This window comes from Oncorhynchus nerka, linkage group LG9a, assembly GCF_034236695.1.
Source record: "Oncorhynchus nerka isolate Pitt River linkage group LG9a, Oner_Uvic_2.0, whole genome shotgun sequence".
In the NCBI taxonomy this organism is placed as follows: Eukaryota; Metazoa; Chordata; class Actinopteri; order Salmoniformes; family Salmonidae; genus Oncorhynchus; species Oncorhynchus nerka.
In genome coordinates this window covers 39,481,091-39,535,482 of record NC_088404.1, presented here as the reverse complement: position 1 = coordinate 39,535,482, position 54,392 = coordinate 39,481,091, and the positions used below count along the sequence as shown (strand labels likewise).

Here is a 54,392-nt window from a genome sequence, read left to right as displayed (position 1 = left end):
GTAAGCATACCGGAAATTTGAATAGCAATAGTCGAGAGTCTTATTAGCACGAGTAGGACAGTCAATATGTTGATAGAATTTTGGCTGCCTAGTCCTCAGATTTGCTTTGTTAAAATCCCCAGCTACAATAAATGCAGTCTCAGGATATGTGGTTTCCAGTTTGCATAAAGTCCAGTGAAGTTCTTTGAAGGCCGTCGAGGTTTCAGCTTGAGGTGGGTTGTAAACGGCCGTGGCTATGACGGAGGAGAATTCTCTTGGGAGATAATATGGTCGGTATTGAATTGTGAGGTATTCTAAGTCGGGTGAACAAAATGACTTGAGTTCCAAGAATTACACCATGGGTCGTTAATCATTATGTATTCTGTGTCTCTGTGTTTCAGAAATGTCCTTCAATTCGCAAGAGGCTGAATGTATCTCACTGGAGAAAGCATCTGAACAAAAGAAACAGCGCACCCTCTGTCTCAGTATGTGTAGACAATCTATCTGATGCTGTCTGGTCCAAAAGAGTAGGACACTGTTGTCGCCCTGTGCAAATGCAAAGGAAGACGGCGAGCATTTGGCCTCCCTTGACAAAAAAGTATAAAACAATAGCCAATCAACATTGTGCTAAACTGAGTGAGCACAGCTCTGAATGGTCCTGGTGGTTTCACACCAATCACATCACATCTGAAGCTAAACGTCATTGACAGAAAAAAAAAATTGCTGCATCTCTAAATCAACCATGGATGGAGATAGGGATTAGGACTTTTAAAAACGTAATTATTTGTATTGGCCAATGATTATAACAGTGATTCTAATCCAACCATGTGTTCATACATTGTACCCCTGGCCTGAGAGTATGGAGGTTCAACATGTAACTAGATGTAGGAGGCTAATGGCCTGGCGCATCACTGCCCATGAAAGGAAGTTAGGCTAGCAAGCAAGAATTTTTGTCAGGTAGGACAACAAAAGCTAAAAGTGTGTACTGTGTGAAAGAGTCATAGAACATTTAAGCATCATGAAAGAGGAGGGTGGTATTGGCGATTCTCTACAAGTACTGTAGGGTGAGTCAACATGTTTTTTCTACTTGCACACACACAGAAATCAGTAGCTAACAGGGACAGCCACATCATATTTAGCCTAAATATTTAGGACTAAATCATTTTTGGTATCTTTCAGTTGTTACTGTATTAGACTAAGCATAGGTAATTAAATGATGTTGAAATGTTGAAGTTGAAATGGTGCTGGAATAGTGGAAGCAGAGTGTTTCATTTGAATCTGTAACTCCCTGTGGTTCTAAACCAATAGTTGTCTAGCAGCTCGAAAATGTCAGTAACATTAACTTGCTTGACAAGTTATATTAACTGTTTGTTACATGTAATATTTTACCTTTATTTAACTAGGCAAGTCAGTTAAGAACAAATTCTTATTTTCAATGACGGCCTGTTAAGGGTCAGAACGACAGATTTGTACCTTGTCAGCTCGGGGGTTTGAACTTGCAACCTTCCGGTTCCTAGTCCAACGCTCTAACCACTAGGCTACCCTGCCGCCCCATATGTTTTGTGGACTACACTGGACAGATGTTTTGTGATGAAACAATGGTGTGGTTGAATTTATTCTGCCCGCTCTGTTTTCTTATTTCCTCGGCCTTAGGCCTAAATATCATGTTGTCAAGGAATATGAACTAACAGGTTATAGAGCAAACAACACAATTATCACAACACATACAGTACCAGTCAAAATTCCAGACACACCTACTCATTCAATGGGTTTTCTTTATTTTTACTATTTTCTACATTGTAGTTTATGGTTTCTACAATAGTGAAGATATCAAAACTATGAAATAACATATATGGAATAATGAAGAAACCAAATAAGTGTTAAACAAATCAAATTCTTCAAGATCATTCAAAGTAGCCACCCTTTGTCTTGATGACAGCTTTACACACTCTTGGCATTCTCTCAACCAGCTTCATGAGGTAGTCACCTGGAATGCATTTTAATTAACAGGTGTTCCTTGTTAAAAGGTCATTTGTGGAATTTCTTTGAGACAATCAGTTGTGTTGTGACAAGGTCGGGGTGGCATAGAGAAGATAGCCCTATTTGGTAAAAGACCAAGTCCATATTATGGCAAGAACAGCTCAAATAAGTAAAGAAACAACAGTCCATTACTTTAAAACATGAAGGTCAGTCAATCCAGAAAATGTCAAGAACTTGAAAGGAAAGAAAACCACTACTAAAGGACACCAATAACAATAAGGAGAAACTACTACTAAAGGACACCAATAAGAAGAAGAGACTTGATTGGGCCAAGAAACATGAGCAAGGGACATTAGGACGGTGGAAGTCTGTTCTTTGGTCTGATGAGTCCAAATTTGAGATTTTTAGTTCAACAGCTGTGTATTTGTGAGAAGCAGAGTAGGTGAACGGATGATCTCCGCATGTGTTGTTCCCACCATGAAAGCATGAAGAAGGAGGTGTTATGGTGTGGGTATGCTTTGCTGATGACACTGTCAGTGATTTATTTAGAATTCAAGGCACACTTAACCAGCATGGCTACCACAGCATTCTGCAGCGATACGCCATCCCATCTGGATTGTGCCTAGTGGGACTATCATTTGTTTTTCAACAGGACAATGACCCAACACACCTCCAGGCTGTGTAAGGGCTATTTGACCAAGAAGGAGAGTGATGGAGTGCTGCATCAGATGATCTGGCCTACTAATTTACCCGACCTCATCTCAATTGAGATGGTTTGGGATGAGTTGGACCAAAGAGTGAAGGAAAATCAGCAAACAAGTGCTCATCATATGTGGGAACTCCTTCAAGACTGTTGGAAAACTAGTCCAGGTGAAGCTGGTTGAGAGAATGCCAAGAGTGTGCAAAGCTGTCATCAAGGCTAAGGGTGGCTACTTTGAAGAATCTCAAATAGTTTAACACTCAAATCTCAAATTGTTTAACACTTTTTTGGTTACTACATGATTCCATATGTTATTTCATAGTTTTGATGTCTTCACTATTATTCTACAATGTAGAAATGATAGAAAATAAAGAAAAACCCTTGAATGAACAGGTGTGTCCAAACTTTTGACTGGTACTGTAGGTTGTAATATGGCTTTTTTTCCCTGGCTTAGCTTCCCCAGTGATTTTAACCACGCACCGCGACTGCTGCTTAAACAAACCACACTGAGAAGAATTGGCAATCCAAAATGGTAATATTAAGACATTCAAATTCAAAACAAAAAGAAATCTATAAAAAATGTAAAATTCTTGAATCAGCCATTAAATACAACCAGAACCCGTTGGATTCCCCAATAACACAAAAATAACTAATCGGGAAAAATACAGGCCCTGCAACTCAGAAAAGCTTGTGGTCCTGACGTAATATTAAAGGAAAATATAAAATACACAGACCACAGAAATAAATATACACATTTATTTCCCCAAAAGTGCAGAGTAAAACAGGGGAACAACTTGAGTCTTTTTGACCTCCAAAGGTATTGGGAAAGTGACACATGAAATGAAATGATACAATGACTATTATTATTTTTATTTTTTATTTTTTGTGTTATTACTTATCAATTAATTTATATATTTATAATTAGTAGGTTTTGTTATGTGTTTAAACCAATTAGTTTTGTACTTGTTTATTAAAAATGTGTTTTTATCTGTCTAGTTGTCGATCACTTGTTTTCTTTGGTGCAAAAAGCAAAAAAGACAAAACAAACTAAAACTAAGGAGTAGACAGTCAGCTTTCATTTGTGGATGTTTTCATCCATGTCGGGTGAACCGTTTCGAAATTACAGCACTTTTTGTAAATAGTCCCCCCAATTTAGAGGACCAAAAGTATTGGGCCAAATGCACTTATATGTGTATTTAAGTAGTCAAAAAGTTAAGTATTTGATTCCATATTCCTAGCGCGCAATGATTACATCAGGTTTATGACTCTACAACATTTTTGGATGCATTTCCTGTTTTTTTTGTTGTGTTTAAGATTATTTTGTGCCCAAGAGAAATGAATGATAAATAATGTATTGTGTCATTTTGGAGTCACTTTTATTGTAAATAAGAATAGAATACTTATCTAAACACGTCTACATTCATGTGGATCCATGATTAAAGATAGTCCTGAATGAATCGTGAATAACGCTAAGTGAAAAAGGGAGCAGAGGTTAGCATTTTTTGGAGGGGGGTATGCTATTTATGCGTCTAACTTTTTCACTCATCATTATTCATGATTGATTCAGGATTATCCGTAATTGGCAAAAACACTAGAACAATAAACTGCCACCGGTCTCACTCTTAACGATACAGAAATAAAATGGCTCCTGTATGCAGATAACCTGGTGCTGTCCCCCACAGAAGACAGGTTACAGCAACAATTAGATCATCTGCAACAGTTCTGTCAGATGGGCCCTGACAGTCAATCTCAAAAAGACAAAATGATGATATTCCAGAAAAGATCCAGATGTCAGGGAAACCGATATCCATTTTTACTGGGATCCACTCATATACTGAACAAAAATGTAAACGCAACATGCAACAATTTCAATGATTTTACTGAGTTACAGTTCATATAAGGAAATCAGTCAATTGAAACAAATGAATTAGGCCTTAATCTATGGATTTCACGACTGGGCAGGGGCGCAGCCATGGGTGGACCTGGGACGGCATAGGCCCACCCACTTGGGAACCAGGCCCACCCACTGGGGAGCCATGCCAAGCCAATCAGAATGAGTTTTAGACAAAAATACTCTTCAGTTTCATCAGTCACCAGGGTTGCTGGTCTTAGATGATACCGCAGTTGAAGAAGCTGGATGTGGAGGGCCTGGCGTGGTTACATGTGGTCTGCTGTTGTGAGGCCGATTGCACGTACTGCCAAATTCTCTAAAACGACATTGGAGGCAGCTTAGGGTAGAGAAATTAACATTCATTTGAACATTCATTTCTTTGGCAACAGCTCTGGTGGACATTCCTGCAGTCAGCAGAGTCAATGTGCAGGTGTACAAGGTAGTTGAGGTAATTGAGATAATACAGTATGTAGATGTGGGTAGGAGTAAAAGTGTGGCAATCTGGATATATACTGAACAAAAATGCAAGTCGCATAAAACCTCAGACATCTGTGGCATTGTGATGTGTGACAAAACAGCACAAGGTGCACCTGTGTAATGTTCATGCTTTTTAATCAGCTTTTTGAGATGCCACACCTGTCAGGTGGATGGATTATCTTTGCAAAGGAGAAATGCTCACTAACAGGAATGTAAACAAATGTGTGCACAACATTTGAAAGATACGGTTTTTGTGCGTATGGAAAATGTCTGGGATCATTTATTTCAGCTCATGAAACATAGGACCAACACTTTACATGTTCCATTTACATTTTTGTTTAGTAGAGAACCAACACACACCTACACATATTTGGGACAAAAACAAAATCAGCTCCACAGGGAACTTCAACCTGGCCGTGAATGAACTAAAAGACAAGGAGGGCTTTTTATGTCATTAAAATATCTATCAAATTAGACAAACCAATTAGGATCTCAGCTCAAAATATTCAAATGAATAATAGAACCAACTGCACTATATGGCAGCGAAGTGTGGGGTCTGCTTACAAAACAAGAATTTGACAAATGGAACAACACACAATTGAAACCCTGCATGCGGAATTCTGTAAGAGCATCCTCAGAGTACAGAGAAAAACTCCAAACAAAGCATGCAGAGAGGAATTAGGCCAATTCCCTCTTCTTATTAATATCCAAAAAAGACAGGCTTCTTCCAGGAAGAGATAGAGACAGAGCTGCATTTTCTGTCAAACTGTGACAGATATTCTGACATAAAAAATACATTCCTCCCCAAAATTATAAAACAATACGAATAATTTGAATACCTAAATGAGGAAGACAAACTTAAATACATGCTGTGTTATAGCAGCCAAATTTGTGGCCACCTGCCACAACCTGAAAGACAGCCAGTGAGAAGTGTATAGTGTGATTATTCATATTTGCCTATTCTTTATTATTATTTGTTGTAATTGCTGTTAATATGAGTATCACTATCATTATTATTGTTTAATTACAAACAGTCTAGTATATTAAAATCAAATCAAATTGTATTAGTCACATGCGCCAAATAAAACAGGTGTAGACATTCCAGTGAAATGCTTACTTACGAGCCCCTAGCCAACAATGCAGTCTTAAAAATATAACAAAATATTAATAAGAATAAGAAATAAAAGTAACAAGTAATGAAAGAGCAGCAGTAAAATAACAATAGCGAGACTATATACAGGGGGCACCGGTACAGAGTCAATGTGCGGGGTAGAGTTATTAAAGTGACTATGCATAGATGATAACAACAGAGAGTAACAGCGGTGTAAAAGGGGGGGGGGGGGGGCAATGAAAATGGTCTGGGTAGCCATTTGATTAGATATCCAGGAGTCTTATGGTTTGGGGGTAGAAGCAGTTTAGAAGCCTCTTGGACCTAGACTTGGCGCTCTGGTACCGCTTGCCGTGCGGTAGCAGAGAGAATAGTCTATGACTAGGATGGCTGGAGTCTTGATCACGTTGAGGGAGAGGTTGTTGTCCTGGCACCACACTGCCAGGTCTCTGACCTCCTCCCTATAGGCTGTCTCGTCGTTGATCAGGCCTACCACTGTTGTGCCATCGGCAAACTTAATGATGTGTTGGAGTCGTGCCTGGCCATGCAGTCATGAGTGAACAAGGAGTACAGGCGGGGATTGAGCACGCACCCCTGAGGGGCCCCTGTGTTGAGGATCAGTGTGGCGGATGTGTTGTTACTTACCCTTCCCACCTGGGGGTGGCCTGTCAGGAAGTCCAGGATTCAGTTGCAGAGGGAGGTGCTTAGCCCCAGGGTCCTTAGCTTAGCGGCAGGGTAGCCTAGTGGTTAGAGCTTGGACTAGTAACCAAAAGGTGGCAAGTTCGAATCCCTGAGCTGACAAGATACAAATCTGTCGTTCTGCCCCTGAACAGGCAGTTAACCCACTGTTCCTAGGCCGTCATTGAAAATAAGAATTTGTTCTTAACTGACTTGCCTAGTAAAATAAAAAAAAATTAGCTTTGAGGGCACTATGGTGTTGAACGCTGGGCTGTAGTCAATTAATAGCATTCTCACATAGGTGTTCCTTTTGTACAGGTGGGAAAGGGCAGTGTGGAGTGCAATAGTGATTGTATCATCTGTGGATCTGTTGGGGCGGTATGCAAATTGGAGTGTGTCTAGGGTTTCTGGGATAATGGTGTTGATGTGAGCCATATTCCTATCTTTGATCACTGTAGCTATGTTAATTTTGATAATGTACGTGTTTACTTTCCAAGTCAATAAAGTATACTTAATTGAATTGAGAGAGAAAAAGACAGAGAGACTGGTGAAACTGGATGTCAATGCATGGGTCATCGCTGATGAGATAAATCCATATGTAGAAATGTTTTTGCCAAGTTTTTTCCATGGTATACAGTGTGAGAATACTGCAGTGGCAGCAAAGACCATTTCCCAATATTACAAGCAAGGGTAGGCCTATTTAAGTACCACATTGCCACTTGTTCTATTTGCATATATTTATTTTGTAAAAATCCTGTCCATTACCGTTTTGTCATTGAATGACCTCAGAGAAAATCTCATCATCACATTAATTGAGTTGAATAATCGGGATTCTGTTCTTAGTCACTTCCTAAAAATTACTTTTGACACTCATTGGAGAAATGTGAGTCAGTCTCACCTTCTTTATGCCTCCTGGTCTCCTGGGCAACACCGACTGAAACATTTCAGCTGACCCCACGCACGACCCCATCCCCGCCTTCAATCGGCGTGTCTAGTTGACGTCATTGTTATTGAGGCAGTGTAGCTCTGCCCATCGCGGGGACAACATTTTCCATCACAGATCTGATTCCTACTACAGAACCAGGACTGTTTAAGGACTGCTGTACCTGTGCGTCTATCAGCTCGCATGGTGCTGCGAGCAAATGCGCTTACGACGAAGTGACTGACTGCCTGCTTAAACCTGCTTCGAGGAAAGCCTGTGGATGGTCCTATCCACTGGGGTTCAACGCGCTAACATGTCAAGGTACCAGAGGACCCCCTTGAAAAACACTGACAATGTGGTCGAGGTCAAGAGCAAAGTAAGTGGCTGGTTTATTAATTTCACATTCATAATGCGGTTACCGTGGACCGCAGTTTATTTGCTGATAGGTTACCTTATCAGGCACGCGCATGGATAACACCTGCGGTGCTCAGGGCTAAACCAAATCAAGCCGTATAAATTGGATCTGTCGGTATTGCGCTATCCGCTCTTGAAATCCCCACGTAACTAATCATAATCCGAGCGGGAAACACTGATGTTGGTGCCTTTGTCGCCACGACGTTCTGAGACGGAGCAGCTTGGAACGTGTCTGCCTCTATGTCAATATGTAGTAGCCTAGGAGGCAATGACAGTTTGCATCGTCGCTCTCGACTATGAAAGTGCACTATCCGTTGCTGTTGTAATTTCTTTGATGCATGTAGCGCGCTGTTACGCTGCAGAATAGAGCGTAGCTGTTCGCGGTTAATTATAACATTAGGCCTGGCTGATTAATTATGCATGAAACATGGTATTAGTAGCGATAAACCATATGGCTTAGTAAGCTCACTGTCAATTAATTCACCTATTCACCATAACTGAATAGACCACATAGGCCATATCCTACCTGTAAAAACAAATATTGACAATTTACAATAAATTATATATGTATTTATATATGTATTATCAGCCTACACGGGGTGATTATTCGTTTATTATTGTTATCATCATCATCAGTGTAGCACATTAAAATGAACTGTCTGTCAATTATACTCCGTCAATGTGTTTTTTAAAGAAAAATAATAGCGATGACAATACTTCGAACACACATTGTCTGTCATGGCAACACCTATGTTTTTCAGTAAAACCCATGTGTCTCTATGGACTTCTGTCACAAAGAGCAAACATTGTAACTGCGTGTATGGAAAGTGTTTAAATGGAGTTAATGACTCTGATGATTACTTTTTCAATGTTTTACTATTGTTGTTCGCTACAGGTCAGAATCTTTAACAATCTAGTATGCTCAGAATGCTCCATACTAGTGTGTATGTCAAATTCTGACAATATGCTACGGATTGTGGTGTTAACTCTAAATTGGAGATCTCTATACATGCATTCTCTGTGCAGTGCAACTGCCTCACTGTCTGTCTCTCCTCAACAGTGATTTTTAACAACTCGTTGACAGTGGATTCTATTCTAATCATGTTTGTATCTCAAGTATGTGCCTCAGCTGCAGCACAGCGTCTTAAAATCTATCAAAGGCAATGTCTCGAAGGCAAACAGGTTCTCTCTTTATTGTCAGTCTCTTCTTATTCTCTCTAATAGCTATGTGTTTGGTGGGAGAGAATATATGAATTAATAATGAAAAGAAAACACTGCAGCCTTTCACATGGTTCTACAGGAGGCTTGCTTCTCCAAACAAGTACAGACACTCATGACTCAGCAAAGTTGTTCTGCCTATTGGAGCCCTGGGATGGTGGGGGATATAGTAGGATCCGCTACAAATAATAATCCAAATTATTTTCCAGTAATTTCGTTCTGAACAGAACCATACTTTGTTTTTGTTCTGTTCCGACCAGCAAAATAAAGTTCTCAACTGGTTAGAACAAAGAAAAGGTAACAGTTTATATCGTTCCTTTGTTCCTTTTTAAAACTTGATTTATATTTAATTTTTACATTTAGCTCGATATTAAATTACTTCACCAATCAGTGCGGATAGAGCAGCTTGCTATGGAGTGGCTAAGCGATAATTGTTTACACATACATTGGACAGATGTCAGACAAGTGTAGGGTGCGAAATACGACTGAAATTTTGCATGTGTGAAGAGAGAGGGTGGAGGACGATGCTTAGCTTGAAGTGCTGGGCATCTTGTTATGACATGAATTATCTGAATTAGGCCCACAGAATTATACCTACGGAGGAGCAGCTTCAACAGAGGAACTTTTAATGTCTTTGACCTTCAGAGAGTTGGCTTAACATTGGACCAAGATAGCTAACAAGCTTGTGTGTGCAGAGTGGCAACAGAATTAAAATAAAACACTTCTTACCTTTTTGTAGTTAATAAATCCAATGTTAAACGTGATACCTATAGTATCCTTAAACTTTTCACACGTACCAACAAACGGGTGTGATAATTCTACAGTGGTCCCTGTTGCGTATGATCAAACCGGTGTGATTAGAAGGCTTGATTAGAACGCTTATTAAGAACGTCCATTTTCGATTGACGCAACAATCATCATTTGAGCTGGTCATACTTTTTTTTTTCACAGAAACATTTTGCACAAACACAGTCCTTACAAAGTTATGTCCAGAATGTGACCAGTTTATTATAGGATGGAATAATCAGACATTCACAGAAGTAGCTACACCATAACACAATCATCCAATTTAAAAAATGTAGGCTACATTTGTTCTAGCGCTAACTGAGGAAAGATTGAGGTAACACAAGTGGTCATATATATCGAAAGTAAACAGACATGGGTAGATGGGTAGCCGCCATGCTTGTTTTTGTCTCATCAACCAAAGATAATGACCTGTCATTGCCAACAAAGGGTATATAACAAAGTATTGAGATACACTTTTGTCATTGACCAAATACTTAATTTCCACCATAATTTGCAAATAAATTCATTAAAAATCCTACAATGTGATTTTCTGGATTTTTTTTCTTCTCATTTTGTCTGTCATAGTTGAAGTGTACCTATGATGAAAATTACAGGCCTCTCATCTTTTTAAGTGGGAGAACTTGCACAATTGGTGGCTGACTAAATACTTTTTTGCCCCACTGTAGCTGGCAAATAGCTTAGCACATTATAATCAGTACAACCGTCAAAAAAGTATTTTACACACATCATAGGTGTCTATTACAGTATATGCAATAATCAGAATGCATAATTTGTCACCAGTAATTGAAAACGTGAATAAAAGTGTAAATACATGATGCTCCATACATACATACTATAATTGCCTACAGTAGAAATGACAAGATGATATACAGAAAATAAGGAGCTTACTTTGATAGGAACGCACACATGTCCAAAGTTATTATGTGTAAGGAAAACAACAAGGAAGGCAAAGTGAGCGCCAGCAACAAAATGTTCCAATTCTAGCAAGACTGCGCAAATATATGCATACTTGAGCTGCGCAAACATGAGTGAAGTGCGGTGGGCTCTCCTAGAAGAGAGAAGTTTATCCGGCTCAGTAAAGCCTCAAACATAAAATGTCCACAACGCTGAAATGGGCTACTTCTATGTGAATTAATGAGGAGGCGGAACACACCTCAATTCAAACTGTTGTTAGAAAATACAACTTGTTAGAAAATAATTAGAAATTGACAAGATGAAACAGCTTATAGATAATTAGCAGGCAGCGTGTGTTAACTGTCCTGTTGCGTAATAATCACATTTTGGAACAGTAAGTGCATTCTGACATCACGTGCATAAAACAACTCACGCTGGGGCGACCGTTAGAGATACTTAAACTTCTAATAAAATTTTTTTCCCTTAATTTCTGAATCGCAGTTGCAACGTCAGTAGGCTATGGTTGCCTATGGGAAGGGCAGGTAACCTGGCCACACACACACACACACTGGCAAAGATTTTCTGAGTGACAGAGTGAGGGCTTTGCATAGGCGCTTTGTGTGTGTTTGGGGGGACTGGGAAAAATGACTGGAACGTAAAATAATATTATTAACGGTTCCCATGCTGTTCTGTAATAGTGTGGATCACTTTTGTTCCTGGTTCTTATTCTGTTCCCCCAAAAATGTAGCTCTGAATTCTATATTTTTAAAAAATAGTTTTTATCTTTTTATAGAATATTTAAAACATACAATATACTTTATTTTTTTGAATGAACCTTTATTTAACTAGGCAAGTCAGTTACGAACAAATTCTAATTTACAATGACAGCCTACCCAGGCCAAACCCTAACCCAGACGACGCTGGGCCAATTGTGTGCCGCCCTATGGGACTACCAATCACTGCTGGAATTCAAATCAAATCAAATTTGATTTGTCACATACACATGGTTAGCAGATGTTAGTGCGAGTGTAGCGAAATGCTTGTGCTTCTAGTTCCGACAATGCAGTAATAACCAACAAGTAATCTAGCTAACAATTCCAAAACTACTACCTTATAGACACAAGTGTAAGGGGATAAAGAATATGTACATAAAGATATATGAATGAGTGATGCTACAGAGCGGCATAGGCAAGATACAGTAGATGGTATTGAGTGCAGTATATACATATGAGATGAGTATGTAAACAAAGTGGCATAGTTAAAGTGGCTAGTGATACATGTATTACATAAGGATGCAGTAGATGATATAGAGTACAGTATATACGTATACATATGAGATGAATAATGTAGGGTATGTAAACATTATATTAGGTAGTATTGTTTAAAGTGGCTAGTGATATATTTTACATCATTTCCCATCAATTCCCATTATTAAAGTGGCTGGAGTTGAGTCAGTGTGTTGGCAGCAGCCACTCAATGTTAGTGGTGGCTGTTTAACAGTCTGATGGCCTTGAGATAGAAGCTGTTTTTCAGTCTCTCGGTCCCAGCTTTGATGCACCTGTACTGACCTCGCCTTCTGGATGATAGCGGGGTGAACAGGCAGTGGCTCGGGTGGTTGCTGTCCTTGATGATCTTTATGGCCTTCCTGTGACATCGGGTGGTGTAGGTGTCCTGGAGGGCAGGTAGTTTGCCCCCGGTGATGCGTTGTGCAGATCTCACTACCCTCTGGAGAGCCTTACGGTTGTGGGCGGAGCAGTTGCCGTACCAGGCGGTGATACAGCCCGACAGGATGCTCTCGATTGTGCATCTGTAGAAGTTTGTGAGTGCTTTTGGTGACAAGCCAAATTTCTTCAGCCTCCTGAGGTTGAAGAGGCGCTGCTGCGCCTTCTTCACGATGCTGTCTGTGTGGGTGGACCAATTCAGTTTGTCTGTGATGTGTACGCCGAGGAACTTAAAACTTACTACCCTCTCCACTACTGTTCCATCGATGTGGATAGGGGGTGTTCCCTCTGCTGTTTCCTGAAGTCCACAATCATCTCCTTAGTTTTGTTGACGTTGAGTGTGAGGTTATTTTCCTGACACCACACTCCGAGGGCCCTCACCTCCTCCCTGTAGGCCGTCTCGTCGTTGTTGGTAATCAAGCCTACCACTGTTGTGTCGTCCGCAAACTTGATGATTGAGTTGGAGGCGTGCGTGGCCACGCAGTCGTGGGTGAACAGGGAGTACAGGAGAGGGCTCAGAACGCACCTTGTGGGGCCCCAGTGTTGAGGATCAGCGGGGTGGAGATGTTGTTGCCTACCCTCACCACCTGGGGGCGGCCCGTCAGGAAGTCCAGTACCCAGTTGCACAGGGCGGGTCGAGACCCAGGGTCTCGAGCTTGATGACGAGCTTGGAGGGCACTATGGTGTTAAATGCCGAGCTGTAGTCGATGAACAGCATTCTCACATAGGTATTCCTCTTGTCCAGATGGGTTAGGGCAGTGTGGTTGAGATTGCATCGTCTGTGGACCTATTTGGGCGGTAAGCAAATTGGAGTGGGTCTAGGGTGTCAGGTAGGGTGGAGGTGATATGGTCCTTGACTAGTCTCTCAAAGCACTTCATGATGACGGAAGTGAGTGCTACGGGGCGGTAGTCGTTTAGCTCAGTTACCTTAGCTTTCTTGGGAACAGGAACAATGGTGGCCCTCTTGAAGCATGTGGGAACAACAGACTGGGATAGGGATTGATTGAATATGTCCGTAAACACACCAGCCAGCTGGTCTGCGCATGTTCTGAGGGCGCGGCTGGGGATGCCGTCTGGGCCTGCAGCCTTGCGAGGGTTGACACGTTTAAATGTTTTCCTCACGTCGGCTGCAGTGAAGGAGAGTCCGCATGTTCCTAGGAACGCGAAGCGAGGCGGACATCTCTGTCGGCGCCGGAAGTATTGAACCAGGATCTATAGTGACGCCTGTAGTGACACTGAGATGCGGTGCCTTAGACCACTGTGCTACACGGGAGCCCATACATGCAGTGAAGCAGGTCAACAACTACATCACATTAGTCATCTAACAGCAAAGACATCAAGGACAACAAAAATCATAACAGCAAGGACAACTAAATATGTTTGAGTGCATGTATTGCACTATTTACATGTCTGTGTATGTGCACATGTGTGCATTTGAACGAGCGTGTGTGTATATTGCATGTGTACAAACACCTGCACAGTATCAGCCTCAGCCTCAGGCAAACAGGCATTAACTGTAACAACACTGCCCCTCATTGTCATTCAAACTTACTTTTTGTTATGTTTTATTTAGATTATTATTTTTTTACTTTTATCTTTGAGAGTTTCAGAGTTCCTCTGTCCAGTGTCTGTGTTCTTTTGTCCATCTTAATCTTTTCTTCTTATTGACCAGTCTGAGATATGGCTTTTTTTTAGCAGCTCTGCCTAGAAGGCCAGCATACCGGAGTCTCATAGAATTTCTCGCATGGAATAGCATTCATTTCTCAGAACAAGAATAGTTTGACGAGTTTCAGAAGAAAGTTATTTCTTTCTGGACATTTTCAGCCTGTAATCAAACCCACAAATACTGATGCTCCAGATACTCAACTAGTCTAAAAAGGCCAGTTTTATTGCTTCTTAAATCAGAACAACAGTTTTCAGCTGTGCTAACATAATTGCAGAACGGTTATCTAATGATCAATTAGCCTTTTAAAATTATAAACTTGGATTAGCTAACACAACGTGCCTTTGGAACACAGGAGTGATGCTTGCTGATAATGGGCCTCTGTACGCCGATGTAGATATTCCATAAAAAATCTGCCGTTTCCAGCTACAATAGTCATTTACAACATTAACAATGTCTACACTATATTTCTGATCAATATGATGTCATTTAAATGGACAGAAATGTGATTTTCTTTCAAAAACAAGGAAATGTCTAAGTGACCCCAAACCTTTGAACGGTAGTGTATATCAACTCATACACCTTATACTATGGAATCGGTACATCAAAAATCGCTTCCCAACTATTTTGCAATCTGTATGGCACAGCTGTCAACATCCTGGTCCTCAAATGAAACTGGTATACTTTCCTATTTATGCCATTTTTATTTCTCTGCCAGTTTGATCCTTTATATTGGGCAAACAGACCAGTTCCCGACCTCCTCCCGCTGCCACCTGCCTCCTCCATTTTTTGGTGTAATGCTGTAATCAATTGGTTGTAATCTTGGATTGAGCAGACCTTCTGATACAATTCTGATAACTCCATGAGATACGTAACTCTACCATTCCAATTTACAATATCATTTAAAAACAAAATACCTTATTCAAACATCTTTCCCATAAATACAGGTATTTTATCAACCAGCACATTTGAGTTCAGCCATAATATTTGCTCTATCTTTTCAGGGAGATGAAATTGAAATTGTAGCCAGCTCTGCAATACTTGTTTGAAAAAGAGAGACACTTAAAAAAAAAGTATAATTTACAATTAATCGAAAATGAGACATAGCGATCATCAGGAGTAGACAACGCCATAAGTAAGTGAGTAAACTGAGATATGACTAAGGAGTTAATCAGGGAAATGTTTCCATAAATAGACAGGTATTTACAGTTGAAGTTGGAAGTTTACATACGCTGCCAAATCCATCGTCAGTCTGTACACTACACTCACACCTTGCTGTAGCTAATAGCTATGAGAGGGGAGAGAGACTAGATAGATGCTAAATAGATATATAACTACTAGATTGATAGAGAGATAGCTACGTACTAGATACAGTTGAAGTCGGAAATTTACATACACTTAGGTTGGAGTCATTAAAACTAGTTTTTCAACCACTCCACAAATTTCTTGTTAAACAAACTATAGTTTTGGCAAGTCGGTTTGGACATCTACTTTGTGCATGACACAAGGCATTTTTCCAACAATTGTTTACAGACAGATTATGTCACTAATAATTTGCTGTATCACAATTCCAGTGTGTCAGAAGTATACATACACTAAGTTGACTGTGCCTTTAAACAGCTTGGAAAATTCCAGGTAAATTATGTCATGGCTTTAGAAGCTTCTGATAGGCTAATTGGCATAATTTGAGTCAATTGGCGGTGTATCTGTGGATGTATTTCAAGGCCTACCTTCAAACTCTGTGCCTCTTTACTTGACATCATGGGAAAATCTAAATAAATCAGTCAGGACCTCAGAAAAAAATTGTAGACCTCCACAAGTCTGCTTCATCCTTGGGAGCAATTTCCAAATGCCTGAAGGTACCACTTTCATCTGTAGAAACAATAGGTTGCAAGTATAAACACCATGGGACCACGCAGCTGTCATACCGCTCAGGAAGTAGACGCGTTCTGTCTCCTAGAGATGAATGTACTTTGGTGCGAAAAGTGAAAATCAATCCAAGAACAGCAGCAAGGGACCTTGTGAAGATGCTGGAGGAACCAGGTACAAAAGTATCAATATCCACAGTAAAACAAGTCCTATATCGACATAACCTGAAAAGCCACTGCTCCAAAACCTCCATTAAAAAAAGCCAGACTACGGTTTGCAACTGCACATGGGGACAAAAATGGTACTTTTTGGAGACATGTCCTCTGGTCTGATGAAACAAAAATAGAACTGTTTGGCAATAATGACCATCGTTATGTTTGGAGGAAAAAGGGGGAGGCTTGCAAGCCAAAGAACACCATTCCAACCGTGAAGCACTGGGGTGGCAGCATCATGTTGTGGGGGTGCTTTGCTGCAGGAGGGACTGGTGCACTTCACAAAATAGATGGCATCATGAGGGAGGAAAACTATGTGGATATATTGAAGCAACATCTCAAGACATCAGTCAGGAAGTTAAAGCTTGGTCGCAAATGGATCTTCCAAATGGACAATGACCCCAAGCATACTTCCAAAGTTGTGGCAAAATGGCTTGAGGACAACAAAGTCAAGGTATTGGAGTGTCCATCACAAAGACCTGACCTCAATCCTATGGACATTTGTGGGCAGAGCTGAAAAACCATGTGTGAGCAAGGAGGCCTACAAACCTGACTCAGTTACAGAAGCTCTGTCAGGAGGAATGGGACAAAATGTATTGTAGGAAGCTTGTGGAACGCTATCTGAAATGTTTGACCCAAGTTAAACTATTTAAAAGCAATGCTACCGAATACTAATTGAGTGTTTGTTAACTTCTGACCAACTGGGAATGTGATGAAATAAATAAGAGCTGAAATAAATAATTCTCGCTACTATTATTCTGACATTTCTCATTGTGAAAATAAAGTGGTGATCCTAACTGACCTAAGACAGGGATGTATTTGGTTAAGATGTACGTAAACCTCCGAATTCAACTGTATCTCTCCATGGTTGCAGGATCTTGTCTATTTTTACAAGTTTTCTATTTTAATTTATTGTGGAGATCTCATATCTTTTGTGATATGAATACCAAGTATGTCTACTCCAAGTATGTCTACTCCAATGTCCTTGTTCTGATATCTTCCCCTTGCTTCCTCTCTTTTCTGTTTTTGGGTGGAAATGGCATAATCAGTCACCCCTCCTGCTCAGTAAAGCATGCCATGTATTCTTCTTCAATGGAGAGGAAAAGATACGCAGAGTAGACAGACTCATTTTCTGTGAGAGTCCACAATCACTGAGTGCATATCCCATTATTTGTTTCAGACTGTAAATATGGTTGGACACACAAACCAGCCAATCATGTTATCATAAAAACAGCCAATGGATTTTAAGCGGGTGGTGCACCATGCAGTACTCTACTCTATACTGTCGAGCACTGTTTGCTCATCCTGCCTATTTTTCCTTTACTCTGTAATCTGTCTCCTTCGCCTGCCAATCTGTCATATATTTGTCTCCCTGTCTTTGTGATTGGGGAAGTAAGTAGCACCAAACATTGATGGGATTGCACATCGTGTTAGAGGACTGACAACCTGCTGTGTGTGTTTCTATGTGATACGCACCCCAGAGAGAAATTCACTGGCTGTGCAGGGCAGCATCTCCACACAGACAAGCACAGCTCACATCTTGTGTTGTCCCTCACAGCGCTCTTTATGTATTTGTGCTACACGGCTACCTCACAATGATCAACAATCCACTGTGTTATCATTGGGCTGTGCCCTGGTCCCTGCTGCATCTAATAGGAAGTCTCAGAACATGACTCCAGTTGTTACATACTGGACAATGTCTACATGTCAAGCTCTGTGATGTAAAAGTAATACCTAGGTTATGTTTTGAAGAATGCAGAATGCATGCAAGACAATGAAAAGCGATGGTGGAATATGGGTGAATTGTGAATGGTTGGGTTAGCAGTGAATGGCAATGTCATGGCCGAGGCTTATGTTAGAGTCTGTTGTTTGTTGATATCATGATGCACCATTCTTCATGAGTTTGCTTTCATGACACAATATTCCCTGACCTTTTGTTTTCCAGTTTGAGGCGGAGTACAGACGTTTCGCTTTGAAGATGAGCGGCACCTGTGGCTTTCAGGAGTTTTACCGGCTGCTGCAGACCGTTCACCACATCCCCGGTGTGGAGGTGCTGCTGGGATATGCTGACATCCAGGGTGACCTGCTGCCAATCAACAATGATGACAACTTCTACAAAGCCCTCTCCTCAGCCAACCCACTACTCAGGATCATCATCCAGAAGAGAGGTGAGGCTGCATCATGGAGAGAGGGATGGGAGGGGAGGGGGCTAAGAGTATATATATTTATAAGAGAAACCTCATTGGTAGCTTACATTGTTGGTTAAAGCTCTCTGTTATTGATGTTGACCTTATTGCAGTTGGAGTCCCTGTATTCTTGCTCCAAAGCCTGTTGGCTGTTGTGTTGAAGAGGGCTTGTCACTCTTGATGCTTGTTCGTTATCGGCACTGTCCTTGGTGTGTTTTTTAAAGTTTCAGTTGTAGATCATGAAAAGGAACTTTGAGTTGAGCTAGAAAATTATAGTGTGTGTTTATGACTAAATGTTATGTCTTTTGTTATTGTGCAGTCATTAGCGATAGTGGCTCTATTGTAATGTTGTTGAAAGCTGTGTTTCTTACTGTGACTGATAGTGGAGGTATGAGAGTCAGTCAGTGTGGCAATGTTGATGACGTTGCTTGTATTGTGAGGGGATGAGTGTCTGGGGCTGTGCTCATTGTTGCCATTCTGGCCCGCCTCAGTGGGTAGGACTGTCTGGCGCTGGGCCAGCCCTCAGGAATGCGAAGGCACAGCGCTGAGAAGGGATGGAGCTGGGGTTGGCGCTAAGGCTAAGGGACTGGAGCTGGGGATAGGGGCTGGAACTGGGGTTCGGGGCTGGCTCCTCTCCCTGATCTCACCCCTAGCCTCACACACACACACACACAAACCTCAGATGCTCCCTTCTCTTCCCCACCACATGCTCTCTGTCCCTCTTAATCATCTCTCTCTACTCTCTCCGTCTGTCTGTCTCTCTCTCTCTATCTCTTTAGCTTGCTCTCAATTCCTCCATCCCTAATGCCCCATCACGGTCAGTGAGTTTGATCAAAACCAATTCTGCAGGGCAGCATTCCGGAAATGTGCCACTAATACTCTTAAAAGTTGCTCCCCCATTATTTATAGTCAAGTCTTTCTATGTTCTGTTTTATTGTTTTGTTTGCTTAATTCAGTTGGAAATGCTAATCTGGAAAGAGGAGAATGGCTGCTATTGTTCCCAGTTTTAGAATGACATCCTGTTTGTAACTAAATAAATAGCTTACATGAAATTCCCATTATTATGCTTCTTTATTAGCTATGTTGAGCTGCTTTGTGATACAGGAAGGTATTGATGACTCAATTAGCACTTTACATAATTATCCGTCAGGCTCACAATGTTATCCAGGTCAGTGGAGATAGATGGGTATTGTAGTTAACCATCTCTATTTTGTGACTAAACTTAACAAACATAAGAAGAAATGATATTACCAAACCAAGATAAATGACAAAATACAATGGAAGATAGCTTTTGAGTACCTTCAATTATATCTTGGCCAGAAACCCCAATTCATCACCTTCGTTCATTGAAGTTAATGGTCAATTTATAAAAAAAACGTTTGATATTGCAAGTAATTTCAATGACTACTTCACTAGTAAAGTGGAAAAACTCAAAAGTGAAATGACAACATTGAACAGTGAACCACTGTATTTTTGTATAAAAGATCTAATAATGAAAGAGAAGAATTGCTGTTTTGAATTTCTTGCCGTTATTGTGGGAGAGGTGGAAAAACTATTGTTATCCATCAATATTGATAATTCACCAGGTATAGACAACCTTAATGGGAAACTATTGAGAATGGTAGCAGACTGTATTGCCACCTCTATTTGAGTGTGTCCACAGGCGTGGAAGGAATCACCCTTTGTTGCCTCTAACAGCCGCCCAATCAGTTTGCTGCCTGTTCTTAGTACTGATGGAGAGAATTGTGTTTGACCAAATACAATGCTATTTTTCAGAGAACAAGTTAATTAGTGACTTTCAGCATATATATCGAAAAGGGCACTCAACTTGTACTGCACTGACTCAGATGACTAATGATTGGTTAAAGAAATGGATAATAAGATGATAGTTGGAGGTGTATTGTTAGATTTCAGGGTAGGCCGTCATTGTAAATAAGAATTTGTTCTTAACTGACTTGCCTAGTTAAATGAAAAATACATAAATTAAATAAAGATTTCAGTGCAGCCTTTGATATTATTGATCATAAATTGTTATTGAAGAAACTTGCTTGCTTTGACTTTACATCACCTGCCATCACATGGTTGGAGAGTTGTATTTATCCAATAGAACCCAGAGAGTGTTCTTCAATGGAAGCTTCGCTAACGTCTGATATGTACAGTGCGGTGTCCCTCAGGGCAGTTTTCTTGGGCCGTTACTCTTCTCTATTTTTACAAATGATTTGCCACTGATCTTACACGAAGCTAGAATGACTATGCATGCAGATAATTGTACACTCTATATGTCAGCACCCAAAGCCAGTGTTCTCACCGAAATTCTAAATAAGGAGTTAGTCAGTATCAGAATGGTTAATAATAAACTGATCTTTAAATATGTTTTGACACAAAAATTGCATATACTAGTTGTTCAGGCTCTGGCATTGTCCCATCTTGATTATTGTCCAGTAATATGGTCAAATGCAGCAAAGAAAGACCTAGCAGAGCTGCAACTGACTCAAAACAAAAGCAGGATGCCTTGCCCTTAACTGCACATACAGAACTAAGATCAACAACATGCATGCCAGTCTTTGCTGGTTGATAAAAGATTAACTGCTTCTCATCTAGCTTTTATGATAAATATTACTGTGCTGAAAATTCAGGATTGATTGCATAATCAAATAACATTTAGCTCCGACACCCATACATACCCCATAATGCATGCCACCAGGGGTCTTTTCACAGTCCCCAAGTCCAAAATAAATTCATAGCAATGCACAGTATTATATTATATTATATTATACAGAGTCATGATTGCTTGGAACTCCCTTCCAATTACTCAAGCAAACAGCAAAATTACCTTTAAAATTGAACAACATCTCATGGAACTTGCAGCGCATCAAGCATCAAAAATAGAACCAAGTTCTATTTTAGCTCCTGGCTACTCACACACGCGCGAGTACATTTATTTAGCTACGCTCGCGCACGTAACGCGAGCAGTGTGGTCAGCATGTTACATAAACATTATTTTTGTGTTGTATTGTTTGTATGTTGTTGGATTTTAAATGTGTGTGACTGTTCTTGTTTATCAGTGTTTTGTTACTGGTCATTGTGTTTTTTTGTGGACCCCAGGAAGAATAGCTGCTGCTTCTGCAAAAGTTAATGGGGATCCAAATAAACAAATATGTGCTCAGCTGTGTATAGAGAGGAGAGAGGAGATGTGCCCTGTAGTTCAACCCCCCTCTGTGTGGTCGCTGAAGCTCTAACGGTTTAGTGTGCTATGTGTCAGTCAGAATAGAGATAGACAGTGCAGCTTAATGCTTCTCTATCCATGGCTCTCTGTGGGAGTGACTCCTGCTGCATCAGCACCAGGCACTGCTCTGCCTGTCATGGCTGGGGAGCACAGTGCCTTGCTGGGGCCTGAGATGAGGTCAACACAGGTGGCGATGGAACTGGGCGCAATAACACTGGATGGAGAGAGACTATGGTGGATGTATAGAGTGACAGAGGCTGCAATAGTAGATTTAAGGGAAGAGCAATAGTAATGCCATTTGTGAGGTACAGTGAGTGAGTGAAGCTCAGAGGGTGCCTTCCATTCAGCACAGACCAGGAGAGCAACGAATGCAGCTAATGAGATCTAGTCTCCCCAGTGGTCCTGGGAAAAGGCTTCAAGAGAGAAACTCAGATATGAAGAGATGGAAAGTGAGAAATTGAAATAGAAAGCGAAGGAGAGAAAGAGACTGCTATAGGAAGTTCATAGTAATGTGTCTTTTTCCATTTCCTCTTCCTGTTTTCTCCCTGTGCTCATCTACACCATATGCAGTATATGTTTGGAAGAAAGGCCTATTTGAATAACAAAGCCGTAGCTTGCACAGTGAATGTCTTTCTGTATACATTGCTGTGAAAAAGAATATGCCTCCTTTCTAATTTTCTCTACTTTTGTATATTTTTGATACTGTATGTTATCAGATCGTCAAACAAAACCTAATATTAGATAAAGGGAACCTGAGTGAACAAATAACACAACATTTACATATTTAATTTATTTCATAAAAAATGCAACGTGTGAAACGTGTGTGCCCATGTGTGAAAAAGTAATTGCCCCCTTACACTCATTAACTGGTTGTGCCACCTTTTTAGTTGCAATGATTCCAAACACTTCCTGTAGTTGTTGATCAGTCTCTCACGTCGCTGTGGAGGAATTCTGGCCCACTCTTCCACGCATAACCGTTTGTGGGGTTTCAAGAATGAACTGCTAGTTTCAAGTCCTGCCACATCATCTCAATTGGGATTATGTCTGAACTTTGACTAGGCCGTTCCAAAACTTTAAATGTTTTGCTTTTTAGCGATTTTCATGTAACTTGATTGTGTGTTTTGGATCATTGTCTTGCTGCATGACCCAGTTGCGCTTCAGTTCACATACGGATGGCCTGACGTTCTCCAGTAGAATTATGATACAGACCAGAATTCATGGTTTCTTCTATTAAGGCAAGTTGTCCAAGTCCTGAGGGAGAAAAACATCCCCAAACCATCACACTACCACCACCATGCTTGTCTGTTGGTATGAGGTTCTTACTGTGGAACACAGTTTGGTTTTCGCCAGGCATAATGGGACCCATGTCGTCCAAAAAGTTATACTTTTGACTCATCTGTCCATAGAACATTCTTCCAGGAGTCTTGAGGATCATCCAGGTGCCTTTTGGCAAATATGAGTCAACTTTTTGGATGAGATGTGTCCCATTTATGTCTGTCAAAAACCAACTACAGGAAGCATTTGGTTGGAGCAACCAGTTATTGAGAGTAAGGGAGCAATTACCTTTTCACACAGGGGAATTGGGTGTTGCATAATTTCATAAAATAAACTTAATTCAATAAATTAAACAAGTATAAATGTAAATCCATTTTTATTCAGGTTCCCTTAATCTAATATGAGGTTTTAGTTGAAGATCTAATAACATTCAGTATGAAAAATAAAGAAAATAAAGAAAATCAGAAAGGGGAAAATACTTTTTCACAGCACTGTATAAAGAGGAAGCCAGCATCCGTGTATGCTCCAGGAGATCCAGCACACATGCTAATTACTCATTAGCTGAAAAAGCCTCCTCGCTTTACAGACAAAGCTCTGATCAATAATTTTAATGGCTCTGGAGGCAAACGCAATCAGATTTCTTTTGCTCTATTTGTTCACCCAGTGGGATTTGTTTTGTTTTGATGCAACCGACTGACAACAGAGCTACTTCCCCTGTTTTCATGGGGATGCTCTTCAGAGCCCTGAACAGCTGAACACCTATCAGGCTTTAAACAGGCTATGTACAGTATGTGGCTATAGATCAAATGACATTTTATTTGTCACAATCATGTGTTTCGCAGATGTTATTGTGGGTGTAGTGAAATGCTTGTGTTTCTAGCTCAAACAGTGCAGTAATATCTAACAAGTAAAGTAAAGGAATTGAATTAGGAATATATAAATATTAGGACGAGCAATGTCAGAGTGGCATAGACTAAGATACACTGTATCTGTAAAAGTTTGTGAGGGTTTTAGGTGGCAAGACACATTTCTTTAGCCTCCGGTCAGGAAGTCCAGGACCCAGTTGCACATGGCGGGGTTCAGAGCCAGGGCCTCAAGCTTAATGATGAGCTTGGAGAGTACTATGATATTGAATGCTGAGCTATAGTCAATGACCAGCATTTTTACATAGGTATTCCTTTTGTGCAGATGGGATTGTGCAGTTTGATGGCGATGGCATTGTCTGTGGATCTATTGGGGCGGTAAGCAAATTGAAGTGGGTCTCGGGTGACAGGTAGGGTGGAGGTGATATGGTCCTTGACTAGTCTTTCTAAGCACTTCATGATGACAGAAGTGTGCTACGGAGCAATCGTCATTTAGTTCAGTTACCTTTGCTTTCTTGGGTACAGAAACAATGGTGGCCATCTTGAAGCATGTGGGGACAACAGACTGGGATAGGGAGAGATTGAATATGTCCGTGAACACACCAGCCAGCTGGTCTGCACATGCTCCGAGGACGCGGCTAGGGATACCATCTGGGTCAGCAGCCTTGCGAGGGTTAATATGTTTAAAGGTTTTACTCACGTCAGCCAGTCCTTAGCAAACCGCGACGGTGGCACTGTATTATCCTCAAAGCGGGCAAAGAAGGTGTTTAGCTTGTCTGGAAGCGTGACATCGGTGTCCGTGACGTGGCTGGATTTATTTTTGTAATACGTGATTTCCTGTAGACCCTGCCACATACGTCTTGTGTCTGAGTCGTTGAATTGCAACTCCACCTTGTCCCTGTACTGTCACTTCGCTTGTTTGGTTGCCTTACGGAGGGAATAGTTACACGGTTTATATTCAGACATATTCCCAGACCTCTTTCCATGGTTAAATGCGGTGGATCACGCTTTTCATCCATCCACGGTTTCTGGTTAGGGTAGATTTAATAGTCACAGTGGGTACCACATCTCCAATGCACTTCTTTATAAATGCACTCCTCGAGTCAGCAAACTACCTGCCCTCCAGGACACCAACAGCACCCGATGTCACAGGAAGGCCAAAAGGATCATCAAGGACATCAACCACCCGAGCCACTGCCTGTTCACACCGCTACCATCCAGAAGGCGAGGTCAGTACTGGTGCAAGCTGGGACCGAGAGACTGAAAAACAGCTTCTATCTCAAGGCCATCAGACTGCTAAACAGCAATCACTAACTTAGAGAGGCTGCTGCCTACATTGAGACCCAATCACTGGCCACTTTAATAATTGGATCACTAGTCACTTTATACAATGCACTCTAAATAATGCCACTTTAATAATGTTTACATATCTTACATTACTCATATCACATGTATATACTGTATTTTATACCATCTATTGCACCTTGCCTATGCCGCTCAGCCATCGCTCATCCATATACTTACATGTACATATTCTCATTCACCTCTTTAGATTTGTGTGTATTAGGTAGTTGTTGGAGAATTGTTAGATTACTTGTTATCCACCAGATCAGAGGCAGTAGGAATGACCAGGGATGTTCTCTTAATAAGTGTGTGAATTAGACCATTTTCCTGTCCTGCTAAGTATTCAAAATGTATCGAGTACTTTTGGGTGTCAGGGAAAATGTATGGAGTAAAAAGTACAGAATATTCTTTGGGAATGTAGTGAAGTAAAAGTACAGATACCCCTACTTAAGTGGTACTTTCATTTATTTTTACTTAAGTACTTTGCACCACTGCCTGGAAGTATTCTCATTTTCTATTTAAAGGAGAATTAGAAAGCAGCTCTCTCACTCCCTTCACTCTTTCTCTGTCGCTCTCTCTCTTTCTTTCCCTGCTCTCTCTAGCATTGGCCAATATCTGTTAGCTTTGGCTTTCTCAGAGGATATATTGAATAAAACCATGAGGGGAACAGAAATGCACATTTCCAGAGAGGGCTTATCACTGTCAGTGACAGACGTACCCGTTCAGGGCCTGGCGCTACGTGATTACAGCTTCATCTTCTCCATGGAAGGAATGTTATTTTTCCACAGTGATGCCTTTTCATATTTCTCATTTGTTTTCAAGTGAGAGCAAATCAGTAGAGCAGTGCTCTTCATTCATTTGAACTGGTCTTGACTTCCAGTCAACCACATTTCCCTCAACTCTTACTCTCTCTTCTTTCATCTCTAGAGACCATCTATTTAAGGAGACTATTGATCCTTGCCATACTGTACAATACACATGGCATATTTTCGTTATAACCTCAGAGGACTATGGACAATCAAACCAGATGGTGCTAGTCTAAGACCACGCCTAAGAAACTGGTCAAACGCTCTGACTAGCACAACTGGCCAGTCTGGCTATTGAAGGCCCAATAAGCTGCTTTCCAGAGATTGACTCTTATCTAACCTCCCCCCAGAGGTGCCCCATGATGGACACATTGTGCTGGTGGAGCCATTTAAAGCCTCTGACCAGATCCACCCTCCTCCACTCTCCCTCTGTGGGACATTAATATCACAGAGTGCTGGTCCACTGAAACACTGATGAGATTGATGGGGCTTTTAGCATGAGCTCATCTCACAGAGTGGCCATTGAGAGGCTGGCTAATGTGATTCTATAGCAGATGAGATTCAGCGCTCGCCTCCATCCTCACCCAGAATCCCAGCACAAAACACCTATGGTGTCTCTCAGCCCAGTGAGTCCACTAGCCCATCCTTGTCATTGCCATTCTCAACTAGCTAGCTACCATGTCTGTCCTCAATCTCCTGGTACAGTCATAAGAAGCCAGTAGCAAAGGTCTATGGAATTAGCTGGGCAATAGCTGGCAGTCTGAGAAACATGGATTAGTGAAAATAATATATTTTTTTATTTTATTTTATTTTTATTTCACCTTTATTTAACCAGGTAGGCTAGTTGAGAACAAGTTCTCATTTGCAACTGCGACCTGGCCAAGATAAAGCATAGCAGTGTGAACAGACAACACAGAGTTACACATGGAGTAAACAATTAACAAGTCAATAACACAGTAGAAAAAAAGGGGAGTCTATATACAATGTGTGCAAAAGGCATGAGGAGGTAGGCGAATAATTACAATATTGCAGATTAACACTGGAGTGATAAATGATCAGATGATCATGTACAGGTAGAGATATTGGTGTGCAAAAGAGCAGAAAAGTAAATAAATAAAAACTGTGGGGATGAGGTAGGTGAAAATGGGTGGGCTGTTTACCAATAGATTATGTACAGCTGCAGCGATCGGTTAGCTGCTCAGATAGCAGATGTTTGAAGTTGGTGAGGGAGATAAAAGTCTCAACTTCAGCGATTTTGCAATTCGTTCCAGTCACAGGCAGCAGAGTACTGGAACGAAAGGCGGCCGAATGAGGTGTTGGCTTTAGGGATAATCAGTGAGATACACCTGCTGGAGCGCGTGCTACGGATGGGTGTTGCCATCGTGACCAGTGAACTGAGATAAGGCGGAGCTTTACCTAGCATGGCCTTGTAGATGACCTGGAGCCAGTGGGTCTGGCGACGAATATGTAGCGAGGGCCAGCCGACTAGAGCATACAAGTCGCAGTGGTGGGTAGTATAAGGTGCTTTAGTGACAAAACGGATGGCACTGTGATAAACTGCATCCAGTTTGCTGAGTAGAGTGTTGGAAGCAATTTTGTAGATGACATCGCCGAAGTCGAGGATCGGTAGGATAGTCAGTTTTACTAGGGTAAGCTTGGCAGCGTGAGTGAAGGAGGCTTTGTTGCGGAATAGAAAGCCGACTCTTGATTTGATTTTTGATTGGAGCTGTTTGATATGGGTCTGGAAGGAGAGTTTGCAGTCTAGCCAGACACCTAGGTACTTATAGGTGTCCACATATTCAAGGTCGGAACCATCCAGTGTGGTGATGCTAGTCGGGCATGCGGGTGCAGGCAGCGATCGGTTGAAAAGCATGCATTTGGTTTTACTAGCGTTTAAGAGCAGTTGGAGGCTACGGAAGGAGTGTTGTATGGCATTGAAGCTCGTTTGGAGGTTAGATAGCACAGTGTCCAATGACGGGGCGAAAGTATATAGTATATCTTTTGTGGTTGCTAAATCTACTTCCTTGAAGATTTATTTCAGCAGACTGCTTTAAAAGCTGGAGTTTATTCGGCTAATTCACATCGACTGAGAGGAAGCAGGAAAAGGGGGGATTGAGATATAAAGAGGGAGAAGGGAAAAGAGGGAAGAAAGCGTTTCAATGTTAGCTAGAGGAGATCTTCCTGGATGTGTCTTCAGGGCCCTCTCTGGAGATAGTGAGTAGGGAGAAGAGAACCCTTTCTTCCCTCATTTCCCCTCTCCCTGCTCACTCTCTCACGAGAGGGCCCTGAAGACACATCCAGGAAGATCTCCTCTAGCTAAAATTGAAAGTCAACCTCCCGTCTCCCTTACCTGAACAAACATAACCACACACTACAACTAAGTTCAAAACAATTTGCACATTCAAACCGTGCTCCAATGTAGTCATGCAGGAGTGCTTTAGGTAGTGTATCAGAGGAGTTACTGTGGGTCGGCATGCTGGTGCAAAGCCCATTGGCTGTGCTGCTGTTTTTTAGCAGAGTAGGAGAGATTCCCTTATGTTCATCCAGCACATGCACAACTGAGGCTGCATCAGCTGCTCAGCACCCCGAGGTGTGTGTGTGTGTGTGTGTGTGTGTGTGTGTGTGTGTGTGTGTGTGCCTGAGAATGCATTTGAGTTCTGTATAGGACTGGGAGGAAGACAGAGAGCGAATGTATTTATGATGTGGTTGTAGAAGACATTCCCCCAATCCTGCTGTGTCTTTGCACACTTAATTGCATGATAGCATCTCCACTGTCGTTACAGACGGAGTGAAATCAAATATTCCTAGGTCTGGAGATCGAAAGATAGGTTGTATCAGGAAAGCAGAGCAGAGGAGCGAGATAGAAGGGAATGAGGAAAGTAGGCAGAGTGAGTACTGCTAGGAACATCTGCTGTGCAGGTGTATGTACCTGGGCAGGGTTCTATGTAATGTGCCTGGGCAGGGTTCTCTGTAATGTGCCTGGGCGGGGTTCTCTGTAATGTGCCTGGGCGGGGTTCTCTGTAATGTGCCTGGGCAGGGTTCTCTGTAATGTGCCTGGGCAGGGTTCTCTGTAATGTACCTGGGCAGGGTTCTCTGTAATGTGCCTGGGCAGGGTTCTCTGTAATGTGCCTGGGCAGGGTTCTCTGTAATGTGCCTGGGCAGGGTTTTGCACGCCATATCCGATCAGAAGATAAAACACCTGCATATATCACCCATTGTTACTTAGGGCAGCCTCTGAATGTCTTCTCTAGCCAAGTCATTCTCCATGTCTTTCAGCCTCTGAGATTCCTGAGAGCTGCTGTGATTTCTTGTTTCTGTGAAACAGCCAGCCTGGTGCGTTGCTTGTTTGTTGCATTCTTGTGTCTCTAGAGGCTGGGGAAGGAGTGGAATGTACTGGCATGCAGCGGGTACACTGGAGGCTTGAAAACAGGATGTTACCAACCACAGGTTGGCGTGGTAGGTGGGTAGATGCCCAATGCCACTGAGGGTCAATAGGTTGTCAGCAGTGTGAATACAGGGCAGTATAACCCAGGGCTGTTGACCGGTTTCCTGGGCAATATTGACTAGTTGATATAGAGGTGCAGTTACCAAGTTGATTGTAACATTAACAATGGAGCAACTGTAAACCACTTTGTAGTGTAACAGAGTAATGTAGAGTTTTCAATTTCCAGTTTCCCACTCAGATTTACGAGATGAAATTCCTTCCACATACTGCATGACTGTTTTTGGTCTTATTTCAGTGGTTTGTGATCCGGCCTTCAATCTAAGCACCAGTGGTTTATTGAGCATCACATATATAGCAGGACAGTCCTTTTCAGATGTGTTTCTTTCCAGAGACTAGCAGTATGGATGTGTAAAAACAGAGCACCCACAAATAGAAACAGAGGCTAGAGGAGGAGAGGGCCTTTGAAGGGACAGTTGTGAGTCTGAGCGTGCTGCCTGCTGAGGTCAGAGAGAAGGTGTGGGCATTGTTTGAGGGTTTTAAGAATGCTTGCTGGTTTTGGCAGCTGTCTACAGTCCATTTTTGGATTCTGAATGGAATGTGTACGTATGTACACTACAGTACGCCTACCACAAGGATGACTCAGCTCATATTGATGGTGACATCATACTGTCTCATGATCCAGCTCAGTGTTTACACTGTCACATATACATGAAATAGCAGACTGTAAGGGAATAGGCAGCAGCAGGTGGTACAGAAGACAAGAATAGAATGCTGCCAAAATGACAAAGGAACATGGAACTAATGAGAAGTTTCAACAGTAAACATCCCTTTACCTGTTACCTGTTCCCAAACACAGGGGGGGAGGATCGCCTATATTAATGATGCCGTCTGCCTGGGATGGGAAAAGAGCTGCCCTCAATTTTAAAGGGTAATCCAAGACAAGCCCCATTAGTTATGTCCCACTGATCAGTACACACTTACATACACACACAGGTACGTGGCCTACTGCTGATCCGGCCTCCCGTGCAGCACGTGATTACTGATCTGATCTGCTGCTCCACTAACAAACTATGTTGTCTTTCAATCAGAATAGAAGTGTGTTTGTGTGTTGATACTGTGTTGCCTGTATTCGTTTAGTTAGGCTATGCTGAGGCTCCTTTCTAGATGGCAGTGGGAAGACCCATTGTTGCTGTTTATATGCGATGGAAACAGTGGGGTGTTTTCTTTACCTTGTGACCAGGGCTGTATCCACGTAGCATCACAGAGTAGAAAATTGGTTGTAAGTGCTGAGAATGGAGCCATTTTACTCCTACTTGTATGAGTCTAAATAAAAGCTATGTATGAAGCCAGGAACGGCACCTCAGTACCTCCAGGCTCTGATCAGGCCCTACACCCAAACAAGGGCACTGCGTTCATCCACCTCTGGCCTGCTCGCCTCCCTACCACTGAGGAAGTACAGTTCCCGCGCAGCCCAGTCAAATCTGTTCGCTGCTCTGGCCCCCCAATGGTGGAACAAACTCCCTCACGACGCCAGGACAGCGGAGTCAATCACCACCTTCCGGAGACACCTGAAACCCCACCTCTTTCAGGAATACCTAGGATAGGATAAAGTAATCCTTCTCACCCCCCCCCTTAAAAGATTTAGATGCACTATTGTAAAGTGGCTGTTCCACTGGATGTCTTAAGGTGAACGCACCAATTTGTAAGTCGCTCTGGATAAGAGCGTCTGCTAAATGACGTAAATGTAAATGAAGCCTCTTTAGTCATGAGAGGAAACCTCATTAGGAAACCTCATGAGCTTAACCAGTTAAGAGTTACCAGCAGGTGTCTTGAAAAAGGCAGCAAGACAGTGGTTTCTGCGCTATAGACAGGCGATGTTTTGATATTTCTATATGATCGACCCCTAAATAATCTACACCTACATGCAACAGTATCTCTTTAGCTTTTGACAACGATTTAACGAGGCCTAATTCACATGATAGCTACTTATAACCACTAGGTTAATAAATGAAAAAATAAAGAAATAAATTAATTATTTCAATTATTTAATGAGCCTACATCCTGTTATTTCAAGTTGTCCATTTGGACAATATCCCATTGTTAAAAAAAGATGCCTAAATTGGGTAATTGAACACATTTTAGGCCAATGTTAACTTTGATTGTGTTTGGTAAAAATGATAGACCTTTCAAATGTTTTATACAATATTATCAGCAAGTGACTTGATGCCTAGCCCACTGTGCCAAAGCAATTTAGAGTTGTTAAACGGGAGTGACAAGTGTGATATTATCAGAATTCCTCTTAACAACCAATATAATATATGATTCGTATGCCTATCACATTATTCAAAATATCAGAATTGGTCCAGAAATATATATATTAGGCACGCCAACAAATTAGACAAGAATTAAGAGTAGTCAAAGTGATTGTGTCAGTCAGTCAAATGATATCAAATGTTTTACCATTGCAACAGTCACATTCACCATGGTTTGTTGAAAGTGTCACATTTCATTAAAACAATGGCAAAGAGCGTCATCAATATTTTCCCTTTGTAGTACCTCAAACTGTCGTGATTACCAGCTGAGATAAACTTTTCTGAGTTGATTTTACTCCTGGCTCAGAGTTTGTCTGAGCAGTATCTTAAGATCATCCTAGAACCTACTCTGAGCTGGGAGGTTTCTTTTGTCTGGAAGGGGCAATCTGGAGTTGCTACATCCATTTTTAGAATGTACCCATTAATGCTTGAGAAACACAACTTATAAATATCTCGTGAAACACAATATAGCCTCAAAACATGGTTGGAACTATAATGTTGATATCATGGATGGTCAGTCCTTCCATCCATAGCTCTGCCTATGAATTTGAGTGGTTGTACATCTCCAGCCCCATCCCTCAGCTTTTTACCGAAACTTGGGCAGGGATGACACTATCATTTTTTTCAACTTCTGATTGCCACTTTAAAATAGGTTTGAACAGGATTCCTAGGAACCTTTATGAGATGCTTTGTGGATACAGGCCCTGACCAGGAAAAAACTTAATATAACTCCTGGATCATATATGATCTTCATTTGGAGAACATTTTTAAAGATGTTCCTATCTGAACATTGATGAACAACAGAGCTCAGCTGTTGGAATGTTGCGACAGGAATAGTTTATTCTTGGAGCAGCACTGCAATGCGGCCAGTGGCCAGACGTTGTAAGGGGATCCAGGAGATGTGGTGCCAAAGAGATGCCTCCACAGTACTCTGATCTGCTTCCTGCTGGCAGCATCAGGTGTCCATCACTCAAACCCCCTACCCTGGAGGACGGGGGCTCGCTGGTGCTGGTTCTGCCAAGCCATGCTTTCCATTCCACTGCCTGGCCTGCTCACTCTGGAATAATTCATGTGAAAGCATGCCTGGGCCAGCATGACAGCCAGGGTAGGACAATGAGCTCAGAGTGGGACCCGTGTTCATGGTGATGATCGTTTTCATAATCTAGAATGAAGGAGACAAGAACAATGAGGGTGAGGAAGAAACAACCCACCAGCATGGCTGGTGTCAGGGCAAGAGGGAGTAGTAGTGCCTGTGTGCCCCGAAGGCAGGACTCTCCCAGTCAGATTTATGTGATGTGACGGAACAGTTACTAAGTCATTGGACCATTGCTGTCTGTCTGATTAGAGCGTGAAATCAGCTAGCTGTTTCCTCAAAGGAATCCAGACAGCTAAATAGTGCTAAACTCGGCACTACTTATCCCAGCTGTGGTGGGTTCTCACTCAATACAGAGTAGTGCCAACTGGTCCTAAACAATAGAAAAAAGGCTAACGGTGCTGCAGAAAAATGCATGACATTTTTAGTATTTGTATATATGGTCCGAAATAAGCGACTAGATTTCAGCAGCCATACAACGCCTGCAGACAGCCAGTCAGTCAGTGAGATCTGTTATTCTGTAATAACTTGCCATTGTGATGTATAAGCTAGTCAATAAGCTGTTCCACTCTGCAATAACACAGCATTATGAAGTGCAAACTCATAACCAATAAGCTGTTACACTGTAATAACACAGTACGGAGGTGTAACTCCACTGCCAATAAGCTGTTACACTGTAATAACACAGTACGGAGGTGTAACTCCACTGTCAATAAGCTGTTACACTGTAATAACACAGTACGGAGGTGTAACTCCACTGTCAATAAGCTGTTACACTGTAATAACACAGTACGGAGGTGTAACTCCACTGTCAATAAGCTGTTACACTGTAATAACACAGTACGGAGGTGTAACTCCACTGTCAATAAGCTGTTACACTGTAATAACACAGTACGGAGGTGTAACTCCACTGTCAATAAGCTATCATATTCTGCAATAGCATGTCTGTCTGAACTATAGACAAGAAGGCATTGTATCAAAATGGAGGCAAACTAAACCAGTTCAAATGCCCTTTTCACCCTATTTTATTTGAAAGAGGCAGCATAATCTGCTTATGGCTGAGCAGAGAGACAGATGTTGACTCCATACCCATAGATACTTAATACACACCTCTCTGTGTAGCTTTCCTTGGGAGACCAACCCCCTCCCCCAGGTCCTGAGGACAGGGACACAGTGACTTCTCTGGGGACACCCTCCCAGGTTAGCATGGATGGCAGCACAGAGGGATCTGTCACTATAGGCTAGACAAGGGCAGGAGGCAAATTGATGGGTCTCTCTGTGTCTCTGTCTCTTTCTCTCTGACACTCCCACTCTCTCAACCCCTCTGCTCCTTGTCCTCTGTGTGTGAGAGTCAGAGAGGCTCTTGGGGAAGTGGGGTAAAGCAGCATTTCTATAGGATCCAGTGGGAGAGGTTTGAGATTTCTGAGAGGATCAGCAGTGTCTATGCCTGAAGGCTGCAGACGTCTAGCTGTATTATAGTTATTTTCAATTCTGGTAGAGTCATGAATACTATAAGCCCATCTCTCCACTGCTGGCTTCACTTCAATGTCCTCCCCTAAGGCCCAGTGCTACTGAACTCACCCACCTCAGCCCTTCTCAGTGTTTCAATCTAGTGACTGCATTGTTGTCTTGACATGCAGCAATCTCACCTTTTATAATACCAGCTTTGTTGCAAATAATGATTGTATTAAACTCAACATGCTCAAGGATATGTAAGATGTCAGCAGTTATTCAGAAGTGAATTGACCTCCTGACGCTGGTTATTAACAGGAATTGACTCTCTCCTGTGCTGCAGTAACGTAATGCAGTGTATAACATGAGTCAGGTGATTCATGATGTAGCCTACAGAGATCACATGATCTAGCGAGGTGGGTAGTTGATTCATTTGATATAGTGAGGGAAGCACAGGGGGAATACGTTGCTAGGAGATCAGAGCAGTTTGTTCTGGAATGTGTTGGAGCCTCCCACAACCCCTCACCACAGGGCAAAGATTTTCCAAGTTGTCTGTGTATATTACAGGTATACAGGTATACCTAGAAATGTGTACATTTTTGTGTGTGTGTGTTTGTTCCTTTCCTTTGTAAGATAAGTGGGAGTATAGATGGTACAGGACCTGGTGAAGGGATGGTTTCAATGGTTCCTCCTTACATCGGCACTAATGCAGGCACACACACACACTTAGACATTTACACTAGGGAGACAGTATCCCTGTAGCTAGCCACTCTGCACATTAGCCTCTGATCTCACTCACCATTAAACCAAATTATAGCCCAGTTGGTCAATAATACAGCTCAGCCCAGTAGAAGAACTCATAGACCACACAGACCCCTGGGCTAGCAATGCATACACTGTGTACCGATACAACCACACAGACACCAGGGAGAGAAGGAGAGAGCGGGAAAGAGAAGTAGAAAAAGGGGAAATAGAGACATTTTACTCCAGATGGGTTATTTCTAGTAGCAGGCATTTCCCCCATTCCTCTATAGACAGTAGCTGTGGTCTTGCCCTCAATCTCTGTTAACCTGCATGTCTGTGTGAGTTAGCTGTTATGTCAAGACTCATTTACAGGCCATTGTAAGGAACTCTGGCATTCTCTCTGTGGGGATATTGTGCACAGTGCAGAGGAAGCATCATTCAGAAGGTATTGCAGTGCTCCCTGTACTGCAGGCTCTTTAAAAAATGTATTATTGACACCTACTATAGATCATTGAGCAGACCCAACCCTCCTGGTCTGTAACCCTGGGCCCCATCCCTCCCTTCCTCCTGACCCAGCCCCGCACGTGCTCTCCGGTTGGGCTCACCCTCCAGCCCGCCTCCTCCAGCCTATGAGTGGGTTTAACAACAGAGGCTGCTCTGCTCTCTGTGGGGGTCCAGACAATAAAACTAATGAAGGGGGACAGGGAGGGAGGCAGGGCTGACTACAGCTCTGTGAGGACTGTGGAACAATCACAAACAGAACTACACAAACAGACCTACACAAACAAACACTTGAGTTAAACCCACCCAGGCACACAAACATGTACAGTTGAAGACGGAAGTTTACATACACTTAGGTTGGAGTCATTAAAACTCGTTTTCAACCACTCCACAAATTTCTTGTTAAACAAACTATAGTTTTGGCAAGTCAGTTAGGACATCTACTTTGTGCATGACACAAGTAATTTTTTCCAACAATTGTTTACAGGCAGATTATTTCACTTATAATTCACTGTATCACAATTTCAGTGGGTCAGAAGTTTACATACACTAAGTTGACTGTGACTTTAAACAGCTTGGAAAATTCCAGAAAATGTCATGGCTTTAGAAGCTTCTGATAGCCTAATTGACATAATTTGAATCAATTGGAGGTGTACCTGTGGATGTATTTCAAGGCCTACATTCAAACTCAGTGCCTCTTTGCTTGACATCATGGGAAAATCAAAATAGATCAGTTAGGACCTCAGAAATAATTTGTGGACCTCCACAAGTCTGGTTCATCATTGGGAGCAATTTCCAAACACCTGAAGGTACCACGTTCATCTGTACAAACAATAGTACGCACGTATAAACACCATGGGACCACGCAGCCATCATACCGCTCAGAAAGGAGACACGTTCTGTCTCCTAGAGTTGAACTTTCTTTGGTGCGAAAAGTGCAAATCAATCCCAGAACAACAGCAAAGGACTGTGTGAAGATGCTGGAGGAAACAGGTACAAAAATATCTATATCCACAGTAAAACTTGTCCTATATCGACATAACCTGAAAGACCACCCAGCAAGGAAGAAGCCACTGCTCCCAAACCACCATAAGAAAATCCAGATTATGGTTTGCAACTGCACATGGGGACAAAGATCGTACTTTTTGGAGAAATGTCCTCTGGTCTGATGAAAAAAATATATAACTGTTTGGCCACAATGACCATCATTATGTTTAGAGGAAAAAGGGGTAGGCTTGCAAGCCGAAGAACACCATCCCAACCGTGAAGCACAGGGATGGCAGCATCATGTTGAGGGGGTGATTTGCTGCAGGAGGGACTGGTGCACTTCACAAAATAGATGGCATCATGAGGAAAGAAAATGATGTGGATATATTGAAGCAACATCTCAAGACATCAGTCAGGAAGTTAAAGCTTGGTCGCAAATGAGTCTTCCAAATGCACAATGACCCCAAGCATACTTCCAAAGTTGTGGCAAAATGGCTTGAGGACAACAAAGTCAAGGTATTGGAGTGGCCATCACAAAGCATCCTATAGAAAATTTGTGGGCAAAACTGAAAAAGCATGTGTGAGCAAGGAGGCCTACAAACTGTCATTCAGGCACTGTTCCTAGGCCGTCATTGAAAATAAGAATTTGTTCTTAACTGACTTGCCTAGTAAAATAAAGGTAAAAAAAAAAGAGCTGCTGTAACTGAGCACTGCAATGACTTACAGCAGCTCTTTTTTTACCTTTATTTTACTAGGCAAGTCAGTTAAGAACAAATTCTTATTTTCAATGACGGCCTAGGAACAGTGGGTTAACTGCCTGTTCAGGGGCAGAATGACAGATTTGTACCTTGTCCGCTCGGGGATTCGAACTCGCAACCTTTCGATTACTAGTCCAACGCTCTAACCACTAGGCTACCCTGCCGCCCCTCTGTCAGGAGGACTGGGCCAAAATTCACCCAACGTATTGTGGGAAGCTTGTGGAAGGCTACCTGAAAAGTTTGACCCAAGTTAAACAATTTAAAGGAAATGATACCAAATACTAATTGAGTGTATGTAGACTTCTGACCCACTGGAAATGTGGTGAAATAAATAAAAGTTGAAATAAATCATTCTCTACTATTATTCTGACATTTCACATTCTTAAAATAAAGTGGTGATCCTAACTGACCTAAGACTGGGAATTTTTACTAGGATTAAATGTCAGGAATTGTGAAAAACGGAGTTTAAATGTTAAGGTTAAGGTGTATGTAAACCTCCGACTTCAACTGTATGTTATTAACACAAACATACAGATAAATGTAAACTGTACCACACACACTTTCCATAACTGGCAAATGTTTATAGTATTGGCATATATACTGTATACACAGTGAATATACTGGGTTTTCTGTGTATTCTCCATGTTGGAAGAGCTTTTCTGTTGTGACCAGAAGATTGTTTTCACTTCATAGTGTTGAGGTCAGGGTTCACAGCTAGTCTGGCCAGACTGTCACCCACTTGTTATGTCTCATGTCCTCTAGTTGAGCCTGGATATACATCAAATCCTAATTGTATCCATCTCTTCATACAACAGCCTGTGGCTTTGGTCAAATCTGTTTGTTGTCATCCATAAAACCTATTGGCAATTACTAGCCACTAGCTAAGTGTGCTTTTACCAGTGTTGAATGTTAGGATCATATCCACTGCATCCTCCATGATACACATTAGTCATACAGTGATCTCCCAAAGCTCTAACCAAACAGGGAAAAGCTCTCTTTCTTTTGCCATGGCCTCTCTTAAGGTGTTGATGACTTCCTATGTTTCACCCTCTCAGCAGGCAGTGCTCCACATAACCACATCCAGACCTCTCCTCCGTGTCTTTCTGAGAAACAGGATCATACAGCACATCCTTCTCCGCAGTTTAAAAATAACTTAAAATATTCTCTCCTCCCCAGCAAGTGTCGCTTCACATTTAGAACAGAGCCCTGAGTGGTTCCTCCCTGTGCTGCTACCTGCCAGCTAGCACTAAAAACAACACATTTTGTTTATTTCTGTCACACCAAAGAATGTGTCAGGTGGGTGTGATGATAGACAAGACAGCCTAGCTCTGTTTAATGTAAACAGTGGGGACTGAAGCGGTGATTCATCTGACTGGTATGCAATCTGATTCTGTTTCACAACCTCTGACCCCTCAGTAGGGGTTGAGAGTTATGGAAATCCTCACTGTGTCCTTACACATACCCCACTACCCCTGCTCCATCTCTGACTGACTTTCTGTCTCTGGGGCAGGTTCTGAAGTACTGTTCTCCTGTTCCCAGCAAACTCTGCTCTCAATCAGCACAAGGTTGCTCTGTTGTCCGGACCTCTGGCAGTCTCTATGGGGGTGCCACAGGGTTCAATTCTCGGGCTGACTCTCTTCTCTGTATACATCAATGATGTCGCTCTTGCTGCTGGTGATTCTTTGATCCACCTATACGCAGACGACACCATTCTGTATACCTCTGGCCCTTCTTTTGACACTGTGTTAACTAACCTCCAGACAAGCTTCAATGCCATACAACTCTCCTTCCGTGGCCTCCAACTGCTCTTACATGGAAGTAAAACTAAATGCATGCTCTTCAACCGATCGCTGCCTGCACCTGCCCGCCCGTCCAGCATCACTACTCTGAACGGTTCTGACTTAGAATATGTGGACAACTACAAATACCTACAGTCGTGGCCAAATGTTTTAAGAATGACACAAATATTAATTTTCACAAAGTCTGCTGCCTAAGTTTGTATGATGGCAATTTGCATATACTCCAGAATGTTATGAAGAGTGATCAGATGAATTGCAATTAATTGCAAAGTCCCTCTTTGCCATGCAAATTAAGTGAAGCCCCCCCAAAAACATTTACATTTATTTACATTTAAGTCATTTAGCAGACGCTCTTATCCAGAGCGACTTACAAAAAAATTCCACTGCATTTCAGCCCTGCCACAAAAGGACCAGCTGACATGTCAGTGATTCTCTCATTAACACAGGTGTGAGTGTTGACAAGGCTGGAGATCACTCTGTCATGCTGATTGAGTTCGAATAACAGACTGGAAGCTTCAAAAGGAGGGTGGAGCTTGGAATCATTGTTCTTCCTCTGTCAATCATGGTTGCCTGCAAGGAAACCTGTGTCGTCATCATTGCTTTGCGCAAAAAGGGCTTCACAGGCAAGGATATTGCTGCCAGTACGATTGCACCTAAATCAACCATTTATCGGAGCATCAAGGAAAACGGTTCAATTGTTGTGAAGAATGCTTCAGTGCGCCCAAGAAAGTCCAGCAAGCGCCAGGACCGTCTCCTAAAGTTGATTCAGCTGCGGGATTGGGGCACCACCAGTACAGAGCTTGCTCAGGAATGGCAGCAGGCAGGTGTGAGTGCATCTGCACGCACAGTGAGGCGAAGACTTTTGGAGGATTGCCTGGTGTCAAGAAGGGCAGCAAAGAAGCCACTTCTCTCCAGGAAAAATATCAGTGACAGACTGATATTCTACAAAAGGTACAGGGACTGCTGAGGACTGGGGTAAAGTCATTTTCTCTGAATCCCCTTTCCGATTGTTTGGGGCATCTGGAAAAAAAGCTTGTCTGGAGAAGACAAGGTGAGCGCTACCATCAGTCCTATGTCATGCCAACAGTAAAGCATGCTGAGACCATTCATGTGTGGGGTTGCTTCTCAGCCAAGGGAGTGGGCTCACTCACAATTTTGCCTAAGAACACAGCCATTAATAAAAAATGGTACCAACACATCCTCCGAGAGCAACTTCTCTCAACCATCCAGGAACAGTTTGGTGATGATCAATGCCTTTTCCAGTATGATGGAGCACCTTGCCGTAAGGCAAAAGTGATAACTAAGTGGCTCGGGGAACAAAACATCAATATTTTGGGTCCATGGCCAGGAAACTCCCCAGACCTTTATCCCATTGAGAACTTGTGGTCAATCTTCAAGAGGCAGGTGGACAAACAAAACCCCACAAATTCTGACAAACTCCAAGCACTGATTATGCAAGAATGGGCTGCCATCAGTGGCCCAGAAGTTAATTGACAGCATGCCAGGGCAGATTGCAGAGGTCTTGAAAAAGAAGGGTCAACACTGCAAATATTGACTCTTTGCATCAACTTCATGTAATTGTCAATAAAAGCCTTTGACACTTATGAAATGCTTGTAATTATACTTCAGTATTCCAAAGTAACATCTGACAAAAAATATCTAAAGACAGCAAACTTTGGAAATTAATATTTGTGTCATTCTCAAAACTTTTGACCATGACTGTAGGTGTCTGGTTAGACTGTAAACTCTCCTTCCAGACTCACATTAAACATTTCCAATCCAAAATTAAATCTAGAATTGGCTTCCTATTTCACAACATAGCATCCTTCACTCATGCTGCCAAACATACCCTTGTAAAACTGACCATCCTCCCGATCAAAATAGCCTCCAACACTCTACTCAACAACTTGGATGTAATCTATCACAGTGCCATCCATTTTGTCACCAAAGCCCCATATACTACCCGCCACTGTGACCTGTACGCTCTCGTTGACTGGCCCTCGCTTCATACTCGTTGCCAAACCCACTGGCTCCAGGTCATCTATAAGTCTTTGCTAGGTAAAGCCCCGCATTATCTCAGCTCACTGGTCACCATAGCAGCACCCACCCGTAGCACGCACTCCAGCAGGTAAATCTCAACTGGTCACCCCCAAAGCCAATTCTTCCTTTGGCCTCCTATCCTTCCAGTTCTCTGCTGCCAATGACTGGAACAAACTGCAAAAATCACTGAAGCTGGAGACTAATATCTCCTTCACTGGCTTTAAGCACCAGCTGTCAAGGCAGCTCACAGATCACTGCACCTGTACATAACCCGTCTGTAAATAACCCATCCAACTACCTCATCCCCATACTGTATTTATTTATCTTGCTCCTTTGCACCCCAGTATCTCTACTTGCACATTCATCTTCTGCACATTCTACCATTACAGTGTTTAATTGCTATATTGTAATTACTTCGCCACCATGGCCTATTTAGTGTCTTACCTCCCTTAACCCACCTCATTTGCACATGCTGTATATATACTTTTTCTACTGTATTATTGATTTTATGTTTGTTTATTCCATGTGTAACTCTGTGTTGTTGTATGTGTCGAACTGCTTTGCTTTATCTTGGCCAGGTCGCAGTTGCAAATGAGAACGTGTTCTCAACTAGTCTACCTGGTTAAATAAAGCTGGGGGAAAAAAGAAACAAAAGTGTGTGTGAGGGACAGACAGACCGAGAGGAGAAATGGGTTGAGAGCTATTGGGAGTGGTAACTATGAAAACAGTGGAATAGAGACTCACTGTTTTTGAAAATCTCAGGTCAGATTGTTGACATCATAGAAATGAGTATATAACTTCACAGGGCCTCTATGGTTGACATAATATTTGATCTTAACGAATCCCCAGAGAAAAGCCAAAAGAAACATACAGCAGGATAAAGTGAGACCACTGCATTTTATATCAATAGGTGTATTTGTAAAGTAAGGAAATGAGACTTCCTTCTTGAGAGTTGAAAGGTGAACTTTCTCCACATCTTAAAGTTAGGTTTTGACGGTTTACGCATGGAAAGACAGACTGAGGCATTAGAAAAGATTAGAGGAGATTTAAAACCTGTGCTGTTTCCCTTCCTTTTACTCTCCAACTGACCAGATTTAACCCATGTCTTACCCCCAGGTTAGCTGTTGACATCTTGAACATAATCCCCTTACTGTCTCAGAGCATACTACCATTATTTGATGGTCCATATTTGGAATGAACTGAGACTCTGGTGCTGCCTTGTCATTTTATGTCTTTGTCTGACATGGCTTTTGTCTGTGCCTCTCTCTGTCCTGTAGATGTGGATGAGCCTGTGGTCTTTGCCACCAACTCCCTGCAGAGGAGGAAAAAAGGCCTGGCAGGGTTGCGCCCGGCTCAGCAGAAGTCCAAACCAGGCCTGATGATTGGCCTTCCCCAGGATTTCCGCCAGATCTCCTCCATCATCGATGTCGATATCCTGCCCGAGACACACCGGCGTGTCCGCCTGCACAAGCACGGTACCCACAAGCCCCTGGGTTTCTATATTCGGGATGGCGTGAGCATGCGGGTCATGCCTCAGGGCGTGGAGAAGGTGCCTGGTGTCTTCATCTCACGGCTGGTGCGTGGAGGCCTGGCTGAGAGCACAGGCCTGCTGGGGGTCAACGATGAGATCCTGGAGGTCAACGGCATTGATGTGGCCGGCAAGTCTTTGGACCAGGTGACAGACATGATGGTGGCCAACAGCCACAACCTGATAGTGACGGTGAAGCCGGCCAACCAGCGCAACAACGTGGTTCCCCGGGCAAGCAGGGTCTCGGCAGGGGGGAACAGCTCCTCTGGATCCGTAGGCTCCGCATTCTCCCATGACTCAGCCCCCAGCACTGCCTCTCAGAGTGTCAGTCACCATAGCAACAGTAACAGCATGGCGGAGGGCGACAGCGACGAGGACGGAGACGGAGACCTTATCATTGAGACTGACAGCCTGCCACCTTACCTGCCCCATTGCTGTGTGTCCAATGGTAATGGCAGCCACAGAGAGTCTCCATTGTCCTCGTCACTGGGGCAACGGCCCCTCCCCCAGAGCATGTCCCTGCCCAGCAGCGGCTCTCTGTCAGACAGCAAGGCCTCCCTGAGCTCCATGACCACCCCTACACACAACGGCAGCCCCACCAAGACCAGCAGCAGCCAGGAGAGCATGAGAGAGGATGGGAACATCATCACACTGTAAAACCCGAACATTAATATCAGAAGACAAAACATCACAATTGGAGAAAATCAACACATGAACGTTATCTGAACATAAAACAACAATTTTAATTGTTACCTCATAATGGAAAACAACTCATAACAATGATAAAGGCAATGATGATGGCTTTAACTTAAAAGTATCTGATGTGTATTCCATGCAACTAAACACTGTGGAACCAGTCATGTAATGAACTCAGTGGTCAGTGTAGTGTTTAGTTGATGATCGCTGTCACCACCACCATAATGGAAGTGCCTTACGGCTTTCCGCACAACTCGCCTTATTTTTATCACTTATATTTTACTTTCAAACAAGACCACCTCTCACTTCGATTCTAAACAGTGCCGTTGGGTGTCAGTGCAAAGGTAAAGATTGGCAGAAGGAGAAGCAGACAGAATGTGAAATGTTATGTCTGTCTGTCTGTCTGTGTGGAACATAGCCCTTTTCTCTTGCTCATCCTGCATTCTGCAATACTTCCTCAGCATGTCCAAACAGTGTGTTCTCTTCCGTGTCTGTGACAATCATTGCTGATTGTGCTGCTGGTTGTTTGGCTGCTGAGCTGACAATAGCTTTTATCATAGAGGAATAGGCGACGCAAGGTTTTACAAAATCTGTCCACGAAAATAAGCCCACAAAGTGAGGAATTTTTGTATGAAGGTGCATGAGAGTGTTGAATTTGGTCATCAAAAAATGCAATTGCTAATTTTCTAGGTGAGGCTTATTTTATCGAATAGAAATTTCGTAATGGTTAGGTTGTTACGAATGCACTGATATGAGTGGACGCACGTAGCGTTTCGGCAACTTACCCAAAAACAACTTTATATCAGAGAAGTGCCTGTTGTCATAGAGATAGAGGACTCATCATGGATATAACCCGTTTTACCATGGACATTGCCATTGAGGGCTTCCACCATTTTAAAGTAGTCAATTGGGTTGGGATTTTTATGAGTTGGAGGCAATAAGCCAATGAAGAAAACAAACTACTTTAAATAGCCTATGGTGGCACAAATACAAATAAGTGTCCTCTAGCTATCTCTATGGTCTGTTGTTCACACGCGTCTGCCCGCTTATTGGCTAGAATGGTCCCACCTGATCTTGCCTCCCATCTTTGAGGACATGTATTTCCATTGTTAGTGCTCACTCAAATATCTTGTCAATATAATAGACCGTCTTTGCTTTTATTCCTCTGATTAGAAGTCATTGTGAATTGGATTCACATACAGCACATCTCGAAACATACCGGTCTTCCTCTGCTCATCCCCAGGAGGAATGTCATGGTATTACTGTACACACAACACAACAAAGTCAAGTGAGGCTTTTACAATGTGTGCTTTGATCCCTGAGTCCCTTCTGAACATCCCTACTTCAATTCAATACACAAAGTTATGGCATATCATACTCTTTTCAAGGAAAAGATGTAATGGGGCTGTTAATCATCACGGTGTTAGTATAGGAAAGAGGAGGGAAATATGGTCCCCTGTGTCCCGATGTAGAGGTAAAATCATATTTATTTGACTTTCAAATAGTGACAAAGTTTACACACTGACATGGGGTTGCATTATAGCAGTATATCCAACCAATTGAATCTGACTCAGAACCATCTTCAAGAGAATACCACTGTCTTTTATTTACTTTACAGCCACCAAACACTTGCCTAATCTAAAACATAGTCAGGTGATTTGGCTTTGTATTCCTCTCTCATAGTATCTGCTTCAGTGAAGTCAGGGGTTGCTTGGAGTTATAAAGGTCCCAGGATGAAACATTAGATCCTGGAGAATTTCCCTGGCAGACTTGCTATCTTGCTTTTAGATAAACCAATTCCATTTTCCTTCAGGACAAGGTTTCTCTCCCCTGAAAATTTGACAGAGGGGGAACACAACAGAAATAACATGGAGTGCTGTTGCTCCAGAAGGTCACGGCCTCTTATAGACCCAGCTGTCTACAGGCCCACTTGTGACTGCCGTGTTTTTGTGTAAAATAAGGAAATTCCTTTCATGTTTGAAAAGCCTAGAGCTCTGCACATTGGGACCTTGTTCATACAATTAACTCCCTTCTTGATATCTAAACCAGAGGAGCATGGGGAGGGAAGGAGGAGAGAGTTCCTCTTACTTTTGAGGCTTTGGGGATCATCTTGCAGGGAGAGCTGTGAGGCAGACGGTCTAAAATCTACAAGCTTGGCCTCCCGAGTGGTGCAGCAGTCTAAGGCACTGCTTCGCAGTGCTTGAGGCATCACTACAGACCTGGGTTCGATCCCAGTCTGTGTCACAATCTGCCAAGACCGGGAGTCCCATAGGGCGGTGCACAATTGGCCCAGTGTCACCCGGGTTAGGGGAGGCTTTGGCTGGGGGGGCTGTACTTGGTTCACCGCGCTTTAGCGACTCCTTGTGGCAGGCCGACTTCGATCGTCAGTTGAACTGTGTTTCCTCCGGTGTTTCCTGCAGCTGTCTTCCGGGTGTTAAGGAGGTCATGTTTCAGAGGACGCATGACTCGACTTTCGCCTCTCCCGATTGAGTTGCAGCGATGAGACAAGATCGGAATTGAAATTGGGAGAAAAAGGGGGTTTAAAAAAAAAACTCCAAGCTTAAGGTTGTTGGTTCTGACCCTCACTACTCCTGAACACAAGGGCCCCCTGACCCTCTGTTAGTACTGGAGTGAAGGAAAACTTTGACTGCCCTCACAGCTAGCAATGCCCACGACCTCCAGGCTAGGTGATGGGCTGTGTCTGTTTCTGGCTGTGTCTTAATGTCTGGAGTGAATCACAGAGACAGCAGGAGCATCAGATGACCTACCACACCAGAAGGACAATATTGTGTTTTACATGGACATGATGTAGCTGTAGGTCAGCACTCAATCTGGAGCCAACTGGAATATCACTGGAATAACACGAGTTCATTAACTCCCCAACTTAATGTTGACTTAGATTATTGAATTGACCAATAAGACACAACAAAACCAGCAGAGCATGAAGACCTCCTATGGCCTGGTCGTTATTGTTTTACTAGAGCTGCAGTTGTGTGGGTCACTGGCACTGCTGCACCAGGTGGCAGCCAGGTAGCATGGTACATTAATTAACCTGAGAATGAAGATGTTCACTTTGATAAGAGGGGAGGGGCAATTATCTATTGAAAGAGGCCATCATAAGATGCATTTTTAAAACCTGTTCTCTTTATAATCCAAGAAACACAAGTACATAGTCCTTGGACATCCTTGTAGAAAGTACAAGAGAATCACCTTCACAGATACAGTATGGTCTTTTAATCTACTTACAGAAATCTGCACTCATCTATAACAGAAAAGCTACCACGTACTGTACTGAATAATATTTTCATGTATGTAATTGTATATGTATAAATACAAATGAAAAATTATATAAACAAGGGATTTTTTTTGATTCACTGGGAGATTTTGTTGGAAAATAACATTTTATAAATGTGTAAAATATGGAGAGTATTTTTCTTATTCTTGTACTTTTATTTGTATATGAGAATCCTGGAGAGGACATTTCTATTTCTTTGAGTACCGGGAACCAAACGGAGGAACAAAGTGTTTATATGAATCTGATGGGTCAGGGTGTACAATACTGTGAATGTCATATAGAGATATGCTGTTTGTGAAATTACATATTATAATAAAATATTATTTAAAAAAATTACAATATTCTGATGTTTTTTTTGTGGTCGCATAGGCCCCGTCTCTCTCTCTCACTAACTCCTATCTCAATATGCTTTAAAGGCCCAGTGCAGTCAAAAACGTGATTTTCCTGTGTTTTATATACACTTTCCATGACATGGACTGACCTGGTGAAAGCTATGATCCCTTATTGATGTCACCTGTTAAATACACTTCAATCAGTAGATGAAGGAGAGGAGACAGGTTAAAGAAATATTTTTAAGCCTTTATACAATTGACACATGGATTGTATATTAGTGCCATTCAGAGGGTGAATGGGCAAGACAAAAGATTTCAGTGCCTTTGAACAGGATATGGTAATAGGTGCCAGGTGCACTGGTTTGAGTGTGTCAATAACTGCATTGCTGCTGGGGTTTTCACACTCAAAAGTTTCCCATGTGTATCAAGAATGGTCCACCACCCAAAGGACATCTAGCCAACTTGACACATCTGTATTTGTAATGGATCTCCATTAGCTGCCAAGGCAGCAGCTACTCTTTCTGGGGTCCAGAAAAATTAAGAGAATTATACAAAGATTTCACAACACATTAACGGCCCATGTACACTAGCACAAGATGGCATGTGGTGAAACATCGCTTCCCATTCATTTCAATGGAAGGAAAGCGGAGAGGGCTGGGGACCTTTGGGTGGGGTGGTGAAAAAGAAACTTTTCCCAACTTTATGCAAATCACCAGCAGCGACCGCTGGGCGATGACCAATCATATCGAGTGGTTCCCATGACGAATTTGATGCTATGCGACCCAAGGCTGGAGACTTTCTTCAGCAAAGATGGCTGACAAAAATACTAGGATGGAAGTGATTATAACGTCATAACGAATCTTTGTAACGGTCTTCCATCCTAGTATTTTTGTCAGCCTTTCGGAAAAGCCTTTTGGAAAAGCTGACCATGACTCCATTTTGTTGCTCCCTGCCTATAGACAGAGACTTAAAACAGGAAGCTCCCGCACTCAGATCTGTTCAACGCTGGTCCGACCAATCTGATTCCACACTTCAAGATTGCTTCATCACGTGGATTGGGATATGTTCCACATTGCGTCAAACAACAACATTGATGAATACGCTGATTCGGTGAGCGAGTTTATTAGCAAGTGCATTGGCAATGTCGTACCCACAGCAACTATTAAAACATTCCCAAACCAGAAACCGTGGATTGATGGCAGCATTTGCACGAAACTGAAAGCGTGAACCACTGCTTTTAACCAGGGCAAGGTGACCGGAAACATGACCGAATACAAACAGGTTAGCTATTCCCTCCGCAAGGCAATCAAACAAGCTAAGAGTCAATATAGAGACAAAGTAGAGTTGCAATTCAACGGCTCAGACACAAGAGGTATGTGGCAGGATTTACAGTCAATCAGAAAATCATTTTCAAAATGTATTGACTTACTTGAATAGGTTCACCCAGCCTTGTGGACAATTGGAAACAGGGCAGCAAAGTGTGTTTGTCAACAGAGCGTTTTAGAGCATATTACTATTGAACTATTTACCCATTTAATAACCAGACCTTCATACAAACTTGCTATGCTGAATTATTGACGCACAATTGAACGTGCTACTAAACTCAGAAAAAAGAAATGTCCTCTCACTGTCAACTGCATTTATTTTCAGCAAACTTAACAGTTGTAAATATTTGTATGAACATTACTGAGACATAGAGACACCCCACTCTTCCACCAAGGCACCTGCAAGTTCCCTGACATTTCTGGGGGGGATTGGCCCTAGCCCTCACCCTCCGATCCAACAGGTCCCAGACGTGCTCAATGGGATTGAGATCCGGGCTCGTCGCTGGCCATGTGCAGAACACTGACATTCCTGTCTTGCAGGAAATCACACACAGAACGAGCAGTATGGCTGGTGGCATTCTCATGCTGGAGTGTCATGTCAGGATGAGCCTGCAGGAAGGGTGCCACATGAGGGAGGAGGATGTCTTCCCTCTAACGCACAGCGTTGAGATTGCCTGCAATGACAACAAACTCAGTCCGATGATGCTGTGACACACCGCCCCAGACCATGACGGACCCTTCACCTCCAAATCAAATCAAATGTATTAATATAGCCCTTCGTACATCAGCTGATATCTCAAAGTGCTGTACAGAAACCCAGCCTAAAACCCCAAACAGCAAGCAATGCAGGTGTAGAAGCACGGTGGCTAGGAAAAACTCCCTAGAAAGGCCAAAACCTAGGAAGAAACCTAGAGAGGAACCAGGCTATGTGGGGTGGCCAGTCCTCTTCTGGCTGTGCCGGGTGGAGATTATAACAGAACATGGCCAAGTTGTTCAAATGTTCATAAATGACCAGCATGGTCGAATAATAATAAGGCTGAACAGTTGAAACTGGAGCAGCAGCACGGTCAGGTGGACTGGGGACAAGCAAGGAGTCATCATGTCAGGTAGTCCTGGGGCATGGTCCTAGGGCTCAGGTCCTCCGAGAAAGAGAGAGAGAAGGAGAGAATTAGAGAATGCACACTTAGATTCACACAGGACACCGAATAGGACAGGAGAAGTACTCCAGATATAACAAACTGACCCTAGCCCCCCGACATAAACAACTGCAGCATAAATACTGGAGGCTGAGACAGGAGGGGTCAGGAGACACTGTGGCCCCATCCGAGGACACCCCCGGACAGGGCCAAACAGGAAGGATATAACCCCACCCACTTTGCCAAAGCACAGCCCCCACACCACTAGAGGGATATCTTCAACCACCAACTTACCATCCTGAGACAAGTCTGAGTATAGCCCACAAAGATCTCCGCCATGGCACAACCCAAGGGGGGGCGCCAACCCAGACAGGACGACCACATCAGTGAATCAACCCACTTAGGTGACGCACCCCCTCCAGGGACGGCATGAGAGAGCCCCAGTAAGCCAGTGACTCAGCCCCTGTAATAGGGTTAGAATCCCAGTGGAAAGAGGGGAACCGGCCAGGCAGAGACAGCAAGGGCGGTTCGTTGCTCCAGAGCCTTTCCGTTCACCTTCCCACACCTGGGCCAGACTACACTCAATCATATGACCCACTGAAGAGATTAGTTTTCAGTAAAGACTTAAAGGTTGAGACCGAGTTTGGGTCTCTCACATGGGTAGGCAGACCGTTCCATAAAAATGGAGCTCTATAGGAGAAAGCCCTGCCTCCAGCTGTTTGCTTAGAAATTCTAGGGACAATTAGGAGGCCTGCGTCTTGTGACCGTAGCGTACGTGTAGGTATGTACGGCAGGACCAAATCAGAGAGATAGGTAGGAGCAAGCCCATGCAATGCTTTGTAGGTTAGCAGTAAAACCTTGAAATCAGCCCTTGCTTTGACAGGAAGCCAGTGTAGAGAGGCTAGCACTGGAGTAATATGATCAAATTTTTTGGATTCTAGCAGCCGTATTTAGCACTAACTGAAGTTTATTTAGTGCTTTATCCGGGTAGCTGGAAAGTAGAGCATTGCAGTAGTCTAACCTAGAAGTGACAAAAGCATGGATACATTTTTCTGCATCATTTTTGGACAGAAAGTTTCTGATTTTTGCAATGTTACATAGATGGAAAAAAGCTGTCCTTGAAATGGTCTTGATATGTTCGTCAAAAGAAAGATTCCAGAGGGTCCAGAGTAACGCCGAGGTCTTTCACAGTTTTATTTGAGACGACTGTACAACCATTAAGATTAATTGTCAGATTCAACAGAAGATCTCTTTGTTTCTTGGGACCTAGAACAAGCATCTCTGTTTTGTCTGAGTTTAAAAGTAGAAAGTTTGCAGCCATCCACTTCCTTATGTCTGAAACACATGCTTCTAGCAAGGGCAATTTTGGGGCTTCACCATGTTTCATTGAAATGTACAGCTGTGTGTCATCCGCAGTTAACATTATGTTTTCGAATAACATCCCCAAGAGGTAAAATATATAGTGAAAACAATAGTGGTCCTAAAACGGAACCTTGAGGAACACCAACATTTACAGTTGATTTGTCAGAGGAACATTCACAGAGACAAACTGATATCTTTCCGACAGATAAGATCTAAACCAGGCCAGAACTTGTCAAATCGATCTCGCTCCAGAGTACATGCCTCGGTGTAACGCTCATTCCTTCGACAATAAATGTGAATCCGACCATTACCCCGGTGAGACAAAACCGCGATTCGTCAGTGAAGAGCACTTCTTGCCAGTCCTGTCTGGTCCAGCGACGATGGGTTTGTGCCCACAGGCGACGTTGCCGGTGATGTCTGGTGAGGACCTGCCTTTACAACAGGCCTACAAGCCCTCAGTCCAGCCTCTCTCAGCCTATTGCGGATGCCATCCTGTACCTGTCCCGCAGGTGTGATGTTCGGATGTACTGATCCGGTACAGGTGTTGTTACACGTGGTCTGCTACTGCGAGGATCAGCTGTCCGTCCTGTCTCCCTGTAGGGCTGTCTTAGGCATCTCACAGTACAGACATTGCAATTTATTGCCCTGGCCACATCTGCAGCCCTCATGCCTCCTTGCAGCATGCCTAAGGCACGTTCACGCAGATGAGCAGGGACCCTGTGCCTCATTCTTTTGGTGTTTTTCCAGAGTTTATATATCTCTATATGCACCTTGGTATAGATTGGCATGTCTCTGGAACTCTATTGGAGGGAACCGCCACCATTCTTCCACAAGAAATTCCATAATTTGGTGTTTTGTTGATGTTGGTGGAAAACAGGCGCCACTCCAGAATCTCCCATAAGTGTTCAATTGGGTTGAGATCTGGTGACACACACATGTAGAAGCACCTGATTTCAATATACTTTGTATCCCTAATTTACACAAGTGTTTCCATTATTTTGTCAGTTACCTGTATGTGCTTATATAAAAATAAAACAAACAAATATCCAATACAGAATGTAATAACGTTCAGAACCCTAATTCAACAAATACAAATTGAAAAGGACTGACTGACTTATTCTCTCTCTGTTTGATTGTGTCTCATAACATTCCAAAAGCTGCTGCCCACATCGAGCAAATGGGAGTCACACGACCCACACCAATAGCACAGGCACTACCAATACAAACCCTCAGCGACCCCTGTGGGTCATTAACTCTAATTGTGGAGGATATAACAGTGTCCCTCCCATAGACATTTTAATTTCCTGTGACATTATTTTATTAATTTAGGATGATTATTTACTGCTGGTATAGCTGCAGTTAATGCTCACAAGGGCAAGAAGTGATTGCAAAACCAGATAATGTCAATGTCCTTCTTGCCCATCACTCTGGATGTTTATATTAAATCTCAGACACTAAAAATGTCCCAGACTGAACAATGAATGTTTGTATCTTTGTGTTAGAGTGTATTCAAGAATGAGAGAAGGCCACCCGTCTTTTTCTCTAAGTACTCCCCTACAGCTATTCACTTTTAGGCTACTTGAGTCATTTTCTATTCAGTTATCTTTACTTTTACTCAAGTTTGAGAATTGGGTACTTTTCCTACCGGTGGCACAGTATACACTTTATAGGCTACATTGTATAAACCACGACATGATTGGATTTCTTCATGGTTATAATCTCATTCCAACTGTTCAGTAACGTTTACCGCACACACTTCAACATCCTCACCTTATCTGCCTTTATGTTTATGTGGTTACTTTTGTCACGCACTGGCTGCAGTGAAAATCTCTCCCAAAACCAAGTAAATATGGCACCAAGAGAACATTGCAAATATCTCTAGGAACTGAGGATTTTCTAACATATTTCCATGTTTCAAATCACAGTATATCAACAAAATAACCTATTATCTGATTACATCATCACTCCACTGCAGTGGATTAAAGGCTGTGATGATCAACTGCAAGTTATGAGGAATATGTTTGCTCTTTGTGGGTTCCTCTGCACCCATGTCTTTCAGAAGGTAGCCAGGTTAGTGCCTGAAACAAAAGCTTATTTGAAATAATTGATCTCCCATGCATTTGTGTTATATGTATTGCAAGGGAAACGGCACAACATTCACTGACCATAAAAATGTTTTTGTTTTATTTTAGCAAGGTTTCGGCCTACAATGGCCTTCATCAGAATAATCACACAAAGTGAATGGCCCTCCATTTCAAAGGGATGACACTCGCTTTGTGAGTTATCTTGGAATTGAAAAAGTTAGCAAACACAAAAGCATTAGCAATGTTGCCAAACACCAAAGATGGAGAGAGACGTTCTGGATCCATTCCTCAGACCCTTCAGTCCCCAGAAGTCTTATCCTAGAGAAGGACTATAGTGTTAGCCCATTGACAACCCCCCCTCCTCCTTTGTACTTCTTGTTCATTCATGAAAAAAAACAACTGTTGTATTAGTCCATTTTGCCGATGCTTTTGATGTTGTTTGGTTATCCCTAGTTTTGCTTAGCCCGGTTGTTCATTTCCTAACATATTCAACATACAGTAGTGGTTTTACATCAATTATATCTACTGCAGTTGAAATATGCTTGCTCTGTTTTACTGGTTCCATTTCTGCCCTTACGAACAAAAACTTGAAGTCAGAGTGCAGTATAACTGCAGTATGCTGCAAATAATGCATATAAAATAAGTTTGATTTACTGCAGTAAATTCAGTGTAACTGCAGTTATTCTGCAATTACTGCATTCAAAATACCAGTCGACAGCAGTTACTGCACTTATACTGCAGTTTCAAAACCCCAAATCTTTTTGGTGAGTGTATTTTACCACTAGGTGGAGACAGACCACAGTAGCCCTCACCTTGAGGCTCAACCTGTATATTCTACCACACCCTCTCTCATTAGCACCACCAGCTGAAAAGTTTGCATGGGGAAGACATATTTTGTAGACAAGTGTTCTTAATCAATTAATATTTTCTCCACTTGCTCTTTAGTTTTGGGCTCCTGAATGGCGCAGCAGTCTAAGACACTACATCTCAGTGCAAGAGGCGTCACTGCAGTACCTGTTTCGAATCCAAGCTGCATCACATCCAGCCATAGGGCAGCACACAATTGGCCCAGTGTCATCCGGGTTTGGCCGTGGTAGGCCATCATTGTAAGTAATAATTTTTTCTTAACCGACTTGCCAAATTGAATACTGATTTACATAGCTTTAATAGTGCTGGTGTCCAGTAGGGGGCTCTAGTGAGCCATTTACCACACCTGCATATTCTGTTCCTCAACCATACAGGTGCAAGCCCCTTCCAATCACAGTTTGAA

General features: G+C 42.5%; 1 protein-coding gene across 1 annotated transcript; it reads left to right on the top strand.

Moving 5' to 3' along the window:
* The first annotated feature begins 7,755 nt into the window (after positions 1-7,755).
* LOC115134284 (partitioning defective 6 homolog alpha-like) lies at positions 7,756-47,222 on the top strand. The gene is made up of 3 exons (XM_029668093.2): positions 7,756-8,111; positions 18,479-18,701; positions 42,642-47,222. Exons 1-3 carry the CDS (start codon positions 8,016-8,018, stop codon positions 43,547-43,549), a joined length of 1,227 nt encoding a protein of 408 aa, XP_029523953.1. The 5' UTR covers positions 7,756-8,015; the 3' UTR covers positions 43,550-47,222.
* The last annotated feature ends 7,170 nt before the right edge of the window (positions 47,223-54,392 follow it).

Coding starts and splice junctions, on each gene's coding strand:
- LOC115134284 (XM_029668093.2), top strand. CDS start 8,016: ATGGTCCTATCCACTGGGGTTCAACGCGCTAACATGTCAAGGTACCAG. Junction 8,112..18,478: donor TGGTCGAGGTCAAGAGCAAA/GTAAGTGGCTGG, acceptor TTTGTTTTCCAG/TTTGAGGCGGAGTACAGACG. Junction 18,702..42,641: donor GATCATCATCCAGAAGAGAG/GTGAGGCTGCAT, acceptor TCTGTCCTGTAG/ATGTGGATGAGCCTGTGGTC.